This window comes from Pinus tabuliformis, chromosome 5_2, assembly GCF_031772625.1.
Source record: "Pinus tabuliformis cultivar Carrire ecotype Pingquan chromosome 5_2, CPIR1, whole genome shotgun sequence".
Taxonomy (NCBI): domain Eukaryota; kingdom Viridiplantae; phylum Streptophyta; class Pinopsida; order Pinales; family Pinaceae; genus Pinus; species Pinus tabuliformis.
Genome location: NC_142306.1, coordinates 263,635,833 through 263,707,921, shown reverse-complemented (window position 1 = coordinate 263,707,921; position 72,089 = coordinate 263,635,833). Strand labels below are relative to the sequence as shown.

General features: G+C 35.1%; 2 protein-coding genes and 2 pseudogenes across 2 annotated transcripts; 1 reads left to right on the top strand and 3 right to left on the bottom strand.

Moving 5' to 3' along the window:
- Positions 1-23,152: 23,152 nt before the first annotated feature.
- LOC149158523 (bidirectional sugar transporter SWEET3-like) lies at positions 23,153-25,048 on the bottom strand. Its single transcript, XM_089434019.1, has 4 exons — positions 24,905-25,048; positions 24,097-24,161; positions 23,776-23,998; positions 23,153-23,326 (listed from the first exon to the last, which is right to left on the bottom strand). Exons 1-4 carry the CDS (start codon positions 25,046-25,048, stop codon positions 23,153-23,155), a joined length of 606 nt encoding a protein of 201 aa, XP_089290145.1.
- Positions 25,049-30,462: 5,414 nt separating this feature from the next.
- On the bottom strand, positions 30,463-40,260 carry LOC149158522 (uncharacterized; annotated as a pseudogene).
- Positions 40,261-40,695: 435 nt separating this feature from the next.
- On the bottom strand, positions 40,696-50,940 carry LOC149158521 (uncharacterized; annotated as a pseudogene).
- Positions 50,941-50,954: 14 nt separating this feature from the next.
- LOC149158520 (uncharacterized) lies at positions 50,955-53,932 on the top strand. Its single transcript, XM_089434018.1, has 3 exons — positions 50,955-51,644; positions 51,786-52,441; positions 52,864-53,932. Exons 1-3 carry the CDS (start codon positions 50,955-50,957, stop codon positions 53,930-53,932), a joined length of 2,415 nt encoding a protein of 804 aa, XP_089290144.1.
- The last annotated feature ends 18,157 nt before the right edge of the window (positions 53,933-72,089 follow it).

Here is a 72,089-nt window from a genome sequence, read left to right as displayed (position 1 = left end):
TAAGGAAGGTTCTTGTGGATTCTCCCCTGAAGACATTTCAGAAACCAGATTAATACCCAATACTTTGTAGTTGGATTCAATTAACAATTTGGTGAGGCCTTGGCCTTTTACTAGCTTTGTGGTTTTAATTTCAAGGTCAAATTCAAGGATTTTAGCAATCCATCTCCCTCTTCTTCCATCAGTATCAGGCTAAGTCAAAATATTTTTAACAACATAATTAGGGGCATAAGTTGTAATGTGTGAATGTAGGATATAGGTTCTAAAGGCTTTGATGGCTTGAATTAAGGCATAAGCTTGTTTTTCAATAATATCATACGTAAGTTCAACATCCCTCATAACTTTGGAAAAGAAGGCTATAGGTTGGTCATCACCATTTGTATTTTTTTGTAAAAGTACAACAACTAATGTTGTCTTGGATGCAAAAGAAAATATGCTAAAAGGTGAAGAATAATCAGGGCTAGCTAATGTAGGGGTCTCAAATATGGCTTGTTTGGTTTGATCAAAAGAATATCTAGCAGGTAATGTCCATTTCAATTCATTATTTTTCTTCAGCATATCTGTTATATCTTTAACTATCTTAGCATAATTTGGGATAAACCTTCTGAGAAAATTGATCTTTCAAAGGAAGGTTTGTATCTCTTTCTAATTCCTTGGTTGAGACAGGGTCTGAAAAGTTGAAACTCTCTTTGGGTCAACTATAACTCCCTCCTTAGAGATTATATGCACTAGTAATTTCCCTTCCTTGACAACAAATGAAGATTTCTTTGGATTGATGGATACGTCAAATTTCCTGCACCTGTCAAAAACCTTGCTCAAGTGTTTTAAATCAGAATCAGAGAGAACAATTAAATCATCTAAATAAATGACCGTAAATTTGGATGTTTTTCCTACAAATGCTAGGTCCATGGTTCTCTAGAAAGTGGCTCCAGTATTGGTTAACCCGAATGGCATTTTGGCATACATGAATGTACCCCAAGGAGTGGTGAAAGCAGTTTTGTCTTGGTCAGCTTGACTTACCATAATCTAGTTGTAACCAAAAAATCCATATAGCATAGAAATCCTATTGGCACCTGAAACTTTCCGAAGTAGATGGTCCATTTTAGGCAATGGATAGTTATCCTCTAAAGATGATTTTTCAGATTTTGGAAGTCTACACATAGCCTAATTTCACCATTTTTCTTTCTGACAGGAACTAGGTTGGCTACCCAATTAGAATATCTTAAAGGCACTATGATATGAGCATCAATTGGCTTTTTAAGTCCGTTCTCAATGGTTGGTAGTAGTATGGGATTAATTGTTCTTAGTTTTTACTGAAATGGTTTTGCTTCCGGTTTCAAAGGAATCTTATGCTCAACCAAAGATGTATCATAAGTTTTTAACTCATTATAAGACCAAGCAAAAAGATCTTTGTAGCTTTTGAGAAGACTCAAGTATTTGGTTTTTACATCCGAAGGTAAGGTTGATGACAATTTGATATTTCTCGCATCATCCACAGTCCCAATATTGAACTCTTCGATTTCTTCCCCAAGTGAGTAAAATGAGGGATTTTTAGAGACATTACTATTATCAAATAATTTTTCCAATGGGACTAATCCTTTAGGAATAAAATTATTAGATAATTGGATAATATCATGATCAAGAATTTTAGGACTGAATGAAGTTTTTGGATTTTGTTGATTTAATTCTAGAATATCGTTTTGATCTCCTTTAATTTGCATATTTGAGAATTCATCAATGGTTTGAAGTAAATATTTCAACTGTTCATCATCTTCAAAAATCTACCAGTTTTTAAGGTTATTAGGAATTGATGGTTGATACTTGACTTGGATTTGGTATTCTAATGATAATGGTTCAGGAATTTTGAAGGATCTTGCTGAGACAACTAGTGAATCAACATGCATATTTTCATCTATGGGAATAACAGTTATGCTAAAACCTTGGAAGAAATTTTCAATTGTGTCCCAAGCTTCATTTCTGTAGGACCTAAGCCTTGGGTGTTTAGTCTGACACATATTTCTAACTTGGTTCACTATAAGCTCAGAATCCGAAAATACACTCAAGTTTTGAACCTTTAAACTTCTAGCTAACTCAAGATCAAGAAGAAAAGCCTCATACTTAGCCACATTATTGGTGACCTCAAATTCAATTTTACATGACTGAGTAATGTTTTCCTTATTTGGTGATATTAAAACAATTCCTTCTATTGCTCCTTCTTTTGAGAAAGAGCCATCAAAGTAAATTTTCCAGACATCTAATTCTACAGCTTTAGGTTGGGAAACAATATCTTCAATGGCAAGTTGAGTATTTGATAGGGTGGTTTTTTGCTTGATCATACCTACAAATAGTATGAAGGAATCTGACTTCCCTATATAACCTTAAATTCTCACCTCCATAAACTAGGATAGTAGCAAAAGACATGTCCATCTGAAGTGATCCTCCAAGTTTAGCACATCATGATCTAGATAGAAGCATGCCAAACTTGGCACTAAAATGAGTGACAACTATGTCTATAACTATACTTTTGACAGGTATTTAAGCTAAGTTCACAACTAGGTCTTTGATCAATCCTAAGCATGGTACTTTCTTTGAGTCAAAGGTGTAAATGTCATGATAATAATGGGTGACTTGTAACTGAAGCTGGTCCATAATTACCTTCGACGTAAGGTTATGAGAGGCTCAAGAATCCAACATGTAGTTGTACAAAACAAAATCATAAGCTTTCAATGTCACATAAAATGGTGGAACAATTTCATCAATCATATCAGAACTAGAGCCAAATACTATTGAGGGCTTCTCATCTTGCAGACTAATAACATCTCCCTCAGCATCTACACTAGAAGATTGTATCCATTTAGACACTTGATTTTTGTAACCAGGATTTTTGGAAAGTTCAGCTAAAGGTATAGGAATCTTGACCCTTTCCAATTCCTTTTCAATATTAAAAGTGGTCAAAACAGTCTTGTCAAATGAAAGGGTTTTAGTGGATGACTCTGTAGTCTGAGGTGTTGGAGTTTGTGTTTGAATGATTTTCACTACAGGTTCAATTATGGTGGTAGATTTTCGAGGTCTTCCAGGACCTGATCTAGGCCTTAGATCATACCTTTTATTCAATTATACAATCAAAAATTCATAGAATGCTAAGTATTTGGAAAGTTGAGCATCTCCTGGTTCTTGTTCAAAAGACTGAGGTGAGGATGAAGGAACTATGGCCATTTTTACTGCAGAAGAAGCAATATTATTGATATCTTTAGCTATTAAAGGGCCTATATCCTGTGACTATTTATCATCAATCATCAAAGGTGGTTGAACTTTTTGGTTAGAACCTGGTCACTCAAGATTTGCATTTTAAGATTTCTTTTGAATTGAGTTTGAGCTTGAGGTTTGACAGTAATTTGCTGAAATGTTTTAGGATGTGTTTCAATTTTGGAAATATTGTTAGAAAGGTTCCTGAGCAAAGATGTAATTTCATCAATTTTCTGATCTTCAAGTTTAGATTTGGAGGAGGATGAATCATCAATCTTAGATTTTAGTTTTCTTTCTTCTTTTTCTGCTTTAGCTTTGAGTTTTCTAGAAGCTGACTTATTGGCTTCTACCTCTATATAATTTTTCTGCATGTCTTCTAATGTATTAGAAACTCTTTCCCTTAGCATGACTACAAAGTCATCATCAAATGCTTTGGAAAATCTAACCTTTGCAGCTACTATTGGTGGTTTACAATTGACAGGCATCTTATGATAGAGTTTGTTAAATCTTTTGATGAATTCAACAATTGGTTCACCAGGGTTTCTCTTTAATTCTTCAAATTCAGTAAGCAAGTAAACAAGATCTTTCTTTACCCTTGATTGGTTTTTGAAGATAATTATGAGCTCATTCCATGTTCTGATAGAGTTAGCTCTGAGCTACCTAAAACAGATCCTAACATTTCCTTCTAAAGATTGTACAAATAAACTCATATAAAGATTTTCCTCTTCTATGTTCATATTGTCAACAAATCTAGGAAGGCTGATAGATGATATTCTATTGAGGGACCGGTTTCTCCATTGAATCTTGGTAGATGTTGAAGATAACCATCAAGAAAATTTCCCAAGTTTGCAGGGAGAATTAGAGAAGCATACATATCTTGTAGAATGGGTCGAAAAGCCATAACAGGAGGAGGAGTATGGGGTGTCTGAGTGGATGTTGATGAGGAAGAGGAAGATGATGAAGATGAAGATGAAGGAGTTGAAGATGAGTTGGTAGGTGTATTAATATGTGGAGGAGAGGGAGGAGACCTCTTTAAGGATTTGAAAGGGGTTTTGATAACCAATTTTCGAATGCTTTGTGGGAATTCTTCCTTATTTTCAAATAAAGGATTCGAATAGACAGAAAATGTCTCTTCAAGTTTAGTAAAGGATGATGCAATAGAATAAGGAGTTGGAGTAATGAAATCTTGGTTTGAATTTAGGTAAATGTAAACCCAATTCTTCATCATATGAAGGTGATTTGATAGGAATGGATGGAACTTGATATGATTCAAGTGACTGTATTGAAAAGGCTGATAAAAGATATACTCCTCTAGAAATAAGATCAGATACCCTAGGAGGTTGTTCAGTCCAATTATGATGGGTTGGTATAAATGAAAAGGGACCTACAGATGGAATGTATTGAGGACGTAAAGTTGAAGAAGAAGAAGGTGTTCTACATCTTCTCCTTGAAGAGGCTCCCCTATTAAGTCTTTTTGGGTCTAGTAGAGGGTTAACAATCTCAAAATTAGAATGTGATCTAGTATGCTTATCAGAAGCCAGCTTGGACCAATGGAATTGCCAGGTGAAATATTTTGACCTATAACCTTATCCTTTATTCACCTTAAAGGATAGGTAAAATCATTGCCCCAGGGAAGATTTAACTTTCAGTTCTTCGCTCCTTGGTAACAGTGCTAGTCTGATGTTATCTTTTCAGATAACCTAAGGTAAATTGACTATGCCAAAGCATCTAAAATGTTTTGTTGATTTTAATGGTTTGGATGACTAGTGAGCTATTTAAAAACAACTGTTTTAAACTTAGAAAGATTGTTAATAAAACAATAGGTTGTTCTTTAAATACATATGGTTATTTTGATTTAACTGGGGTGGATAAGTAGAATATAGAGAAGTATAAGTGATTTAATATTTAGACTAAGTATTTAACCATTTATAAGCATAAATTAAGAAAACTGTGTTTTCTTAATCAAGATAATATAATTAAACTATTACAGAAATCTAGTGCATTTTAAGTTCAAAGAGGAATTTACAATAACAGATAGTTCTGCATATTAATCTCTTATTTAAATACCACTTCACAATGGATTTCAAATGAAACTGGGATTCAATTAAATTTTCAATGGGATGACTATAAAAGAATTAAATTATATGAAGAATAAATAATGGAAAACATGAAGAAAACAATTCACTGAGAGACAAGCCATATGAAGTAAATCCAAAATGTTTTATTTAATAAAAAATGCTCCATCTTGGTACAAATTTGTGTGATAACTCGTTCAATGGTGCAACCCTCGATACTTCGACAGACTAAAGTATTTAAACAAAATTAGAAAATATTACAATAAATGCCTGAGTGACATGTCATTCTATTATTACTTAAAACTAACAGAAATAGAAGTAATTCGATCAAAGGAATGAGTGTAACCATCTGGCCCTGTTTTGAAGGAAAGATGTTGCTGAGTGGCCACTATTTGGGTGTTGTGGTGATGAAGTTGACATGTCCTTTAATCCTGTAATTCACATAACTTTTCCCACCATTCTTCATCTGGAACAACTATCTTGGTCACCTTGCGGTAGATTTCATCTACCTTAGTATACCAAGAAAAAGTGGGTTTTACAGTGAAAATATGTTTTATCTCAAGTTGAATAAAATTGATGTTGTTGATGGCTTTGTAAAACTCTCTGCCTATCATAGAACCTTTAATGTTGGAGGACTTAACTATGTCCCTGACAATGTCCTAAAGTTTCTTCATATAGTCTTCCTTGGTCATTAATTTATCATTGATTACAAATAGTGAAGGCGGACCCTTCTGGTTCAATGCATCAATCCTTGTGAAAAACCTGTTGACTACTACATCTAGAGTGTGACACTCTTCTGTCAACTGTACAACTACGTTCTTCTTGGTTAGAACTTTCTTCACCTCTAGGATGGCTACTATTTTGTCATCCACTCTTAGATCATCCAGCTCATACCTGTTTTTAAAGTTAAGGAACTTTATAATTCTGTTGGTTGTAGCAGGCATCTCTCTCAATTGAGCTTTTATATTGGCAATGGTTTACTTATCCTTTTCCATCAACTCCTTTTGCTAAAAAATAATCCAGATACATGGCCAGATTTCATTTATGTCCTCAATGATGTTATTCCATATGATTTCCTTGACATGACCTAGAGTGTGGCCAATAAAAGATTCAATTACTGACTTCTTCCATACTTCTATTTGATTTTGAGCTCTATGAAGCTCTCCTACATGAAAAATATTAGATTTCTAGCAATGATCCTCTAGAAGTTTTAGTTGATCCTACAACTTATTGATTTCTTCAGTTTGGAGAGACATGTTTTGCACTACATTGGCCAACTGGTTTGCAACATCTCCTATACTTGTTGTAGCAGATATGGTTGTAGGAATGACTGTGATAGGGAGTGCTTCCAAAGGGGCAGTCTTTTTAGCAGCTTTCTCCTTTTCTTTAATCATCTGCTACATCTATGTCTCCATTTTCTTGAATTATGCAGGCTACTCAATGATGAGCTTCATCGTATCTGCGTTTTGAGTCTTTGTCTCTTAAATATCCTTAGCTAGAGGATCTTCTGTAGCTAGCAGTTTTAACTGCTTCCTCAATGTTGCTATGCCCAAATTCTTCTTCTTCACAAGTTCCTCTGCAACATTGATGTTTGCAGGATCATAACACAGTTTGATTACCAAATCCTCCAGGGTTTTATTCCTAGTGTCTTTAGCAAGTGTAGAGACCTTCTCCATCTTCAACTGTGATTAGACATTTCCTAAAGTAATTTGTTTTTTTGATAAAGTCATGGAAGTGTTAGTGATAGTTGAAAATATCATTTCCCACTCAGCTTATGCATCTCCATATGATCGATGGGATGTATATCCTTTACATCAAAATCAAAAGTTGTCTTTTTGTAGTCTGATGCAGTCTTGGGATGGGGAACTTGTGCTTGTATGAATGCCATTTGCATTTTCCCCTTTTCTGAGTCAAAGGTTGATAGCAGCCTGCTTTGGGCACTAGAAGTATTTTTCTAGAACTGGTTGTAGGTGTTAATCTTCAAGGATTCATTTTTTACTTTTATCTCCTTGAGATGTCCATAATACTCTTCTCTATTTCCCCTGAAGTAGACATGTCTATCTGCATAATTTATCGCTGCTCTTGTGAAGTTGTGGAGGTAGTAGGAGACTGTGTGGACTGATCACCCACTAATGAGGAAACAAGTGGCTCATTAGTGGTGATAATGGTCTGCTGTTCTGAATCTTTGCTGAGGCTTAGTCTAGAACTAAGCTTGGCCTTCTTTTTGTACATTATCTTGAATCCCTCACTAAAAATATCAGTCCCTAAAGGGGACTCTTCCTCTCTACTTCTCTTGGCTATCTTCTCTTGCATGGTAGGAGTCTGCACTGTGGATGATGATACCTGCTATTCTTCTGCCTCCTGAAGGGTATTTTCAACCCATTCTAACTGATTCTTGTATTTCTCTATCTCTGGCCTGGATGTGTGAAAGTAAGGAGTAGACTTGGTTTCTACCCTTAATTTAGAAATGATCCCTAATGGATCATATGACCAGGTGAAGCTTAGGCTAAATTGAATTTCTTTCAAGATCTTATTTGCTTCTTCCCCTACTTCCCTAATGTTGCAAATGAAAGGGGCACCTTGTGTTTTGATTTTAAACTGGGACCTTTTCTTGGCAGCAACAAACTAGATTTCATCCATGTTGATCATCTGCCTCATGTACTCCAAAGCAAAAATCCTCATTCAGAGGAATTTTGGCAGCTTGTAAGGTGGGAGTTCACATCCAAATATTTTTATTTCTATATAATTCTCATAAAGGTACCAGTCTCCTGCTTGAATTAATGGCTAAGCCAATTGAATTCTTAACAGGTTAATTCTGGAGGGGATGAATGTGATTTGATGGAGTTAACAGAAGGATGAGGTGGCAGAAGGTTAATGGTGACAGCGCAATGGGTAGGAGGGTGGTATCAAGAACGAGGGAATCAACCTTTCATGCCGGGGGGGGAATGGTTAGTGGTTTCACTCGAGGGGGGTCCAAAATGCTGAGGATCTGACACATAGGGACGGGCACAGTTTCGTATACTACCCATTTCGAACCCCCCTGATAGTAAATCTTGGATGGTGAGGGGGGGCTAAAATATGATGTGGGCCGTCAGATGTGGGAAGATGGGCGGAGATGGAGTGTGATATGGTGGGGAGTTAAATCATGACATGACAAGATTGTTTGGTGGGGTCAGGAATTGATTTAATGCAATGTTGGGGAATGTGCGATATAAGAAGGGTGTTAAAACTTAGGGATATGAAGGTGGAGGGAAATGTGAGTGGAGGGGGATAATGATTTGGGATTTTATACTTAGGGATAGGATTAATATCAAATAATTGATATATAAACCTTAGAGTAAAGCTTTTACTCCTCTTCCTTTTGTTCTGCACATGAAAACACATTTGATGTTTGTTTGTGGTGCATTTAGACTAGCAACCTGTGCATTTATAAAAACATGAAACAAAGCCTTTCTTTTCTTTTTGCTTCCCTAGCATTTTATTTTCCTTTTGCCTTCTTTATTTAGGGAAGCTACCACCTAACATTTTATTGATATGGATTCCTATAAAACATAAAAATTTTCCTAACATTTTAACTTTTCTTTCTTTTGCATCCATATCCTAACTTAACATTTTTGAATTAATTTGACTAATATGCTAACTTATTAAAACCAAATAATGTTACAACAGGTAGCACACTCCAAAAACTGACATTGGGAAACTGAAGAAAATTAGGACAGGGTTAGAGTTCTTAGGTGTTACCACGGGTAATACTACCACCAATTCGAATAACGGACCAAACCCTAAAATGTGTAGAAAGCGAACAAAAAACATTGATAGCTATGGAGAAAAAACCAATGAGCCATAGAAGAGGTGACTATCTTATAGTTAGAGACAATACAACCAAGTAAAGACAAGACCTCTGAGAGGCAAAAACACAACCATATAATGACAAACTAAGGAGAATTCAATGAAAACATATCTCCACATAACCCAGTATAAACCTCTCTTATCCACCATGAAAAAATTAACGATTGTTGATATACACCAACACGAACCAAAAAATAGCATATTTGCCACCTTGGGTCTAGGCCCATGCAGATATAAGATACCGAGGATGTGATAAGTTAGGCTTGTTGATTGATGTGAGCAACATGAGCACTCATCAAGGTGAGCCAAGTGTATAATGCAAACTAGTACTCTGTCTTCCCAAATGATAAGCTCATAAATGGACTTACCCTAATTGTCAGGAATTTCTCCATCTGCAACCAATCCTCTGTGAGAGGGGCAACCCATTTGAAAGAAAAAAAATGAATTTTGTTGTGAAGAAAACTTTCCTACCCAAAACCACATCCTCGCACTTGCTCACGTTTAAGTCGATTGGACTTCTGTGGGTCTGGAATGGTTTGGACACCATGAGATTGCCACGTGAGGGGCATGCCACACCAGGTGAAAAAAAGGCTCTAACACCAAGGGCCACCAAACTATAAACCATACATGATTTTCGCATGTCAATTATAACTTTGACCAGGAAACTTATGCCAAAAAAACTCATTCTCATTAAACTACCTGCTGGAAGCCGATGTTTCAGTTATAACTCCTACAGGGAACTAATGACCATGAAAGCAACCCCATCAGGGAAAAACTATGTTACTAAATGAATATACATTAATGTCTTCAGTATACTATTTTTTCGTAGCTCTAATGGAAAATGTCGCATTTCCTATTTATTAGTTAATGTGTATATAGAAAATATGGTTAAATAAACATTATCAATATTGCATAAAGAGTAATAGAGATGTAACACAAAAGTCAATCATTGCCATTTACAGAAATTATTCAAGTTATATTTTCATGAGGTTTTGCATTATAAAGCATGGAATAATTCCATTGAAAGGAGTCAATGTCACTACAATGCATGGAGATTGCATGCCAAGATTTAAATCTACCACTTTATCGTATTCCATTTTGTAAAGAGTTGAATTTTCCTTTGAAGGAAAACATGTTTATAGAAGAAAGGACACAACACTTTAAGAATCACATCGTTGAATTTTATATCTCATTAGTAGATATAGTTCTTTCATCACATGGTGAATGTTGATTTTTTTTTTATATATGATGAAATATAGACCCTTCAAGTTAATTTCAAGTGTTGAAACAATTACTGATGAAATATAGATGAAAATATTTTACAAATTATTGTTACTCGATCAACATAGAGTTGGGTTAATGGATGTTTTAAAATTTCTATAATAAAACATATATGTCACTTATAACAATAATTTATGATTATGATTAAGTCTTATTTTATAAACTTTCTTTTTACCTAATTGTTTTTAAATCCCTATTCTTAGTTGTAAAAATAAGTGAGAATGATTGACTTAGGAGCATCTTTGGCCTAAATCAATCTACATGGACATATTTTAGTTAATATAGAGGATGAAATAAGAATTTTTTTATAGTGTAATGATTCCACCTTGTTGTTATAGTGTTGAAACTTTGTCATTGCTTTTATAGTGCTACAACTCCACCATTGTTGTTACAATGTTTCCATTCTGCCATTGTTGCTACAGTGTTGCAACTCCACCATTGTTGCTATAATGTTGTGATTATGTCATTATTTTTATAGTGTAGTGAATCCATTATTTTTGTTACAATGTTATGACTGCCATTTCTATTGCAATGCTATGAATCTTCCTTATTGTTATAATGTTATGACTCCATCATTATTATCACAATGTTGTGACCCTGTCATCACTATTATAATTTTTCAACTATGTCATTGCTACTATAGTGTAGTAACATTGCTAAAACAATATGGATCATGGCTTTCTATGATTCCATGTGTATTACAAAACTTTGTGGTGATTTGGTGGGCCACCTATCTGAGGAAATAATGATGGGAATGGGAAACAAATGATGAATTTTAACTACTACAACTTTCCATCTTCCAAACTAACATTTAAGAGTGAGGTTGGATAGAGGATCAATGGAAAAGGAAAAAAAGGAGGAGAATGAAAGGATAGAGGAAATTATGAAGCTGGAAAGGAATGGAGGAAAAAAGAGAAGACCAAACATTTGTTTCATTTGGTGGTGACCAAACAATATGTATTTAGAATTATAGTGCATACTAGGAATGTACATAGATTGTAAGAATAAATTGATGTGAATATGAATAAGAAATGGAAAAATAGCTATTATATCTTGTCTTGTTTCATATAACTCTTAATTCCTCATTATTTTTGTTAGTGTTTAAATTTGGTTAGTGATAGCATAAAAGTAGTTTTTCACTCTATGGGGTTCCTGTAGTTAGTTGTGTAAAGGATTTTAGGGTCATTGCATTTATGCTTTACAATAATATTCTATTAATGATGGAAAATTCGATTTAGATGATGAATGCTATGAAAATTTAATTCATATTCCATTACAAATAAATTTCCCAAGCTAAGCACAATACTCATTTTTTTAGATCATAATGAGATTGGAAGGGAATTTCCACAAGCTTATGCATTTCAATTCACTTAATAGTCTCATACTACAGAAGAAGCTTGGTCACAGTGCAATGCTAGTTTGATCTTGCTAGTTTTGCATGAACATTAACTACATGAATCACCAAGACTATAGCTAATTGACATGTCTTGAAAACTGAAGCCAAGCATCTTCAACCATTCAACATGTCAGAGTGGTAACTTCACCATACATCATATTGCATCATCACCACATATATGCAAACTCAACCTAGCGTGTAGCCCTTCAACAACAAACAAATAAAAACTTCAATTCATAGATAATGTGCCCCACACACACACTGAAATTGTCTCAAGTTTATATTTTTATTAAAATTGCTTAAAATGTCCAATATACAAAATGGCATGTCATGCGCAAACATGGAAATATGGAATATGGTGCCTTATATAGAAAATGGATCTGCTATACAAATGACATCTCATGCCGAAACATGTAAATATGGTGTATGATTCCCTATATAAAAAATGGCTTTCGTTGGTCACTCATTAACCACTTCCACCCTCAGTGACATCATTTTTATCCTAGAAGTTTATCTTTCTCCTCTTATTAGAAATAGTATCTTGAGTTTTTTAGTTTTTTGGTGTGCTTCATCTCTTTAGGGATTGTACAAAGAAACATCATTCTCATAATATTTCTTCCATAATGAATTATCACACATATAGACTAATAATTTTTAATTCGAGACAAGAAAAATCAATGTAGATGATACAATCAATAGGAAGGGTGATTTCCTCCTCTGAAGTCCCAACCCCTATATTATAACACCCTGCAATGGTTAGAAGAGTCAAAACATGGAATTTAAAGAAAAATGTCTAAAATCAATTGCATTCATGATACAAAAAAATTTCATCAACTAATAATCTCATTGTGAATGTCTCAAGTAATGATGCACATTCACTTGTAGGTGGAGTGTAACATGCTCAAAGGAAACATATATTGTTTCATCCAATTGAATTCCATCATGGTATGATGCCCTAGGGGGTGCATGGGGGCTATGTGGAGAAGCCATCGAAAAATGAAATAATGGTACTAACAAGGAGGGATACTATTGGATGGTATATGGATGCAACCATTATTGGTGGATGGTATGGAAAAGGTGGTGGAGGTGGGAGGTGATTAACCCCTATGGTTTATAGCGATGATGGGAGTTACCCAGTGGAGGTAAATTGGATCCCAAAAAGTAGGGAAATGTGATGTTATTGAGGATGCAGATAAGGGTAAGGAGGTTGAGGATGTAAATGTGTTGAATAAGTACTCGGTTTTACAACAATTCAGGGATGTATTTCCTGAGGACATTATAGCGTTTCCACCTCATAGTGAGGTAAACTTTTCTATTGAGTTAGAGCCAGGGGCAACTCCAATAGCGAAAGCACCTTACAGGATGAGTAGACCTGAGTTGGTTGAACTAAAATTGCAGCTGAAGGAAATGTTGGACAAGGGTTACATTAGGCCAAGTGGATCACCTTGGGGTGCACCGGTCTTGTTTGTGAGGAAGAAAGATGGTAACCTTAGATTATGCATTGATTACAGGAAGTTGAACAAAGTGAATATCAAGAACAGATATCCTTTCCTGAGGATTGATGACTTGTTTGATCAACTAAAGGGATTAAGAGTGTTCTTGAAGATTGACTTGAGATCTGAATACCATCAGGTACACATAAATGAGGAGGATATATACAAGACTACGTTCAAGACTAGGTAAGGGCATTATGAGTTTGTTATGGTTCCATTTGGCTTAACTAATTCTCCAACTATGTTCATGTGTTTGATGAATAGTGTGTTGTGTCCATATTTGGATAAGTTTGTTATTGTGTTCATTGATGATATACTCGTATACTCTAAAAGTGAGGAAGATCATGTCGAGCACTAAGCAATAGTTTTAAGGTTGTTGATGGAGAATCAGTTGTATGTTAAGCTTAGCAAGTGTAGTTTCTTTTAGACCAAGGTACACTACTTGGGACATGTTATCTCCAAGGAGGGAATTGCAGTAGATCGAGAAAAGATAAGGGCCATCATGGAGTGGGTAGCTCCTAAGAGTGTGCATGAGGTGAGATATTTCATGGGCCTGACAGGTTACTATAGGAGGTTCATGAAGAAATTCTCACAGATTTCTTATCCCATTACATCATTGCAAAGAAAACATGAGAAGCTCGAATGGACTGAAGAGTGTGAGACTATCTTTGAGAAACTTAAGCAGTTGCTGACACATGCACCAGTACTATAGAATGCAGATCGGGACAAAGAGTTTGTAGTATGTATAGATGCTTGCAAGAGAGGGCTTCGTGGAGTCCTTATGTAGTATGGATGGGTGGTATGTTATGAGTCCCGGAAACTAAATGAGCACAAGAAGAACTATCCCATGCATGATCTCGAGTTGGAAGGGATTCATTGAAGATGTGGAAACACTATGATATTGGAAGGCAATTTTTTCTTTTTAGTGATCACATTGGGTTGAGGTATTTGCTTGACTAGTCAAATATGAATTCCAAGCAGGCTAGATGGTTGGCCATGATAAGCAAGTTTAAATTTGAGATTAGATACATGAAAGGCAAGGAGAACCGTACATGCTCTCAATAGACAGATACATGTGAATCACTTGGCAGCTATGAGCTCTTATGGGATAGATTTGCAGGATACGATCTTGCATGTAGGACATTAAGATGTCAGATATATGGAGATTGTGCAAAGGTTGCAGCAGGGTGATAGTACAGTTATAGGTCATGGTACATGTACAAGTGCAGGTGTAGGTATAGGTACATGTAGTGGTACATGTACAGGTGGTAGTAAATGTACAAGCATAGGTACAGGTGTAGGTGCAGGTGCACAAGACTTGGATTATTGTCTTACGGAAGATGGATTGGTTAGGTTTCGAGACAGGATATATGTGTTGGATAGCAGTGAGCTCAAGAAGTTGATCTTGAGGGAGTTTATGCAAAACCATATTCAGGTCACCTAAGTTATCAGAAGAAACTCACGGTGGTGAAGAGATATTACTATTGGATGAATCTGAAGAGCGATGTAGCAAAGCTTGTGGCTAGATGTTTTGATTGTCAGTGAGTGAAGGAAGAGTGCAAACTTCTAGGTGGGCTGCTACAGTCGACCACGATTCTGGAGTGGAAATGAGAGGTCATTTCCATGGACTTCATCATAAGGTTTCCAAAGGCAGTGAAACAATGTGATTCCATCATGGTCATTGTGGACAGGTTAACAAAGGTTGCACACTTCATTCCAGTGAAGTCTACATTCTCAGCTAGTGATGTGGCATAGGTATTTATTAGAGATGTGGTTAGACTACATTGTGTATCGAAGAATATTGTGTCAGACAAGGATGCAAAGTTCACTTCCAAGTTTTGGAAGGATTTATTTGCAGGTTTGGGCATAGATTTAGCCTTCAGCACAACTTACCATTCGCAGATAGATGGATAGATAGAGAGGGTCAATAGGATATTAGAGGAAATGTTGAGGATGTATATAATGCATTAGCAGAGGAAGTGGGAAGAGTATCTCCCTTTGGTTGAGTTTTCATACAACAACAGTTATCAAGAGTCATTGAGGATGAGTCCTTTTGAGGGATTATATGGGCAGAGTTGTAAGACTGCCATTAGTTGGAGTGATTAGGTTAGTAGAGTATTGATTAGACCAGAGATTCTAGCTGACATGGAACATGAGATGTAGGTGATCAAGAAGAATCTCAAGGCGGCACAAAATAGGAAGAAGATTTATGCAGAGAGGAATAGGTTGTTCAAGGAGTTATAGGTTGGGGATAAAGTGTACTTGCACATCCAAACGAAGAAGAGCTTCTTATGGATTGGATCATGTGCCAATCTAGCACCATGTTTTTGTGGACCCTTTTGTATCATTTAGAGGATTGGGCTAGTAGCCTATCGACTCCAACTACCTTCAAAAATGAAAGTCCATGATGCTTTCCATGTCTCATTGCTTAAGAAGTATGTTAAAGAAGTTGATCATGTGATTCACTAGTCTGTATTACAGGTGGAACCAGATGGAGAATTCCAGTAGGAGCCTCAATGCATATTGCGAAAAAGGTTCTCATGCTCTGAATCCGAGCAATAGAGAAAGTTAAAGTGTAATGGAAGCACTTTGGGCCCGATGAAGCTACATGGGAGCTAGAAGATCAGATGAGGGCTATGTATCCTTCCTTGTTTTCCAGCTAAGGCAACTCAACTTCATATGGTGGTTTGGTGATTTCTTATGGTGGTTTAGTAGTTGCTTTATGGTGGTTTAGTATTTTCTTATGATGGGATGGTATATGCTTCATGGTGATTTAGTATTTGCTTTATGTTAGTTTAGTATATGCTTTATGGTGATCGGTATATGCTTTATGATGGTTGATTAATTCTATATGATGTTTTCATATATATGCTTAGATATGATGTTAGTATATGTTTGATATATGTTTTGATATATGATTTGGCATATGTTTTGGTAAATATATTTTGATGATGTTGTTATATGTACACCCGTGTATGGATGTAAATATCGTAATGAGTTGTGTTATAAAGCTACACTGTGCGGTATGGGTGTTATGTTATTATTCTATCATGTGGTTATGTTGTCATGATGCTGTGATGTCATATGTGTTGGAACTTAGCAAGATGATCATTGTAAATATTGTAATGAGTTGTGTTATAAAGCTCCACTATGAGGTATGTTATCATGTGTTTTCATTATGTTATGCCTTCAACAGATCTTTCATTGTAAATACTGCATCGAGATGTATTATAAAGCTCCATGAGAAGTATGTCTTCTTTCAGCAAGTTATTGAGGTATACGTGTGATTGAACACCGAGGATGGCATCCCCCAAGGGGGAGGGTTCTGTAACAACCCTGGTGAAAATTCAATGTAATAAATGTTAAAAACAATAACCACAGATGACAAGGACACTTATTCCAAGCTAAATGTTGGGCAAGACATCCTAGGGGGTGTTCATTTGGTTGTTTATGGCTAAGGAAACTGGCAAAGGAAATGGATAAGGAATTAAAAGGCATCTTTGGCACATTTGTTTATGAAAATAATGGAAATTAGGAGAAAAATGAGGTGAAAGGTCACAAGTTGTGTGTGAGGAGGAAAATGAAGGAAAATAATGTAAAATGAAGAAAATAGAGGCCTCATTCATAAAAAGGCTTCTAAGAATTAGTTGGTAACCTTTCGTCAGCTCAGTGTTGGAGCTCTCTCTCATTATTCTCTCTCTCATAATCTTGGATACTTAGAGTTTTCTTGGAGCACTCTTGCACTCTTGGAGGGTGTGGTATACTTGGATTCTTGGAGCAAGAAGGCAAAGGAAGAGCAGGAAAGTGCAAGAAGTCATCGACATTAACAACTACATCATATTTTCTTGTAGGTACTGAGTTGCATGTATGTTTTATTCACTAGTTTGGACATGCATGTCATATGCATGTGGATTCTTGGTCATGATCTGTCATTGACATGGAGGATTTCCTGGATTGATAATGGATTTCCCAACCTTGCCATCTTTAGGATAGTCATGGTGATTGTGGGTTTATTTTCATTGTTTTGTTTTGGTTGGTTCTCATGTTTCCTTAGCTTGGGTTGAGTTATTAGTTCCTGGAGCCTTGTTTGGACAAATGCTCTAGAACCCTGTAACAACTTGGGTTGAGTTACTAGTCCTGGAGCCTTGGTTGGACAAACGCTTTAGCGTCCTTTGTGCATTGAGTTACTAATCCTGGTGCCTTAGTTGGACAAACGCTCTAGAGCCCGATGACAATTGTGGGTTGAGTTACTAGTCCTGGAGCCTTGGTTGGAACAAACGCTCTAGAGCCCTGGATGACTAAGATGGAGACTGATCTGGTGATGGTTGGTGATGTCTGACGATGAGGTGGAATCATTGTTTGATGGGTTGAGGTGGATGGCCTCTCGAAGCCTTGGATGAGTTTTGATTGATGTGTTCTATGAGATCCCACATTCATTCTTGGAATATGGCACGAGAGTGAATGGTTGAAGAAAGATTTGGCTCATCCATTCTATGTCAGGTGGAACATGGTAGTCCCATCTCTGATGTGTTCATTGCATTCATTAATGAGAAATCCTTTCCTTGATTTCCATGTGTAAAGGTACTAAATGTATTTATGGATTTGACGGTTGTCATGTTTATTATATTTATGTTCCTATTATGTTGGTTATATGCACATTTTATGACAAGAGTTGTGTATGTCTCTTAGCATGTTTTTACTTGTATGTGAATGGATAATGTGTATATGACCTAATAGATGATAATGCATCAAATGTTCTCAGATAAGTATGAGATCCCTACACTTAACTTTGTTATTTACATGTGTAGACCACATGCAAATGATATGTTTGACGAAATGCCTGTCATGGCTAGTAGGGATCCATTCAGGGTCATGAAAAAGTAATTGCTTTAATGCTATCATTTCCATGTTAATTTACTGATCTGAAGAGATGGTTCAGTTCTAGGCAATGACCCGGGCTCTGGGCTTGAAAAAGTGGCTCAAATCCTGGAGTCGCGAACACAACACTAACGATTTGGGTCTCTGGTCACTGGTAGGTAAGCTCGTGGGAATGAATTTGGGTCTCTAGTCACCCTCATGCCTATAGCATGGGAGTGACTGAGCCTTAAATTGTCCAAAAGCTCAGTGGGACCCCAAGGCAAGTTCTCTAAACTATTGGATTGGTTCATGAGGGTCTTGTAGCTAATGATTGATGTTTGTATGGTGTGTTTCCATCAGTTCCACTTCTTTAAGGTGACTTAGGAGGTCGAATCGTATCATAGTGGCCACTCGTTGCATGTTTACTCCAGTTGGCCAGTTGCTCAGGTAGATGTGGGAGGACAGTGTTACAAAATTTTAAAATTTTATTGAATTATATATATATATATATATATATATATATATATATATATATATATATATATATATATATATATATATATATATATATATATATATATATATATAATTTAATGCCAAATTTTATCACCAAAATTTTAAGCGTTGAACTTCAAAGTCACCTAACTCAAACACGAACATTAAAATCATGATGTAGATCATCTTTTTACCTATTACTTTTTGGGCCACTAAGACTTTTAACATTTATTTATTAATACATATATTAAATTTTAAAATTATCAAATATTTTTTTATATTCTTTAACATTAATAAAAAAAATTGAATAATTGTATTTTTTTTTTTGTTAATTACATATTTAAAAATTTGTATAGGTACATAAATAACTAACATTCCTTATACCTCCCAGATGCGGGTGATTAAAGGTGCTGGTACAACGTAGCAAATGTGGGTTGGCAAGTGGCACAACCACATGGACACCCACGCTTCCACCCAGAAGGTCACCACTGACATTAATTGCATTTTAATACTTTGTGCGAGCCAAGGAAACCTCATTCTGGTTCATAAGATGGAAATTCAGATCACCTTTCCACTGTTACGCCTCCTCTGAATTGCATTTGTCTCCTTGCTGCTGTAGAGCCGAGCTCGTGCACATCAACGTGGAGACGATGCCAAATCCTTTGTTGTATTGAGATGGTAAATGATGCCCACTTCTCACAGAGTCTACTTTGTTGCTTTCAAACAGTTGCTTCGGACTCTAATCTTGGATTTGAACCATAGATTACCAATCCTCCTACTTCCACTGGCCCTTCAATCCTTGGCATTGCTCTTCCTTGTCCTCGTCAGCCTAATTTCGACCAGGCGAACATGCCTAGTTTGCATCATAGGATGCACTACAAAAGAGGTTGTAGCAGAGGAAGAGCAATTCGCCCCCACTCGTTGTCCCTCTCTAACTCATCCCCTTCGGACTCTTCCTCCCCCTCGACGACGGCTCATTTCTTGAGTCGTTATCCTGCCACCCGCAGCGGTAGGAGGCGTGCTCAACTGGCTGATTCTCAGAGTACTAAAGAGGCTCCCTAGCCTCCTACTGCTTCTATCTCGACTCTGCAACCCAATCACTCTGATCAATTCTAGTTTCATTGCATGCTAGAGTGCCTGTGCAATATTGCAACCATTTCAGTAGCTTTTAGAGAGGATCCTCAAAGATTTGAAGTTTCATCTCGTAACACTTAGGAGAGGAACAACACCAGCAACAGCTCAGGGATGTGGAGAAGCCATGAATAAGCTCTGGACTACTCAGGTGCAGCTCAAGGATGCAATATTCCAGGTGGTTTCAAGAATGTGGATGCAATAATGAGAGATCAACAGGACGAGGAAGATGACATGGAAGCATATAGGTGTCTGATTGTGGAAGAACCTCCTCCACCTAATGACACCTAGCTGGACAAAGTTTTCTTAGGTTTTAAGTTTGTGCTAGTATGGACTAACTAATAACTTCTAACCAGTCATAGATGTCACTGCATAAGCAATGACATAATAATTTTTTTATAAAAAGTTATACAAATTTTGACTAATTAAAATAAAAATAATATAAGAAATAATTATTATTTTATAATGTTAACTCATATTGTTATCCAATTTTTTATTTAATTATTTTAATTATTTTAATTTTTATAATTATCTTACATAAATATCACATGAGTGTTATTTGAGAAAAATGTGGGGTGCTACCATTATCCCACTTGGTTATGTGATTGGGGGATGTGGCAGCATGCCTCCATAGTGGATATCAAAGGTTTCGTTTAGTACACGACAACACCACTTTGGAAACACACACCTCGGCTATTAAATACATTTGCAACCCTCAGTGGTCACATCTTCCTTGACTGCAACCTAATTATCTAGCTTTTATGTTAGAATTTCTCTTGTATGAATCATCACTCTCTACAAATTCCAAGCATGTCAACTTTAATCTTGGTTCTAGCACTCCATAGTATTAATGACGTTAATTTCTGGAGAATTATATTCCATGGGAATTACTAGGAAGCAATTATTGGGATGTTCTTTTGGTTCATCTCCTTGTAAATCACGAGAGCTTGCTAGGCAAGGATCAAAAGACTTTGGTCTATCCCCGAAAATCTAGTGAGGGGGGCCCTCTGATTCTTCATTTGAACATAAATTATGAAGAAAATTATTTTCCATTCACTTGAGAACTTTTCTCCATAAAGTTGCAACTCTTTCCCTGCAAGCTTGTTGGGTGCTCCCCTTTCTTCAAGCTCATAATTCATTTCCTAAATGGTTATGGTATCTCTCGATGTTGGACAAAGCAACCTTGGAATGACTTTGTACATGTGAGGGAGCCTTTCTCTTGTGCATGGTCATACCTATTCCCTTTTGGTTCCTTTTTTAGTTTTCTATTCATAGACTTATTGCTTGGATTTCTAGCCCCTATGGCCACATAGTCTTGTCGCCCTAGTTAATTACATGTGCACTTCCTCTCCCCCTCATGGCTTTCCTTCTCTAGCAGCATATCCCCCACTAGGAAATTTTCCTCGCACGCTCCCCTCCCATATCCCTTGTCAGTTGTTTCCTCACTCTTCTACTTGGGCTAGGTTTGGTGCTCCCTCCTACTCACCTAAATTTTCTGCACATGAGTTTTTGTTTGCACCTAATGTCCATATTTCAGTTTTTTGGCCATTTCCCCTTTCTTATGCTCCCCTCGTGCCTTGTCAATGTGCTCGTGTCTGCAAGGGGGCATCATATTACCAAGAATGAGACACATGAGGTAGTACATGTACTCATCACTAATTGGAGGAAATTCTGACGTGGTTCAAAGAAATTACTCCAAGCCCTATTCAAGATGATCTCACCTATGTCAAGAGAGAGGATACCTCCCAAAGGCAACATCTCTCAGATACCGAGGTTCTAGATGAGCTACCTGATTGAGTTCCAGACATCAGGCATACACATAGGCTTTTTAACTAGTACATGTACACAGTGGATTTATATTGGCATATGAAATTTCTTTTAGGAAAGGCCATCCTAAACCAATGTGAGAATAGAAAAGATTCTCTCCACTTCATGGAACACTTTCAATGACACATGAAGGACCTAAATCGATGACTAGAGCGCATTGAGCAACACCTTGGCATCACTCACCTTGTTGGAGGTGCACTAGGTGACAACAAGGATCCCATTTGGGTCACAACTACCGATCTAGTCTCCTGCTATGTCCCTAGTTTCTACTTCTCCTGTTTTGTCAGTTTATCTCCATGACTAAAAAGGCTTATATTTTAGGCTCTGTATATATATATATATATATATATATATATATATATATATATATATATATATATATATATATATATATGTATGTATATATATAAAGAGTTTCTTATTCTTATAATTTTGAATGGTCTCTTTGTGTGACTTTTTGGTACAGTAAGAATTTTAACTTCTATTTATTAATTATATTAAATTTCAAAATTAAAATAAATAATTTTTATATTTTTGAATTATTAATAAAAATTTTGATTTCTTATTTTTTTAAAATTATTATCTATTATTATTTGAAAAATTCATTTTACAAAATATGAAAATTTCATTCATGATAAGTATTTACATGTTAGATCTAAGGCTTTTGTGATCCATAATGTAGATAGATGTCTTTCAGATTAATCACATAATATATCTAAAGTATTTATATTTATCTTTTATTATTATTTTTACATATAAAAATAAATATAATTCTTTTTTTTTTTTCTTTACCTTAAACTAGAAGTATAAAATTTGCAATATTAAAATAATTATAATATAAAAAAAAAATTCTCGTTTTATAATGCCAATCCAACTTGATATTTTTTTTATTTAATTATTTTAATTTTTATAATTATATTATATAAATATTTTGGATGATGTGTATGTGAGAGAAAGGGTTAGGGGTGGGTCATCGTTGTCTCACCTAGGCATGCGATCAGGGATGTGGCAACATAGCCCCATAGACCATGTCAAATGTTAGGTTCGGTATGAGGGGACACCACTTTCCAAACACACATCATGGTCATTAAAGATCTCTACAACTCTCATTCTAGTCACATTTACCTCAATTGCAACCTAATTCTCCAGTCTATACGCCATAGTTTCTCCAGTGTGAAGCATCACTCCCTACAAATGCCAACCATGGCGACTTCAATCTCGGTTTTGGCACTCCACAATTTTAATGATGCTGTCCATTAGAGAATTTTGTTCCATGTACATTATCAAGAAATGAAAAATTTTCAAACAATTATTAGGATGCTCTGTTGTGTCATCTCCCTCTAAATCATTAGATCTTGCTAGGTGAGGTTAAACAGACTCTGATCGACCCTTGAAAATCCAACGAAGGAGGTACTTCTATTTCCAGTTTGAACAACAATGTCAAAGTAGAATGTTATTAGAGAATGTTTTGAGTCAGATAAGTGACAAAAGGGCATGGGATGGAGTTAGATACTTATAGCATAGGAAAGTAGAGAAGCATACATGACCACAGTGACAACCATCCTCGAAATCCCCACCAGCTTTTTCTTATGCTTCTGAACCCCAAGAGCAACTAGAGAAACTATTGAGATGCAGGCAAACACCAACGTCACACCCACCATTGTTCTCACCATTTTTTTCTGCACACCAACAAAGAATCAATTATCCATTATTGTCATTTCTATGTTAACATAGAGATGCTTAAATTCATTCATCCAACAAAACACAAAAGAAAAGTAATTACTAATCTAACATCCAGTGCATGGGAAAAAGATTATTTTTATTATGAAACAATAAACACATTCTGCAGATACATGTCTAACATGTATTCATGTATGTAGATAGCGGAGACCTATCCAAAAATATCAACATAGGGAAATCTTTCACAAAAAATAGATAACATGGCCTTATACGTTGTAAAAGTATAGTCACATATAAATGTTTTGTTAACGCAACAAAAACATATAGAGATTAATTTAATATGATATATACCAGCCACTTTTTAAAGTCCATAACAGAAAGTCTAAACATCTAGTGCATATTATTATTAAGGGACAGATAATAACAAACTAGGAGTATTGAAACCTGCCTTGGCTGTGGGTATAGCGTATTTCAGAAAGATGTAAACGAATATAAACTCGAGCACAATTCCGACCCCATTGATGGTCAACACCAAGATGTTATGTAGACCATGACTGATAAAAGGAGAACCATACCACGTGTAGAGCAAAGAATTTAGCAGGGCTATCGCATATGGGAAGCCTGAGAAACTCTCTGTCGATCTGTTTCTTACCACTCTCATAAATGTCACCCTGCATCAAAACATTTACAACATTGAACTATTATTCAACATACACTTGTTTGCCGAAATTAGAAGGCAGATACTTGTAATAAAAGTGACAAATCTTACATTGGCGCTTCATCCAGTAACAAGGATGCCGCGTTTCCTGTTACATAAAACATGAAGGAGTGCTCCTGTTTTCAGCCGTCAATTCAGCTAAAATTAAACCCGAAACCTAAAATCCAGCAAATGGAAATTTGGTTAAAACTTAGAAAGAGTGGAGAAGAGGAACAAGAACCTAGAATGCCAACTACTAAATAGAACCCAAATAGTGTGGGTAACAAGACAGAGGAGGAATGGAGGCAATGCTCCTCATTTTTTCTCTGTGAAAAGTCTAACAGAACCCAAATAGTGTGGGTAATGAGATAGAGGAGGAATGGAGGCAATGCTGCTCTGTGAATGGTGCAATAGGCCAAGGTATTCAGAGGTATTTATAGAGGAATTTAGACAAAGGAATTCACGAGGTACTGCTTATCAGAAACTTGAAGACTCATAGAATGAGCTTTTTCATTACATTACGAAGCACATTTATTTATACAAAATTTGATACCATAGTGATTCACTTACTGTTATTTATTATCTATCTAAATCCACTGACTATAGCCGCTCTATGCCAACTAACACACCGACTATCCCCATTATATGGTCAAGCATGATTAATGTTCTAACACCTCCCCTTAATCACGATGACCTAAAATTTAACTTGCCTGCTGGTCTAAGTCTCAGCTAGGCTTACAACAAAATATTTCATTTTCACCTTTTTATTAAAGGGTCCATGCTTGTTCCTTTTCCTTTGCTTGTGCAGTTTCATTTTCACCTTTCTGGGTTTCCTTATGAAATTCCTTTGCTCCTTGCTTATGTACTTATCGTCAACAACCTCTTCTGGATTTGGATGCAATGCAAGATCCCAAACAAGGTAATCTAATTCATGTTCTCCCCAATTTCCATGAGGAGCTATCAAAATGCACTCATCCTCGAATAAGAGTGGCCTCGGAACAACATCCATGGTAGTATCCTCCATAATCGTAGTCATCTTGAAAGCAGATCCAATAAAACTTCTAGGAGTGATTTCTTCAACAACATGATCCTCAACAACATGAGTGATTTCTTCAACAACATGATCTTCAACAACATGAGTGATTTCTTCAACAACATGACACTGTTTGTCAATGAACTAAAAAATACTACCAAACCCAAATGAGTTCCTGAGAAAATGATCATAGAAAGGATCATTGTCAAAAAAATCTAAAAAGATAGACATATCAGCTAGGCTTAAATTTTCCTTAAACTCTAGCGAGCTTTGACTTTAGAATAACACCACTCTTGGAAAAGCACCTCTCAGCTTCTGCCTCTCACTTCCCTAGATGCACACCACACTTTCGCTGCCCCACTCTTCTGATCAGCGTTTTCCAACAACAAGCTCTCCTTCTCTTAACACAACACTCTTCTTTTAACACAGCCACAGATGTTGTGGTCCACAACAGGCACAAACAGGTTCACTAATCTTCACATTCTAGAGAGGGAATCTTCACATTCCCGACCCCCTCTGGAGCTACATTGACACAAACATCACACACTGCTGCACACAAACAAAATACTTGAGAGCAGTCTCCAGTTCTTCACCGCAACATGCCAATCAATTCAACGCAGCTGACAATGCCCTGTGTCTTGGCTACACAAGAAAGGAGACAAAGTTCCACACATCAAAGTCAGTGCTTAACACAATAATTCCTCGGTGTTCCACTAGTCTCCACAGAGTGCAGGTTAGCAGGACGGCAACACTCCCTCACATTGCTCTACGCACAGCAAGACAACAACACTTCTAGACAGCGCTGAAGGCACAGCTCAGCAGGCTGGCAACTCCGCCACTCTTGGCATCTACAGCCCTCGGCGCTCTTACAACCAGCACAAACAATGTGGCAAGCCCTTAAACAACTAACAATAGACTCTCTCCAACAGCGCCCAACAATTATGCTAGATCTGGTATTCCCACACAAACCAATCTTGCCCTCTTTAGTTTTTCACGTAAGCCATTTTCTATGTCAGCAAAATCGAACAGTGACGGCGGGGTAAGTTTTAGTGTAGCTGCTGAGAGACATGAAAAATCACTTAGTGACAGCAGGGTAAGTTTGTGTAGCGAAGAAAAAAAAAACTTCAAATTATAGCATTTGGTTCTATTTTATCATTTATTTATCCAAAAACAAATTATTATTATAAGGTCTTCCCTTTTAAATATGGAATTTCGGAATTATCAATAGCGATCGGGTAGGAAATTAAATTGGAAATTAGTTTTCATATAATATTATGAAGAGAGTGGGTTTGTAGGTTATTTGAGAAAAAGTTAAGTTAGGCTTGTAATATCATATGAAAAGTGGGATAAAGAATAGATTTGTATGCTAACTTTTTTCAAAGTAAAGTTTAGAAGTTTGAAGTCTTATAATATTATATGAAATGAAAAGTGGTTTAAAGAATAGAGTTGTATGCTAACCATTTTCAAAATAAAGTTTAGAAGTTTGAAAATGATCGATGAATTAAATACATTATTAAAAGGATAAAATGTAAATTATTATTTTATTATTAAAATAAATATAAAATAATTAATAAAACTATGGAAAAGCATATAAATAGTATTAATAAAATTTCATATATTTTTAAATTTATAAATTTTTTTTAGAGTTATATAAGCATATAAATAGTATTAATAAAATTTTATATATTTTTAAATTTATAATTTTTTTAGAATTATATAATTTTGAGGTATAAAAATATATTTTACAATTTTAGTTTTTTATATCTTAAATATCTATTAATTTTCCGTACTCATTTTTAGTTATGTTATTAATCTATATATAATTTTATTTTTAATAATTTATTTTTGAATTAAGTGTATTTAAGATAATATATTATTACATTATTTTACTCTAGATTTATTTTATTTTATTTATATTTTTTTTATATGAAGTATGGACATTTTTCTATGAACTAAATGTTTTGGGGATGTAAATATTTAAAAAAAAATGTTGTTGTGTGTAATGTGAACATTAGGTCTTACGTTAATAGAATCTTATTTTCTTATAAGTAGCCTTCAATATCTAGGGATTTATCTTGCAAATAGATTTCTCCAATTCTTTATCTTATAGAATCCAATCCTTAATGTCTATCTCATAAAATTCATATAAATACTTAATCATTCTAATCATTTCTTCTTTCTCCATCTCACCTCCACCAAAAGGATGATGAACATAATGATTTCTAAAAGTTTTTAGATAATGAGTAAAATGTCAATTAGTATTTCTCATTTTTGTTTTAAAGAAGAATATGCAAAGGGTTTTTTATTCATGCATCCAATATGTTTCGTTATCTAGAGTAAGACTTCAAAATATTTTTGACATTACTTTTTATGTTTCATGGTATTAAATACTATAAAGTAAATTAAGTTTTTCATCAAAATTAATGTCCTCTGGTCTAAAACAACATTTCAAAATATTTTTCACATTAATTTTCACATTTTAAAGTACCAACCACTATAAAGTAAATCAAATTTTTCTTTAAAATAGGTACTTCATGGTTTTTGATTTTTTTTATAAATTAGGAAAAAAAACAATTTTTTTTTTATTATAAAAAAATAATAATTATTTTTTAGTTAATTAAAAACAAAAACATGAAAAAATTTAAAATTTAAAATTTTAATTGTAAAATTATTTATATCATTTAATTCTAGATTATAAAAAAAACAACAACAAACAACAAAAAAATTGATAGAAAGACAGTGAGAAAGGCAGTTCCGTGGCAACCCACAGAGATAGGGCAGACCGACAAGTAGATATGACGCTATCCAGACCTGCACGGGACACCAGTTTATTTCCCCGATACACAGCTAACTCGTAAAGCCTAAGGTTCCTCATAAGTGGTTTGAAGGTGTGAACCAAAAATTTGATTTATGAAGAAGTAACATTTTGAAAAAAATTCTTCGATTTACAGGACCGATTAAATTCGGCGAAAAAACATATATATAATTAAATATTAAAAATATCTGATATGATCGTATAAATGGAAACATGGGAAAGGTAAAATTAACTACACAGTAAATTTTTATGGTTAAAAAATATTATGGCTATGACTCTTTCCATCTACTCAATTAAGATGAACAGGCTTATAGAAATCATATTTTGTCCAACATTCAACCTGAATGAACTCACAATCACTTATAATATAGGTTTTAAACTTGTATATAAATTACTTGCATAACATTAAATAAATAATAGTGAGAACATAAAACATAAAATAGATATACACAGATATACACAGATATTTTCCCCTAGATCCCAAAACCGGGAATACTAGATTGATTTTTCGTTATATTTCTTTCAATGTTACAATACATATATATACATGACCGGGAATACTAGATTTATTTTTCGTTATATTTCTTTCAATGTTACAATACATATATATACATGACGAAGCATCCATAAACCTCAATCAATTAACCCTAGATTAGAACATAACCGTAGTTTCCTTGATGAGATCTATAAAATACAATACGCAGAAAATCATCTTGACCAAAACCATGTGGGAAGCCCGTGCACAAAACCATAGGTAGGTCCATCCACCTAATATAGGGTCCAAAAAAAAATTGGACTCTATATTAGTCGGGAGTGTCTAGAGAGGCCATTCAAATGACAAATCTGACTTTTGTCCGCATACCCGAATCCGTCTTTCCACTTTCTTTGAATATAAACCACAAAAAAATATGTACATATAGTTGGGCGTGTTTACAAGGAGGCCAATTGGTCGCAGAACATCATAGCATTGTCCAAAACACAATGTCGTACTCTGATCTCATAGCCAACTCGACCACTAACTTTCTTGTGGAAGGTCCCATAAAAGAAACATATATCTATAATTGACTTATTTATAATTTATCATTTTATATTATTTGATAAAATTAATTTAAACAAATTAATTTTTTTTATCAATAAAAACATAGATTGAATAAATTATACTTATAAGATAAAATGATTAAAATACGTGAACCCATTATCCCATTCTCTAAAGAAAAAAATAAATATTTAAGATGGAGTCGAATTGGTGGAGAAGCGTCACTAGTTGGTAGTGTTTAGAGAGACCATTCGAACCATAATCACAATCTCATATCTCATAGTTGGGACCAACATCCGAATTGCTTTTAGTACGAGCCACAAAAGAAATATGTGGATATAATTATCTATAACCTCATCGTCAACCCGAGCTCCGAATTTCTTCTACAAAGGCCCACAAAACAAACATACGTGTCTATAACTTATTATTTTGTTTTCTCACATAACATATTATTTAAATATAAATTGATAAAACTATGTGTGTCTATATATATATATATATATATATACTTTTAAGTGTCTAAATATACTTAATATTTTAGAATCCATTCTCTAAAATTGTAATTTAAATAAATAATTTAAAATTTAAAACAATATTGACGTAGAATGCTTACATGCAGTACTGTAGATAGAGCCAATTTGATCGGTGACCATCAACAGCTTGGAGTGTCTAGAGAGGCCATTCAAAACACAATTTCTACTTCCGATATTTCAACTTGATTTTAGTAGGGTCCACAAAGTAAATATGTACATATAGTTGGGTGTGTTTACAATGAGGCCAATTTGTGGCAAAATGTCATACCCCCATCCAAAACCAAATGCCAACCTCCGATCTCATAGCCAGTTCGACTATTGGCTTTCTTCTGGTGGGGCCCACAAAAGAAACATATATGTACAACTGACCTCTTTATAATTTCATATTTTGTTTTTTTCATATTACAAATTATTTGATAAAACTAATTTAAGACATTTTTTTTTTAATCAACAAAAACATAATTTGAATAAATTATACTTATAAAATATAATGTCTAAAAGATTGGAACAAGTCATGCCATTCTCTAAAGAAAAAAGTGAAATATTGAAGCTAGAGCCGAATTCATAGGGGAGTGTTAGTAGTCGGGAGTGTCTAGAGAGACCTTTCAAACCACAATGCCAACCTTCGATCTCATAGTCGGGGCCAGCCACCAACTTGATTTCAATAGGATCCAAAAAATAAATATGTGCATATTGTTACGTGTAACCTCATAGTCAGCTCGACACCCGAGTTGCTTTTACAAAGGCCCACAAAACAAACATACGTGTCTATAGTTTATTATTTTGTTTGGTCACATAACATACTGTTTAATAAATGTAATTTAAAATACTTTGTTCTCTTATCAATAAAGAAACAAATTCAACAAATTATTTTTACGTCGTAAGGCATTTCTCTGTGAAATGAACTCCCCTATGTGCCATCATGTACTGTTTTTGAGTTGTTGATTTGATGTGTTAGATGATTAAAGAGATTCCCACTGTCGGATATCATAGGTGGTTATAGTAAGTTTGTTACAAGTGGTTACAGTAACGACGGTCTGCAACAACTCAAGATTATAAAGTATGGTATACATGTATGTAAAGAATTGGTTGCATGCGCTTTAGGCTCTTCCTACATGGCTACATTGAGCATTGTGTGGATGGCCTCTTTAGCCTCCTTCCTCAGCTGAGTGACCTCCATGGCCCCCTTCTGGGCCTCCACACTCACAGTTACCGCGACCTTGCACATCAAAGCAAATGAAATTCAAGCCGTGGTTAAGACCACTTTGGCCAAGACAAAATCTGACTTTGAGTTAATGGGGCAACCCTGGGCACCCTTGAAATTGTTGTTGCGGGGCCTTGTTTGGGCCTTAATTATGGTTGTTCAACAACACAAAGGGCATGACATGCAGATAAGGGTTTTGGCAATGCAGACATAGGAAGGGTTCACTCATGGGAATTACCGTGGGTAGAGTGGTGGTCGCCATGTGCTGCCAGTTGTTATGGACGCTGCAAGGATAGGTGGAGCATTTCAAGAGACCTTGGGTGGAGCTACTGCATTCATCTAGACAATAGGGGAAATACAGGTGACAATGAGTCATGAGGAAACAGGAGTTGTAGAGGAGATGGTACAGGCCCTCTACCTAGAGCTAATGGAGGCAACACCTATCCTTCTCGCAATGACTACACTTTGACTTGGCCTTCTCCTTCTCCTTCCCAACTTCTCTTCACACTTACATCTCTTCCATCATGTTTTTCAGTTCTCTATCTCTGATGTTTCACCAATTTCTTTGCTATGGATTTTTTCTTTAAAGTAATCTCCTCCAAACATTTGAACTCCATTGAGGGTAGGTACACAGACAATATGGGGATTCGAACCGCACTCCCCTACTTCAAAGAATCGAAACAATTAAAAACAAGTAACAAACCTTGTCACCGAGAACCATTTCTAACCTGTTGTTAGTCAACCATTATATGTGCAGTTGGAATGGGAAAATAGGTGAGTTGATCCGGTCCCACCAGTTTCAATACCACATGTTCTGGTTAGGTGAGACACTTCTATGTTGTTTCTTTGCATAGGGATTTTATATGATCAAAATGAATTAGAAGGTCGTCCACGTAAAGTAGTATTGATAAAAGGTGAGATAATAAATGGAGAAAATAAAGAGATTTATTTTTTTAAATAAAAAATTTAATTTGCAATTTTCTATATTTTAAAAGTCTGTTTTAAATCTTAAAATATAAAATTTTATATCAATATTCTTATTAATCTATTACAAATTAGTGAAAAAAATTTATTTTTAAAGGAAGTGAGTTGTTAAATATCTAATTTATTTAAAACAAAGATTTATACGAAAATTTTCACTTAAAAATGAGATTTGTTTATCTAATAATTTATTTGTATTTATCTTGTATTTTTATAAATTTGAAATATAAAGAAGAATTTTTACCAAATTATTGTTGTTTATGTTTTTGTGTTGTATTTTGTTTTAATTGGTAGTTTAAAATTACTTTAAAATTTGTTGGTGTTGTTTATAGCAAAAATCATATATCATGGCAAAAATTATATATGTATTGTCGATGGAAAAAATCATATCATGGCCATGGAACTAGTGGACCAAAGTTAAGACGTTTTCTTTTAAAAGAAAATATTAATAATAAAACAATGTTTCAATGTCAACCATAAATTAAATATTTCAATTTTCATATTAAGTATAGAGAGAAATAAATTGAAAGTAAAAATTTCCTTACCATATAGAGAGAGGGGTATTTAATATGGAGTTTGACATACTATATATATATATATAGAGAGAGAGAGAGAGAGAGAGAGACAGAGAGAGACAGAGAGAGTATATTTAAAAATATATTAATAAGAAAAAAAATGTGGATAATGTAAATATAATATTTCAATATCCATGTTGAGAAAAATATTTCAATGCCAATTATATCATAAAAAAATCTTATGGTTGAAAAATATTATGCTGAATAGGTCAAAATCAAGGAAATGTTGATTTTTTTTCTATATCTATCAAAAGAGATGAAATCTTTCAAGATTTAAACCTCCTTTTGAATGTGATGCTTGAGAAAAGATTTGAACTGTGAGAGATTTTATCCCTCTCAACACTTAGTAGATCCAAAACTAAAATAAATCTAAATTATTAATATTAGCAATCGCACCAAATATTGCAAAGGGAATGGTGTAAGGTAGTAGCGTATGTCAACTACAACATTTGGAGCAAAAATCAAGGATGCGATTAATAATAAAAAATCGTAGCAACAATCCAATCAAACAATTTGAAATTCAATCTTAGTAGAGATGACCCATTCGAGTCTAATTTCCTTCAGTGTTAATTTCTAAACATCCACTAAGAACATGCCATGTCTTGTCTGCCTCCAAAACTGGCAGATTATTCACCCAATTCTCATCCTCTTGCTCCCATATAAATGTCTCAACTTTTCTATTTGGGGATCCGTGGTTGCTATATATTTCAAGCTTGGATTCTGCTAAAGTAACCTGGTATTGCCAACTGAGTCACCACTATATGCAATTATCCGAAATGGGTTACCATTACATGAAGTTACCCTAACTAGGTTACTTCTATACACATTTATCTAGACTGGGTCGTTGTTGTATCCAATGACTTTAATGTAGTGCTTGGCTAAGAACAACATTCTACGTCAACTTCAGTGCCTAGTGAATCCCCACTTTTTGATTTCATATTATCACCATGTATTGGGCATTGCTTGAAGCACATTTACTTTCAGATCTTAGGCCTTCATTTGAAATGTTTGCATCCTTCATTGATGAGCCCTACAATATAATCCAAATGAATGAAAATTATTATTACAAAGACAAATGAGGTCAGTATGTTCCTGTAAGTCTTGTTACATTCAATATGTATGCTCAGAGTAATTCATTGGACTGTAGTCATGCAAGTTCTGAAAATATTTTCCATTTTGCAAGTGAATCCAAAGCAGGTTAGATCATATATATGATTAAGAGGAGATGTGTTCAATATGATAGCAACGAATGGCTACAAACAAGCTTTTGTTATGGGATTGAATATCGCTCTACATAAGATCATGTCATTCGTTTGAATTCCCATCCTCTATATGGGGTACCCAAACAAAATAAAGAGAAGGAATATTTTTTAGGAATTCCTCCTCTCTCATGGGCATTCCTCCTCTCTCATGGTATTGGAAATTCAAAATCTCATTGAAGATGAATTCATCATGCAAAATCCCACTTCAGAATATGCTACAATTATGGAATCGAATTTTTTTTAGGACTGTGATGCCATGTATAGAGTGTGTTAGCTTATCGTTTTTACACATTTTTTTACGACACAAAGTGGAGTTTGTAGACTCCTTTCATCCTAGGATAAGAATTCTTAACCCTAACCATCTACAATGTGTCTTCATTGATCACAAAACTATAACACTATTTTTCCAAAGATGTCAAACATGGTGGCCCATTACCATGTGCATACTGTAAATTGAGGAACTTGGTGTTTCATTCCCATGGGATTTGCAGTTGAAGTTTATGATTTTTCTCATAGAATTTTAGTAGTGATGTTGAACATACTCCAAGCGAATACCCAAATGATAGTAAGCAACAAAAATACAATAGTTTATCTCCACATGCCTTAAAAAGGAAAAACATACCTTATGTGTAGTTGATAATTTGAGCATAACTCGATAGTGACTATCCCCTGTTTTATGGCTTAGTAATTAATAAATTTGGAAATATTAATTCATTAATGAAAGTCAAATTAGTTTGAATTTAGAGTTCCTATTAAATCAGTGTAATCTGGCAAATTTTGTTTTGTTGCATTGACTTGGAATGTGATCTGTATATTGCATTGACTTGGAATATGATCTGTATATATTCATAGTTTCTAGATAAGAGGACACTCAATTGTTGTGTCACAAAGATGACATTATTGTCTCTTTGCCTACACATTATTGTGGCTGCAACAATAATCTCACTTCTCTTGGTGCTTGTATTGAGTATGGGGCTTGTATTGAGTATGTAAACCCTATTCACTTTGGCAGTCCTATTAAATTATTTTTTTAATTGAATCAATTGACCAGATACAAAGCTCATGCTCTTTCAATTCATTCATAGAAGAGATTCCCCACATGTGATGATTATAGGTGTACAAACACCCACTAATAGAAATACATCTCTTGTAGAATGCACTTCTCACATGTGCCCAATTACAACACATTTGCATGTCAATCTCAACCACAAAGAGTATTGGAGAGGGAAAATTCTATCACAAACTTCAATTACATGATGAATTACAATGATTGGAATATTGTTGCTGAACATCCAAAGTTCAACAACTTGGCCCAAATTTTCACCTTCAACTACAAGCCACTTGATCCATATGCATCTCTAAGTAAGTAACTCAATCCTTTTCTCTTATCTTTTCACACTTCACTATTTCTGATGACACCTTATCAGTTTTTCATTTAAATGCTAATAAGTTAAGATATCCCTGGTCTTGTTTATGTCTTTGATGTGGCCTTTACAGATGACAATGCATTGTTTTGGGTAGTCAAATACTAATGGGGAATGTCTAGCCTGAATTGTTTCTTCAGAAGGATAAAAGCAAACATTCAATCTAAAATAGAGGTCAGGGTTCCCTTGAAGAATCTACTTCTATGGCTAGAAATCACTTCATATATACTCTTTTTTCATATGCTATTGACTTACATTGTTTTATTTGCAACATTTTGTGCACTTGCTAGTTATAAGACATTTAACATTTACTTTATAACATATCAACTCATGATAAACTTCATCATAGACCTCATTTAAGTCATTTATAAGAAATAGTAATAATAACAACATTGAACCTAAATTCTTTGTTGAATTGGCCGAGGAGTGTCAGTGGTCGGGAGTGTTTAGAGAGACCATTCAAATGACAATGCCAACCTTTGATCTCATAGTGGGGGCTGACCTTCGACTTTCTTTCAGTAGCAGCCACAAAACAAATATATGGATACAGATGCGTGTGTTTACAACAACCACCTCTCACCTCATATTCAACACAACCTCTAACTTGCTTCTACGAAGCCCCAAAAAACTAACATATGTGTCTATAATTTATTATTTTCCTTTTTTTACATAAAATATTACTTAATAAATTTAATTTAAAATACTTTATTCTTTTATCAGCAAAGAAAAAAATTCAAAATTTTTATTTTGTAAGATATTTATTTAAAGCAATTTTACAGAAATATTATTATGCTTCTTATCTAAAAGTTTAAGATAACAAATCCAAAAAATACCTACAAATTAAAATAAAACCAGGATTAAAATGATTAAAAGATACGAACCCACCAACCCTCCTCTAAAGAATAAAACAATTTGAATATAGTTCATAAATAACAAAAATCGAAAACAACTAACTTAAGCATTAGTTGCAACTTCAAGACTGCTTGAACCTCGACCTTTTCCAAGGTGGATCGGAGCTTGGCCTTTTCCTTATGATTCTTCTCCAAAGAGCCACCAGTCCCAACCACAAAATTTGTCCCCACCTCAACTACGGGTTTCCTTTGAGTCCAAAGAAAATGAAAGATGTGAAATGGAGATAGATGCCCCTATAAAAACAAGCGTACACGACTCTAGAATGTAAAAGGAATATAAAAAAATCACATACACAGGTCTGTTAAAATGCAAACATGCATCAACTTCTGACATCGCAAAGCGTCATGCCCGACTGAGATCGGACTTATCTTCTTCTCAAGCTATTTGTTTGTGCCAATAGAAATCCAAGCCCCCCTGCCTATCTAAAACAACACAATGTGCAGTTGGAGCCACCACCCTACTCACGAGCCTTCTGAAAATGAAAATATCCCTATACTCTCGACTTCGCATGTTTCAGAGTAAATTCCAGGAAATCTTCACCATAATCTCTACAAAAAATCATGGAATTAGGGTTGACATACAATTTAAAACTAGAGCATATGGAATCAGCTTTGGCACCTTGGCCACACGACTTCTGCAAATGCAAATATGGGCCAACTTGCGACCTAGCATTAGTTAGTCAATACTGGTTTATTCCTACAATATTGCATCCAAACCATTGAAAATTGAGCCGAAAATGTATTTAACACTTCGAACCCCTAGAACCGACTTTTTTGACAAAAAGAACTCAAAAACTTACTAGGTTTCTACCACTAGAATCCAGTAACTCGCTTACCCAAACAAGTATTATGCTCTAAATTATAAAGCCTCACCTACAAGTTCTACGAGACAATGAACCATTAGAACTCCAAATCATGCACAACGACCGTTAAACTAGAAAACAATGTTCATACATTCACCTATCAAATCGTCATCGAGGAAGTTCACAAACCTATGTCCCTCCACATAGCCAAACAATTTCAGCATTTCACACAAAAATCTTACTTCTCGCACCACCGAAGTAAAAAAAAAAAATCGCCTGGTAACATGGAAATTTTGAAAATGATAAGTAAAGTAAGAAACAACAAATCTAGCTTCAATGAGCGCCACAACACCAAGAAAAAATAAAACAACAACTTTGAACAACAAAAAGAGCTAAATCCACTTCTTGATGATTCATCAACCATAATAATAAATTCTCCACCAACACTCATAAAACGAAATTAACACCACCAGAGCTCAAATAAACTAACTCCGAGCTATACGAAGATTGGCCCTTCCTTGTACGTACACTATCAAATCCAATCTACTGTGCATGGCAAGATGATGTTGACTGTTGAATTTCGAAGCCAGGGATGTGGCGGCACGCTGACGCCACACCAAAATTTCAGCGAAAAACCTAATGTTAACTATGGAGATTTGAAAATTTGTGCTAGTATGGACTAACTAATAGCTTCTAACTAGTCATAGATGTCATTGCATAGGCAATGACATAATAATTTTTTTCTAAAAAGTTATACAAATTTTGACTAATTAAAATAAAAATAATACAAGAAATAATTATTATTTTATAATGTTAACTCATATTGTTATCCAATTTTTTATTTAATTATTTTTATTATTTTAATTTTTATAATTATATTACATAAATATCACATAAGTGTTAATTGAGAAAAATGTGGGGTGCTACCACTATGCCACTTGGTTATGTGATTGGGGGATGTGGCAGCATGCCTCCATAGTGGATAACAAAGGTTTCGTTTAGTACACGACAATACCACTTTGGAAACACACACCATGGCTATTAAATACATTTGCAACCCTCACTGGTCACATCTTCCTTAACTGCAACCTAATTATCTAGCTTTTATGTTAGAATTTCTCTTGTATGAATCACCACTCTCTACAAATTCCAAGCATGTCAACTTTAATCTTGGTTCTAGCACTCCATAATATTAATGATGTTAATTTTTGGAGAATCATATTCCATGGGAATTACCAGGAAGCACTTATTGGGATGTTCTTTTGGTTCATCTCCTTGTAAATCACGAGAGCTTGCTAGGTGAGGATCAAAAGATTTTGGTCTATCCCTGAAAATCCAGTGAGGGAGGCCCTCTGATTCCTCATTTGAACACAAATTATGAAGAAAATTATTTTCCATTCACTCGAAAACTTTTCTCCATAAAGTTGTAACTCTTTCCCTGCAAGCTCGTTGGGTGTTCCCCTTTTTTCAAGCTCATAACTCATTTCCTAAATGGTTATGGTATCTCTCGATGTTGGACAAAGCAACCTTGTAACGACTTTGTACATGTCAGGGGGGCCTTCTCTTGTGCATGGTCATACCTCTTCCCTTTTGGTTCCTTTTCTAGTTTTCTATTCATAGACTTATTGGTTGGATGTCTAGCCCCTATGGCCACATAGTATTGTCGCCCTAGTTAATTATATGTGCACTTCCTCTCCCCCTCATGGCTTTCCTTCTCTAGCAGCATATCCCCCACTAGGAACTTTTCTTGGCAGGCTCCCCTCCCATATCCCTTGTCGGTTGTTTCCTCACTCTTCTATTTCGGCTAGATTTGGTGCTCCCTCCTACTCACCTAAATTTTCTGCACATGAGTTTTTGTTTGCCACGTAATGTCCATATTTCAGTTTTTTGGCCATTTCCCCTTTCTTAGGCAGACACATGAGGTAGTACATGTACTCATCACTAATTGGAGGAAATTCTTACATGGTTCAAAGAAATTACTCCAGGCCCTATACGGGATGAACTCACCTATGTCAAGAGAGAGGATACCTCCCAAAGGCAACATCTCTCAAATACTAAGGTTCTAGATGAGCTACCTGATTGAGTTCCAGACATCAGGCATACACATAGGTTCTTTAACAAGTACATGTACATAGTGGATCTATACTAGCATATGAGATTTTTCTTAGGAAAGGCTATCCTGAGACAATATGAGAATAGAACAAATTCTCTCCACTTCATGCAACACTTTCAATGACACATGAAGGACCTAAATCGATGACTAGAGCGCATTGAGCAACACCTTGGCATCACTCACCTAGTTGGAGGTGCACTAGGTGACAACAAGTATCCCATCTAGGTCACAACTAATTCAAACCCCTCGATCTAGTCTCCTGCTATGTCCCTAGTTTCTACTTCTCCTGTTTTGTCAGTTTATCTCCATGACTAAAGAGTCTCTTGTTATTATAATTTTGAATGGTCTCTTTTGTGAATTTTTGTACAATAAGAATTTTAACTTCTATTTATTCATTATATTAAATTTGAAAATTAAAATAAACATTTTTTATATTTTTGAATTATTAATAAAAATTTTATTTTCTTATTTTAAAAATTATTATCTATTATTATTTGACAAATTCATTTTACAAAATTTCATTCATGAAGAGTATTTATATGTTAGATCTAAGACTTTTGTGATCCATAATGTAGATAGATGTCTTTCAGATTAATCACATAATATATCTAAAGTATTTATATTTATCTTTTATTATTATTTTTACATATAAAAATAAATATAATATATATTTTTTTGACCTTAAATTAGAAGTATAAAATTTGCAATATTAAAATAATTATAATATAAAAAACAATTCTTGTTTTATAATGCCAATCCAACTTGATATTTTTTTTATTTAATTATTTTAATTTTTATAATTATATTATATAAATATTTTGGATGAAGTGTATGTGAGAGAAAGGGTTAGGGGTGGGTCTTCATTGTCTCACCTAGGCATGCGATCAGGGATGTGGCAACAGAGACCCATGGACCATGTCAACTGTTAGGTTTGGTATGAGGGGACACCACTTTCCAAACACACATCATGGTCATTAAATATCTCTACAACACTCATTCTAGTCACATTTACCTCAATTGCAACCTGATTCTCCAGTCTATACGCGATAGCTTCTCTAGTGCGAAGAATCACTCTCTACAAATGCCAACCATGGCAACTTCAATCTCAGTTTCGGCACTCCACAATTTTAATGATGCTGGCCATTGGAGAATTTTGTTCCATGGACGTTATCAAGAAATGAAAATTTTGCAAACAATTATTAGGATGCTTTGTTGGTTCATCTCCCTCTAAATCATTAGAGCTTGCTAGTTGAGGTTAAACAAACTCTGATCGATCCTTAAATCCAACGAAGGAGGTACTCCTATTTCCAATTTGAACAACAATGTCGAAGTAGAATGTTATTAGAGAATGTTTTGATGCAGATAAGTGACAAAAGGGCATGGGATGGAGTTAGATACTTACAGCATCGGAAAGTGGAGAAGCATACATGACCACAGTGACAACCATCCCCGAAATCCCCACCAGATTTTTCTTATCCTTCTGAACCCCAAGAGCAACCAGAGAAACGGTTGAGATCCAGGCAAACACCAACGTCACACCCACCATTTTTCTCACCATTTTTCTCACCATTTTTTTCTGCACACCAACAAAGAATCAATTATTCATTATTGTCATTTCCATCTTAATATAGATATGCTTAAATTCATTCATCCAACACAACACAAAAGAAAGCTAATTACTAATCTAACATCCAGCTCACGGGAAAAGAGTATTTTTATTATGAAACAATAAACACATTCTGCAGATACATGTCTAACATGTATTCATGTATGTAGATAGCGGAAATCCATCCAAAAATATCAACATAGGGAAATCTGTCACAAAAAATAGATAACATGGCCTTATACGTTGTAAAATACGGTCACATATAAATGTTTTGTTAACGCAACAAAAGCATATAGAGACTAGTTTAATATGATATATAATAGCCACTTTTTAAAGTCCATAGCAGAAAGTCTAAACATTTGGTGCATATTATTATTAAGGGACAGATAATAACGGACTAGGAGTATTGAAACCTGCCTTGGCTGTGGGTATAGCGTATTTCAGAAAGATGCAAACGAATATAAACTCGAGCACAATTCCGACCCCATTGATGGTCAACACCAAGATGTTATTAAGACCATGACTGATCAGAGGCGAACGATACCACGTGTAGAGCAGAGAATTTAGCAGGGCTATCGCATATGGGAAGCCTGAGAAACTCTCTGTCGATCTGTTTCTTACCACTCTCCTAAATGTGACCCTGCATCAAAACATTTACAACGTCGAACTATTATTCAGCATACACTTGTTTGCCGAAACTATAAGGCAGATACTCGTAATAAAAGTGACAAATCTTACATTGGCGCTCCATCCAGTAACAAGGATGCCGCCTTTCCTGTTACATAAAACACGAAGGAGTGCTCCCGTTTTCAGCCATCAATTCAGCTTAAATTAAACCAGAAACCTAAAATCCAGCAAATGGAAATTTTGTTAAAACTTAGAAAGAGTGGAGAAGAGGAACAAGAACCTAGAATGCCAACTACTAAAAGCAGGTAGCTCCTCATTTTTTCTCTGTGAAAAGTCTAACAGAACCCAAATGGTGTGGGTAACGAGACAGAGGAGGAATCGAGGCAATGCTGCTCTGTGAATGGTGCAATAGGCCAAGGGATTCAGAGGTGTTTACAGAGGAATTTAGACAAAGGAATTCACGAGGTACCGCTTTCGGTTCCATCATGGCCCACATGAGGTCATGGCATGTCTAAGCGACGTGTAAAGAAGGAATGGTGGCCTTTGTTTCTTCACTGGGAACCACTCCACCAACCTTAACCTCAGATTTGTCATTGATCATTACGTCGATTCCATCAAGCGCCCTCTTCAGTTTTCACGCAACCCATTTCTATGTCAGCAAAATCGAACAGTGACGGCGGGGTAAGTTTTAGTGTAGCTGCTGAGAGACATGAAAAATCGCTTAGTGACAGCGGGGTAAGTTTTAGTGTAGCTAAGAAAAAAAAAAACTTCAAATTATAGTATTTGGTTCTATTTTATCATTTATTTATCCAAAAACAAATTATTATTATAAAGTTTGTCCTTTTAAATATGAAATTTCGGAATTATCAATAGCGATCGGGTAGGAAATTAAATTGGAAATTAGTTTTCCTATAATATTATGAAGAGAGTGGGTTTGTAGGTTATTTTAAAAAAAGTTAAGTTAGTCTTGTAATATTATATGAAAAGTGGGATAAAGAATAGATTTGTATGTTAACTTTTTTCCAAATGAAGTTTAGAAGTTTGAAGTCTTATAATATTATATGAAAAGTGATAAAACCATATCGACCGGATTTCTAGTCTCTGCTCGTCTTCATGTCTTTCTGCATATGTATTTTTGTGATTATGTCTTTTTTATGAATTTTATGTTAAAAATTTAGAGGAATCACAGTTTCTTTACAAAAAAGTGATTCACATAAAAATTATACTGAAAATAAGATAATATAAATATTGAATATATAACAACAATAATCAAATATTCATTATTCTCATAAAATCTCAAAGTCAAAACATTACAAGTAAAACTAATGAATATCTCTGAAAGTTGAGTTTGATTTGCATACATAACTTAAAGTTCATCAACAATATCATATAATCCATGTTCATCATCTTATACAACTTCATTATATTCTTTTTCCATAATATTTCCTGCTTGACTTTCCTCATTTTCCTCTTCTAATGGATCTTTCATGTCTACAAATCTCCCAAAGTGTCATTTTTCAATTGTTCCATATAACAATAGTTGAGGTTCCTTTGCCTTTTTTGCAACACATGATTCATTAAATTATTCTTTTCTCAAACCAACTCCTTGCATTGCATCCTGAAGAAATTGAAGAGCATCAATTATTTGTTGAACAAAATTGCATTGTATTCGGTCTTTTTCAATTGCAATGCAGTTTCTTCCTTTTTGTAAGCAACATGCTAGTGTTGTACCTAATCATCAAGCACAAAATAAATAAATAAGTAAATTAGTATAAACACATAAGAACTAAAAAGGAAAATATTAAAATTCGATTTTATATAATAAAACTTACCTGAACCTGAAAGTAAATCCAAAAGCCAATCTCCTTTATTTGAACATAAATCTATAAGATAGTTAATCAGTGCTTGCAGTTTTTAATCTCCTTTATTTGAACATAAATCTATAGGATAGTTAATCAGTGTTTGCAGTTTTTTATAAATGTTAACTATCTCTCCTTTTGCATCTTTATCCTCATACGTTATCTTTCTTATGACAACATCATGAACGAGTCATTGGCTATGACTCTTTCCATCTACTCAATTAAGACGAATAGGCTTGTAGAAATCATATTTTTGTCCAACATTCAACATGAATGAAGTCACAATCACTTGTAATATAGGTTTTAAACTTGTATATAAATTAGTTGCATATTCCTTTCAATGTTACAATACATATATATACATGTCGAAGCATCCATAAACCTCAATCCATTAACCCTAGATTAGAACATAACCATAGTTTCCTCGATGAGATCTATAAAATACAATGGGCAGAAAACCATCATGACCAAAACCATGTGCGAAACCCGTGCACAAAACCATAGGTAGGTCCATCCACCTAATATAGGGTCCAAACAAAAATTGGACTCTATATCAGTCGGGAGTGTCTAGAGAGACCATTCAAATGACAAATCTGACTTTCGACTGCATACCCGGACCCATCTTTCCACTTTCTTTGAATACAAACCACAAAAAAAATGTACATATAGTTGGGCGTGTTTACAAGGAGGCCAATTGGTCGCAGAATGTCATAGCATCGTCCAAAACACAATGTCGTACTCTGATCTCATAGCAAACCCGACCACTAACTTTCTTATGGAAGGTCCCATAAAAGAAACATATATCTATAATTGACTTCTCTGCAATTTATCATTTTATATTATTTGATAAAATTAATTTAAACAAATTATTTTTTTTATCAATAAAAACATAGATTGAATAAATTATACTTATAAGATAAAATGTTTAAAATATGTGAACCCATTATCCCATTCTCTAAAGAAAAAAATAAATATTTAAGATGGAGTTGAATTGGTGGAGAAGTGTCACTAGTTGGTAGTGTTTAGAGAGACCATTCAAACCATAATCACGATCTCATATCTCATAGTTGGGATCGACATCTGAATTGCTTTTAGTACGAGCCAAAAAAGAAATATGTGCATATAATTATCTATAACCTCATAGTCAACCCGATCTCATATCTCATAGTTGGGATCGACATCTGAATTGCTTTTAGTACGAGCCAAAAAAGAAATATGTGCATATAATTATCTATAACCTCATAGTCAACCCGAGCTCCGACATTCTTCTACAAAGGCCCACAAAACAAACATATGTGTCTATAACTTATTATTTTGTTTTTTCACATAACATATTATTTAAATATGAATTGATAAAAGTATTTGTGTGTGTGTGTGTGTATATATATATATATATAGATATATACTTTTAAGTATCTAGATATACTTAATATTTTAGAATCCATTCTCTAAAATTGTAAGTTAAATAAATAATTTAAAATTTAAAACAATATTGACTTAGAATGCTTCCATGCAGTATTGTAGATAGAGCCAATTTGATAGGGAATTGTCAACAACCATGAGTGTCTAGAGAGGACATTCAAAACACAATTTCTACTTCCGATCTTTCAACTTGTTTTTAGTAGGGACCACAAAATAAATATGTACACATAGTTGTGTGTGTTTACAACAAGGCCAATTTGTGGGAAAATGTCATACCACCATCCAAAACCAAATGCCAACCTCCAATCTGATAGGCAGTCCGAATATTAGCTTTCTTCTGGTAGGGCCCACAAAAGAAACATATATGTACAATTGGCGTATTTATAATTTCATATTTTGTTTTTTTTCATATTACATATTATTTGATAAAACTAATTTAAGACAATTTATTTATTTATTATTTTTATCAATAAAAACACAATTAGAATAAATTATACTTATAAAACATAATGTTTAAAAGATCGGAACAAGTCATGTCATTCTCTAAAGAAAAAAGTGAAATATTGAAGCTAGCGTTGAATTCGTCGGGGAGTGTCAGTAGTCGGGAGTGTCTAGAGAGACCTTTCGAACCACAATTCCAACCTCCGATCTCATAGTCGGGGCCAACCACCGACTTGATTTCAATAGGATCCAACAAATAAATATGTGTATATAGTTACACGTAACCTCATAGTTAGCCCGACACCCAAGTTGCTTCTACAAAGGCCCACAAAACAAACATACGTGTCTATAGTTTATTTTTTTTTTTGGTCACATAACATATTATTTAATAAATGTAATTTAAAATAATTTATTCTCTTATCAATAAAGAAACAAATTCAACAAATTATTTTTACGTTGTAAGGGGTTTCTCTGTGAAATGTACTCCCCTATGTACCGTTGTGTACTATTTTTGAGTTGTTGATTTAATGTGTTAGATGATTAAATAGATTCCCTCCATCGGATATCATAGGTGGTTATAGTAAGTTTGTTACAAGTGGTTATAGTAATGATGGTCTCCAACAACTCAAGATTATGAAGTATGGTATACATGTATGTAAAGAATTGGTTGCATGTGCTTTAGGGTCTTCGTACATCGCTACATTGAGCATTGTGTGGATGGCCTCTTTAGCCTCCTTCCTCAGTTGAGTGACCTCCATGGCCCCCTTCTGGGCCTCCATGCTCGAAGTTACCACAACCCTGCACACCGAAGTGAATGAAATTCTAGCCGTGGTTAAGACCACTTTGGCCGAGACAAAATCTGACTGTGAGTTAATAGGGCAACCCTGGGCACCCTTGACCTTGTTGTTGGGGAGCCTTGTCTAGACCTTAACTATGGCTATTCAGTAGCACAAAGGGCATGACATGCAGATTAGGGTTCTGACAGTGTAGACATAGGAAGGGTTCACTCATGGGAATTACCGTGGGTATAGTGGTGGTTGCCATGTGTTGCCAATTGATATGGACATTGCGAGGATAGGCGGAGCATTTGAAGAGACCCTGGGTGGAGCAACTGCATTCATCTAGACAATAGGGGAAATACATGTGGCAATGAGTCACGAGGACACAGGAGTTGCAGAGGAGATGGTACAGGCCCTCTACCTAGACGTAATGGAGGAAATACCTATCCTTCTCGCAACGACTACACTTTGACTTCGTCTTCTCCTTCTCCTCCCCAACTTCTTTCCACACTTACATCTCTTCCATCATTTTTTCAGTTCTATGTCTTTGTTGTTTCACCAATTTCTTCACTATGGATTTTTTCTTTAAACTAATCTCCTCCTAGCATTTGAACTCCATTGAGGGTAGGTACGCAGGCAATATGGAGATTTGAACCATGCTCCCTTACTTCACAGACTCGAAACAATTAAAAACAAGTAACAAACCTTGTCATCGGGAACCCTTTTGAACCTGTTGTTATCCAACCATTTATAGGTGCAAAGGGAACAAGAAAATAGGCGAGTTGATATGGTCCTAACAGTTTCAATACCACATGATATGGTTAGGTGAGACACTTCTATGTTACTTCTTTGCATAGGGATTTTATATGATCAAAATGAATTAGAAGGTCGTCCACGTAAAGTAGTATTGATAAAAGGTGAGATAATAAATGGATAAAATAAAGATATTTATTTTTTTAAATAAAAAATATAATTTGCAATTTCCTATATTTTAAAAGATTGTTTAAAATTGGAAAGTAAAAAATTTTATCTCAATATTCTTATTAATCTATTACAAATCAGTGAAAAAAAAAATATTTTTAAAGGAAGTGAGTTGTTAAATATCTAATTTATTTAAACCAAAGATTTATACGAAAATTTTCACTTTAAAATTGGAAAGTATAAAATTTTATATCAATATTCTTATTAATCTATTACAAATCAGGGAAAAAGATTTATTTTTAAAGGAAGTGAGTTGTTAAATATCTAATTTATTTAAACCGAAGATTTATATGAAAATTTTCACTTTAAAATGAGATTTGTTTATCTGATAATTTATTTATATTCATCTTGTATTTTTATAAATTTAAAATATAAAGAAGATTTTTTACCAAATTATTTGTTGTTTAAGTTTTTGTGTTGTACTTTGTTTTAATGGGTAGTTTAAAATTACTTTATATGAAATTTTTCACTTTAAAATGAGATTTGTTTATCTAATAATTTATTTATATTTATCTTGTATTTTTATAAATTTAAAATATAAAGAAGATTTTTTACCACATTATTTGTTGTTTAAGTTTTTGTGTTGTATTTTGTTTTAATTGGTAGTTTAAAATTACTTTAAAATTTGCTGGTGTTTTCTATAGCAAAAATCATATATCATGGCAAAAATTATATATGTATTGTTGATGGCAAAAATCATATCATGGCCAAGGAACTACTAGACCAAAGTTAAGACATTTTCTTTTAAAAACAAATATTAATAAAAAAAAAAATGTTTCAATGTCAACCATAAATTAAATATTTCAATTTTCATATTAAGTATAGAGAGAAATAAATTGAATGTAAAAACTTTCGTACCATATAGAAAGAGGGGTATTTAATATCGAGTTTGACACACAAAATTGCATTATATATATATATATATATATATATATAGATAGATAGATATATATATAGTTTGACATACAAAATTGCATTATATATATATATATATATAGAGAGAGAGAGAGAGAGAGAGAGAGAGAGAGAGATTATATTTAAAAATATATTAATAAGAAAAAAACATTTTAATGTGGATAATGTGAATACAATATTTCAATGTCCATGTTGAGAAAAATATTTCAATGTCAATTATATCATAAAAAAATCCTATGGTTAAAAAATATTATGATGAATAGGTCAAAATCAAGGAAATGTTTCTTTTTTTTTCTATATCTACCAAGAGAGATGAAATCTTTCAAGATTTAAACCTCCTTTTGAATGTGAAGCTTGAGAAAAGATTTGAACTTTGAGAGATTTGATCCCTCTCAACACTTAGTAGATCCAAAACTAAAATAAATCTAAACTATTAATGCTAGCAATTGCACCAAATAATGCAAAGGGAACGTCGTAAGGTAGTAGCATATGTCAACTACAACATTTGGAGCAAAAATCAAGGATGTGATTAATAATAAAAAATCATAGCAACAATCCAACCAAACAATTTGAAATTCAATCTTAGCAGAGATGACCCATTTGAGTCTAATTGCCTTCAGTGTTAATTTCTAAACATCCACTAAGAACATGCCATGTCATGTTTGCCTCCAAAACTGGCAAATTGTTCAACCAATTCTCATCCTCCTGCTCCCATATAAATATCTCAACTTTGGCATTTGGGGATCCATGGTTGCTAGATATTTCAAGCTTGGATTCTGCTAAAGTAAGGGTATTACCAACTGGGTCACCACTATATGCAATTATCCGAACTGGGTCACCATTATATGAAGTTACCCTAACTAGGTTACTTCTATATACATTTATCTAGATTGGGTCGTTATTGTATCCAATGACTTTAATGCATTGCTTGGCTAAGAACAACATTCTATGTCAACTTTAGTGCCTAGTGAATCCCCACTTTTGGATTTCATATTATCACCATGTACTGGGCATTGCTTGAAGCACATTTACTTTTAGATCTTAAGCCTTCATTTGAAACGTCTACATCCTTCTTTGATGAGCCCTACAATATAATCCAAATGAATGAAAATTACTATTACAAAGACAAATGAGGTCTGTATGTTCCCGTAAGTCTTGTTAAATTCAATATGTATGCTCAGAGTAATTCACTGGACTGTAGTCATGCAAGTTCTAAAAATATTTTCCATTTTGCAAGTGAATCCAAAGCAGGTTAGATAATATATATTCTTAAGAGGAGATGTGTTCAATATGATAGCAACGCATGGCTACAACCAAGCTTTTGTTATGGGATTTATTATCACTCTAGATAAGATCATGTCATTCGTTTGAATGCCCATCCTCTATATGGGGTACCCGAACAAAACAAAGAGAAGGAATATTTTTTAGGAATTCCTCCTCTCTCATGGGCATTCCTCCTCTCTCATGGTATTGGAAATTCCAAATCTCGTTGAAGATGAATTCATCGTGTAGAATCCCACTTCAGAATATACAACAATTATGGAATTGAATGTTTTTTAGGACTGTGATGCCATGTATAGAGTGTGTTAGCTTATCATTTTTTCACATTTTTTCCAGACAAAAAGTGGAGTTTGTAGACTCCTTTTGGCCTAGGATAAGAATTCTTAACACTAACCATCTACAATGTGTCATCATTGATCACAAAAGTGTAACCCTACTTTTCCAAAGATGTCAAACATGGTGGCCCATTACCATGTGCATACTGCAAATTAAAGAACTTGGTGTTTCATTCCCATTTGATTTGCACTTGAAGTTTATGATTTTTCTCATAGAATTTTAGCAGTGATGTTGAACATCTCCAAACGAATGCCCCAAATGATAGTAAGCAGTGAAAATACAATAGTTTATCTCTACATGCCTTAAAAAGGAAAAACATACCTTATGTGTAGTTGATAATTTGAGCATAACTCGATAGTGACTATCCCCTATTTTATGGCTTAGTAATTAATAAATGTGGAAATATTAATTCATTAATGAAAGTCAAATTAGTTTGAAATTAAAGTTCCTATTAAATCAGTGTAATGTGGTGAATTAGGTTTTTTTGCATTGACTTGGAATGTGATCTGTATATATTCATAGTTTCTAGATAAGAGGACACTCAATTGTTGTGTCACAAAGATGACATTATTATCTCTTTTCCTACATGTTCTTGTGGCTGCCATAACAATCTCACTTCTCTTGGGGCTTGTATTGAGTATGTAAACCCTATTCACTTTGGTAGTCCTATTCATTTTTTTTAATTGAATCAAATGGATACAAAGCTCATGCTCTTTCAATTCATTATAGAAGAGATTCCCCACATGTGATGATTATGGGTGTGCAAACACCCACTAATAGAAATAGAACTCTCATACAATGCACTTCTCTCATGTGCCCAATTACAACACATTTGCATGTCAAGCTCAACTACAAAGAGTATTGGAGAGTGAAAATCCTATCACAAACTTCAATTACATGATGAACTACAATGATTGGAATATTGTTGCTGAACATCCAAAGTTCAACAACTTGGCCCAAATTTTCACTTTCAACTACAAGCCACTTGATCCATATGCATCTCTGAGTAAGTAACTCAATCCTTTTCTCTTATCTTTTCACACTTCACTATTTCTGACGAAACCTTATCAGTTTTTCATTTAATGCTAATAAGTTAAGATATCCCTGGTCTTGTTTACGTATTTGATGTTGCCTTTACAGATGACAATGCATTGTTTTGGGTAATCAAATATTACAATGATATGTTTTTGGAAGTTGAACCAATGGGGAATGTCCAGTTTGAATTGTTTTTTCAAAAGGATAAAAGAAAACATTCAATCTAAAATAGAGGTCAGGGTTCCGTTGAAGAATCTACTTCTATGGCTAGAAATCACTTCATCTATACTATTTTTTCATATGCTATTGACTTACAGCATTTTATTTGCAATTTTGTGCAATTGCTAGTTATAAGACATTTAACATTTACTTTATAACATATCAAATCATGATGAACTTCATCATAGACCTCATTTAAGTCGTTTATAAGAAATAATAATAATAACAACATTGAACCTAGATTCTTTGTTGAATTGGCCGAGGAGTGTCAGTAGTCGGGAGTGTTTAGAGAGACCATTCAAATGACAATGCCAACCTCTAATCTCATAGTGGGGGCTGACCTTCGCCTTTCTTTCAGTAGGAGCCACAAAACAAATATATGCATATAGATACGCATGTTTACAATAACCACATCTAATTTCATATTCAACATGACCTCTAACTTGCATCTACAAAGCCCCAAAAAACTAACATATGTGCCTATAATTTATTATATTTCTTTTTTTACATAAAATATTAGGTAATAAATTTAATTTAAAATACTTTACTCTTTTATCAACAAAGAAACAAATTCAGGTTTTGATTGCAGCGACGAACGGAGGAAGATGAGCAGAGAAGCAGGGTATAGCGGCTAGGGTTTGCTGCAGACCTGCAGCGGCAGGCAGACTGCAGGGGCAGTTGCCCACCCCAAGGCGGCAGCGCTGCGCAGCACGATCGCAGAACATTGGCAGCAGAGGAAATGAACCCCCGCCAGGGGGCAGAAGGGGATTCCCCAAACGATGAAAGGCAGCCCGAAAAGCAATCCGATTCTGGGCAGGAACAGAGAACAAATGAAAACGAAAATGAAGGTACGCCGGACAAGCAGACAGATCAGGCTCAGCCAGAGGATCAGAGAGTGAGATCATCTACATGCAAGTCTGTTGCTAAGCATACGCCAACAGTGGAGCTCCCCAGTCACAGGATCAATGCAAGAATCCAATATATGAAGGATCACGCCCTCATTGGCAAATTTATAGGCATTTGGCCAAATGAGAGAGCCCTGAGGACATGGATTAACATCAAATGGCACCCGAAAGGGCATATATCCCTTCATTTAGGCCCAAAAGGTTTCTTTACAGCAGTTTTCAACTGCCTGGAGGACAGAAACAGAGTCTTTGAGAACGGACCTTATTTCTTTAACTCAGCGGGTCTATTCCTTAGAGAATGGGTAGCAAAGTTTAACCCAGACAAGGAGGATCTGAGCTGGGCACCAGTTTGGATCAGGTTATACTCATTGCCATGGGAATACTGGGAAGAAGAATCGCTTAAGGAGATTGGGAAGGTTCTGGGGGATTTTGTCAAGGTTGCAGAAGAAATGAAAATGAAGAAGTATACCTCATATGCCCGGATCTGCGTCTACATGGACCTAATGGAACCCCTGCCTGATAAGGTAAAACTTACTCATGAGGATGAAGAATGGATCCAGTTAATAGACTATGAACATGTTCCCTTTAGGTGTAGAAGATGCCATGCCTTAGGGCACCTGTTCCGAGATTGCCCGTTAAATAATAAGCCCACGGAACAAGATTAGGACAAGCAATCGACCGAGGGGTTCACCAGAGTAGCGAACCACAGAAGAGGAAATAAGAAACAGCCGTCTCAGAACAGGCAGGTCACGAAGGATCCTACAAAGCCTTCAACGAGTAATAGCTTTGTTGCTTTAGCTGAGGAAGAGCAACCAGTCCAAAATCCTATGTCATCTGAGCGTATATCAAATCCGAACATGTCGGAGGATCCCAAAGAGTCATCGAAAGGAAAAAGCGAGGTACAGGACAGTAACATCCAAAGCACCAAAATGAAAAGCTGGAGCCAACCAGATATGGAGATAGACACAACGGATCCAGGTTCAGTACAAGCACGGGAAGAAGAAGCAAGCCATCAAGAAGTCAAAAATATGGATGAGGATACAGAAACATTTGATATAGGAGAACTGGACATTCTGGGTTTGGAGGCCGCGTGTAAAACTAAGAATTTCGACAAGATAACTGCAGCACAAGTGGACAAACTGGCGGCGGTTTTGCATAAAGCCCAGAAGAAATATTCATTAGGGGTGCAAACAGGCAGCCAATGGGATGGGATGTTTATTTCAAAAGACAGCAAAAAGCGTGGAAGAAAGTCTGCTCTGGAGAGAACCATCAAGGTTGGAGAAGTCCTTGTCGATTCAGGCAGATACGCCCAGCTTACCAGGTATTTTAACATCCACCCCAAACATTCCCAATGAAATTGATATCATGGAACATTCGAGGGCTTAACGGCTAGAAGAAAGGTAGACTTCTCAAAAACATGATAATGGAGGAAAAACTAGCAATTCTTTTCCTACAAGAGACAAAATGTAAACAAGTAGTTCTAGAAAAAGTAGCAGCTAAGGCGTGGCCTGCGGGGCAAGTCACAGCAGTGGAAGCATAGGGCACTTCAGGAGGTTTGGCAATCCACTGGGACGCAAGGGTGATACAGCTAGACAATATTCATGCAAATAGAAACTTCATTCAAGCCAAGTTTCATCTGCAAGGCACAAATATTGCTGGGCATATTACAAATGTATACTTCCCACAAGAAACCCAACAAAAAGCTGATATTTTGGATGCATTAACACAACTTAATGTAAACAGAATGTACCCGCTATGGATCTCAGGCGGAGATTATAATATGATTGCAAATCTGGAGGAAACGAGAGGAGGACGTTGCAGAATAAACAGAGATGGTACTCTACTTAAAGATTTCATTCAAGACAATTGGATGATTGATCTTCCTACAGAAAATGGCATATATACCTGGGACAACAAGAGGACGGAACCGATGCAGGTGGCTTCGCGACTGGATCGATTCCTAATCTCTGATAATGCAGTGTACATGGGTGGAGAATTTACAGCCTCAATCCTACCGTATTCAGGATCGGACCACTGGCCCATTGCCTTAAACTGGAGTAGACCAAGCCAAAGTTTAAGGAGGCCATTCAGATTTGAAGCTTTCTGGTTAACACATCCGAACTTCCATGAATTCATAAAGACAACTTGGGCAAGCTTTAGAGCAACGGAGGGGACAAGAATGGCCTTATTTCAAAAGAAGCTGAAGTATCTCAAAGAGGAAATAAAACGTTGGAATAAATCTACATTTGGAAATATCTTCAAATCAAAAGAAATCCTACTTCAAAAAATGAAGGATACCCAACAAAGAATCATTTCTCATGGCCGATCCGAGGAATTGACTCTACAAGAACAAGTAATTGAAAAACAAATTCTAGAAAGAGAGCTGCAGGAAGAGACACTGTGGAGGCAGAAGTCAAGGATTAGGTGGCTGAAGGAAGGTGAAAAGAATACAAAATTCTTTCACAAAACAACAGTCCAAAGGCGTATGATCAACCAAATATCCTCTGTAACTAATGAGCAAGGAATCAAAATCGAAGATCATGAAGGAATAGAAAATGAGTTTGTGAACTACTTCAAACAGATGACTCAAGAACCCAATATTAACAGATCCGCAGCCATTGAGAACATCACCAGGCACATACCAAGAATAATCACGGAAGATCAGAATACTCTGCTTCTTAAACCGATCAGTCTCCAAGAGGTAGAAACAGCAGTGAACCAATTAAAGGCAGGGAAAGCTCCCGGTCCAGATGGATTTACGTCGAACTTCTTTCAGCATTTTTGGGAACTAATAAAATGGGAAGTATGGTAGGTCATGGAGGAATCCAGGACTCTCAGATGGATGTATCCAGCCATGAATGCCACCTTTCTTGCTTTAATTCCCAAGTCTACGGAATCAAGCACTCCAGATAAGTATCGACCCATTGCTTTATGTAATATCATTTATAAAATTGTCTCAAAGGTTATTGCTCTTAGGCTGAAGCCCTTGATGCCCCTCATCATTTCTCCTGAGCAATCCGGGTATGTTGAAGGGCGTCAAATAACTGATGGGATTATCCTTACCCATGAAATATTGCATTCTCTCAAACAATTAAAAAAGCCGGGGATGCTCCTAAAAATCGATCTTTCAAAAGCATTCGATTGTATTAGCTGGAATTATTTGCAAAAAACCCTCCTGGCTTTTGGATTCACTCCCCCTTGGGTCAGATGGGTAAGTAGTCTCATCTCTTCTTCATTCTTCTCTATCCTCATCAATGGGATTCCTTCCACCACCTTTCGTCCTTCTCGGGGCATTAGGCAGGGAGATCCCTTGTCCCCCTTTTTGTTTGTAATTCTGGCCGAAGGTTTGGGGTGAAGTATAAAAGCAGCCATTCAAGAGCATAAGCTCAAGGGTACAGCCGTCCACCATCTCCCTGTTGTCTCTCATCAACAATTTGTTGATGATAATATGTTATTCGACCACTCCTCTGTTCAAGAAGCCCGCATTTTCAAATCCATTTTGGACTCTTTCTCAAAAGCATCTGGAGCCCTCATAAATAATGCAAAATCCCAAGTATTCTTCTTTAATACCCCTCCCTATACCCAAAGAGCCATAGTGCGTATTCTTGGCTTTTCCAAGGCTTCTCTGCCCTCCTCCTATCTAGGTGCTCCTCTTATCACATCAGCCCTCAAGCATTCATCGTGGACAATCCTGCTTGAAAAACTTGAAGCCAAATTGGACCTACAGATCGCTCAACATGGCCAGTAGGATTGTACTTATCAAGTCAGTTCTGCAATCTATGCCGTTGTATTTATTTTCCATTTTAGCAGCGCCAAAATGGGTTCTTAAGGCAATTAAAAAATTACAGAGGAATTTCCTATGGGGTAGCTCTGGCCCAAACAGAAAATGGGCTCTCCTTCGTTGGGAAAAGGTTTGTCTTCCGAGGCTGGCAGGAGGATTAGGACTCAGAGATCCAGAACTAAGCAATATGACCATGGGGGCGAAAATATCGTGGCAGTGGCTTTCAAACTGCAATACCCCCTGGGTGTGTCTCTGGACAGCAAAATACTCAAGGAACTTACCCTTAGAAGAAAGGATAAGAATGTCAGAAACAAGTAAAGGATCGTTAATATGGAACTCGGCTATTCAGCATAGAGACCTTATCCAAAAACATAGCTTTTGGGAGGTGAAGGATGGTCAAACTGCCAGGTTCTGGGAAGACTCCTGGCAGCAGCTACCAAATCTTAAGGAGTGTATGCATACAATTCAGGATTGGGAGATCACCCCGCAGGAGAAAATAAGCAATTGCTGGAAAGAACAAAGTAATCAAGAGCAGAGAGAGTGGAAAGAAACCAGCCTTATTCTTCCACATAGCTCAAATCACAACCAACTCACTCTCACAACCGAGTTAAATAAACGCAGGATATTAAAGCAAGCAGGCATGGACACATTGAGATGGGGTTATGAAGAGAAGGGTACATTCAGCACAAAGGAGGCCTACAGGATCATCATAAAAGACAGAATGGTCAAAGATCAGATATGGAGCAAAATATGGAAACCCCCAATATGGCCGAAGGTATCCACCTTTCTCTGGCTCCTTTCATATAATAGAATACTAACCTGGGATAATCTCGGAAGAAGGGGATTCTTCGGTCCTTCCATATGCCTTATATGTAATCAGGAAGAAGAAACCGCCTTACACCTAATGCAGACGTGCCAGATGAGCAGAAAGATCTGGGAAAAGGTGGCATTTCGATGTCAAAAGGAAGGTAGAGTTCTGGGGGATATCAAAAATACAATAAGTCAATGGCCTCAATCACCATACGAGTGCAAAATTCTAAACATCCTTTGGCAAACTATACCGGGTTTCGTGATGTGGAATATCTGGAAGGAAAGGAACAGGAGGATCTTCAAAGGTCAAACAATGACACTGGAGCAGGTATGGAAAGGAATTCATAACAATATTAGAGAAACTCTCACCACAAAGAAATGGTCCCAGGATGACTACCCAAAGCAATCTCAGGAACTGGCTATCTGGAACAACTGGCAGATAACGATACAAGATAAGATTCCTGTCAAGGATAGCTCAGCAAAGCACCAAACTGATTCAGTAAAGTGGAAGCCACCTCCCATCAATGTGTTCCATCTGAACTTCGATGGCGCAACGAAAGGTAATCCGGGTCAGACAGGTTACGGTGGCATTATCAGAGACCATAAGGGTAAATCCCTTCTCATCTATCATGGTACTATTGGGTGGAATACTAACAATGCGGCGGAACTGGAGGCTTTATGGAAAGGTCTTACTCTGGCGCAGCAGGGTAATTATCTCCCACTGATAGTGGAAGGGGACTCCCAACTCCTAATAAACATGGCCTTAAAACTCCAACAGGGCTCCCAAGTTCATAAAATCAACAGTAGCTGGCGTTTGGCATCTAGACTGGAACAAATTCAACATTGGTTGCAAGAGAACAAAGCAGTTTCATTCCAACACATAAAGAGGGATGGGAATAAGCCAGCTGATTTCCTTGCTAATCTGGGAGTGGAAAGCGAAAATGACCTTTCAGTTGGCCCTCTATATGATATACTGTCGACAGATCAGCTATCCACCTTCCAAGCACTGTTAGACAGAGATTTGCAACTACAAGATGATTCTCACCCGGATGCGGGTGGCAATATGTTTACCAGCAATGGGCAGCTGGCATGACTTTGAAACCTGGCAGGACGGCCACACCAGGTGGCTCTGCCATACTTTAATGCCATTAAAGGCCGAGGTGAAGGTTATGCAGAGAGGAGATGGCTTCGAGCGAGTGAACTTAACGGTTCTGTACGCAAGGTTGTTGGGTTTCGTAATGGAGGCCTCCAGAGAGTTCAGCATAGGGAACTACATAAATGCGCATCTGTGCCAGAATGAGAATGTCTGTGGTATTTTCATGCTCTGCTCTGAGCAAAGAGGAGAGGGTGCGATTGCTGGAGTTGTGAGCGGAGGCAGAGGCCACACCTCTGCTCAGGGGGCGCTCTATCGCTCTAAGCCAAGAACTCATAACCGGGTTCAGCTTTCAAATAGTGTGGTTCGGGGAGCTCAAGTTCTGTGTGGGGAAATTCGGTTTCACATCGTCAATCGCCCTCACGTTTCAAGGTTCATGGCGCCGAGACAGCGTGGAGTCCCGCGCAGAGGCGGTGTCTGGGGTATTAGCAGAAGGGAGGAGGTCCAGGCAAGGGAAATTCCACCATTGGCTATGGCTGCGCCTCCGTCTTCTCTGTCAGAGGAATCGGACGAGCAAGATAGTCAAATGCATACCTCTAGTTTCACTTTCAGATGCCGGAAAAAGAGATCGAAGGTGTCTTTGCTAATCACTGTTATTGCGACTGAGGAAGATGATGAAGATTCAGATAGCCAGGAGGAAGATGCTGGGGAGCTGGCTCAGGCTGGCATTACTCAAGAGAGGGCAGAAATTGGTAATGATAATCCTCCTCCAGGCGTAGTCAACCCTGAGGAGCATGCTTGTGTTCTGGGGCCGCTTCAACCGCCAGCATTCCCGCTGGGTTCCCGTCAGCCAGTGAACGAAGATGAAAATACACCAGAATTTGACAAAAAAGCATAAGGTGAGCCTTCGAAGGCTAAATTTGCTGTTTTTGTTGCTGCACAGTGATTTGGTTTTGGAGTTTTGGAGGGGTCTCTTTCTTTCCGAGATGCCCAGTTTTTTCTTTAAGGGTAGCGGTATGCCCAGATTTCGCAGTGATTCCAGATCTCTGGAATCCCCTGTCATCCTACCCTCTAATGCCACAATGAATTCAGCAGCAAGATGCGAGAGGCATGCAAAGGCTCTTTGGTTCTACGATTATGCTGCTGTTGTTCTTTTTGGAGGAATTTCTCTTGTAAGTCAGAGGACTAAATGCTGTTGTTTTGTCCATGCTCATTTCTATTGCATCTATCTTTGTAAATCAGGTAGCCGTGTGCACCTGTACTGCTCTTCAGATGGAGGGTGAAGTTATTCATCCTCAGAGGCCTGTTCCTCTCTCTGTAAATATTTTCTTTTTCTTAATATATTAGCTCAGTCTTTACGTAGAAAAAAAAAAAAAACAAAGAAACAAATTCAAAATTTTTATTTTTGTAAGACATTTATTTAAAGCAATTTTACAGAAAGATTATTATGCTTCTTATCTAAAAGTTTAAGATAACAAATCCAAAAAATACCTAGAAATTAAAATAAAATTAGGATTAAAATGATTAAAAGATTCGAACCCACCAACCCTCTTCTATAGAATAAAACAATTTGAATATGGTTCTTAAATAACAAAAACTGAAAACAACTAACTTAAACATTAGTTGCAACTTCAAGACTGCTTGAACCTCGACCTTTTCCAAGCTAGATCGGAGCTTGGCCTTTTCCTTATGATTCTTCTCCAAAGAGCCACCAGTCCTGACCACAAAATCTGTCCCTACCTCAACTACGGGTTTCCTTTGACTCCAAAGAAAATGAAAGATTTGAAATGGAGATAGATGCCCCTATCAAAACTCACGTACATGACTCTAGAATGTAAAAAGAATATAAAAAAATCACATACACAGGTCTGCTAAAACGTAAACATGCGTCAAATTCCGACATCACAAAGCGTCACGCCTAACTGAGGTTGGACTTATCTTCTTGTCAAGCTATTTGTTTGTGCCAATAGAAATCCAAGCCCCCCCACCTATCTAAAACAACACAATGTGCAGTTGGAGCCACCACCCTACTCACAAGCCTTTTGAAAATGCAAATATCCCTATACTCTCAACTTTTCATGTTTTAGAGAAAATTCCAGGAAATCTTCACCATAATCGCTACAAAAAATCATGGAATTAGGGTCGACAGACAATTTAAAACTAGAACATATGGAATCAGCTTTGGCACCTTGGCCACATGACTTCTACAAATGCAAATATGGGCCAACTTGCAACATAGCATTGGTTAGTAAACATTGGTTTATTCCTACAATATTGCATCCAAACCATCGAAAATTGAGCCGAAAATGTATTTAACACTTCGAACCCCTAGAACCGACTTTTCTAACAGAAAGAACTCAAAAACTTACTAGGTTTCTGCCACTAGAATCCAGTAATCTGCTTACCCAAACAAGTCATATGCTCTAAATTATAAATCATCACCTACAAGTTCTACAAAACAATGAACCATTAGAACTCCAAATTATGCACAACAACCATTAAACTAGAAAATAATGTTCATACATTCACCTATCAAATCGTCATCAACGAAGTTCACAAACCCATGTCCTTCCACATAGCTAAACAATTTTAGCATTTCGCACAAAAATCTTACTTCTCGCACCACCAAAGTAAAAAAAAAAAAAATCACCTGGTAACATGGAAATTTTGAAAACAATAAGTAAAGTAAGAAACAACAAATCCAGCCTCAGTGAGTGCCACACCACCAAGAAAAAATAAAACAACCACTTTGAACAACAAAAAGAGCTAAATCCGCTTCTTGATGATTCATCAACCATAATAATAAATTCTCCACCAACACTCCTAAAACGAAATTAACACCACCAGAGCTCAAATAAACTAACTCCGAGCTATATGAAGATTGGCCCTTCCTTGTACCTACACTATCAAATCCAATCTAATGTGAATAGCAAGATGATGTTCACTGTCGAATTTCAGAGCCAGGGATGTGGCGGCACGCTGACGCCACAGCAAAATTTCAACTAAAAACCTAATGTTAACTATGGAGATTTGAAAATTTGTGCTATGTACTAACTAATAGCTTCTAACTAGTCATAGATGTCACTGCATAGGCAATGACATAATAATTTTTTTATAAAAAGTTATACAAAATTTGACTAATTAAAATAAAAATAATATAAGAAATAATTATTATTTTATAATGTTAACTCATGTTGTTATCCAATTTTTTATTTAATTATTTTTATTATTTTAATTTTTATAATTATATTACATAAATATCACGTGAGTGTTAATTGAGAAAAATGTGGGGTGCTACCACTATGCCACTTGGTTATGTGATTGGGGGATGTGGCAGCATGCCTCCATAGTGGATATTAAAGGTTTTGTTTAGTACACGACAATACCACTTTGGAAACACACACCATGGCTATTAAATACATTTGCAACCCTCACTGGTCACATCTTCCTTGACTGCAACCTAATTATCTAGCTTTTATGTCAGAATTTCTCTTGTATGAATCATCACTCTCTACAAATTCCAAGCATGTCAACTTTAATCTTGGTTCTATAACTCCATAATATTAATGATGTTAATTTTTGGAGAATCATATTCCATGGGAATTACCAGGAAGCAATTATTGGGATGTTCTTTTGGTTCATCTCCTTGTAAATCACGAGAGCTTGCTAGGTGAGGATCAAAAGACTTTGGTCTATCCCTGAAAATCCAGTGAGGGAGGCCCTCTGATTCCTCATTTGAACATAAATTATGAAGAAAATTATTTTCCATTCACTCGAAAACTTTTCTCCATAAAGTTGTAACTCTTTCCCTGCAAGCTCGTTGGGTGCTCCCCTTTTTTCAAGCTCATAACTCATTTCCTAAATGGTTATGGTATATCTCGATGTTGGACAAAGCAACCTTGTAATGACTTTGTACATGTCAGGGGGTCTTTCTCTTGTGTATGGTCATACCTCTTCCCTTTTGGTTCCTTTTCTAGTTTTCTATTCATAGACTTATTGGTTGGATCTCTAGCCCCTATGGCCACATAGTCTTGTCGCCCTAGTTAATTATATGTGCACTTCCTCTCCCCTTCATGGCTTTCCTTCTCTAGCAGCATATCCCCCACTAGGAACTTTTCTTGGCAGGCTCCCCTCCCATATCCCTTGTCGGTTGTTTCCTCACTCTTCTATTTCGGCTAGATTTGGTGCTCCCTCCTACTCACCTAAATTTTCCACACATGAGTTTTTGTTTGCCACCTAATGTCCATATTTCAGTTTTTTGGCCATTTCCCCTTTCTTATGATCCCCTCATGCCTTGTCAACGCACTTGTGTCTACAAGGGAGGATCGTATTACCAGGAATGAGACACATGAGGTAGTACATGTACTCATCACTAATTGGAGGAAATTCTTACGTGGTTCAAAGAAATTACTCCAGGCCCTATACGGGATGAACTCACCTATGTCGAGAGAGAGGATATCTCCCAAAGGCAACATCTCTCAGATACTGAGGTTCTAGATGAGCTACCTGATTGAGTTCCAGACATCAGGCATACACATAGGTTCTTTAACAAGTACATGTACATAGTGGATCTATACTGGCATATGAAATTTCTCTTAGGAAAGGCTATCCTGAGCCAATATGAGAATAGAACAAATTCTCTCCACTTCATGGAACACTTTCAATGACACATGAAGGACCTAAATCGATGACTAGAGCGCATTGAGCAACACCTTGGCATCACTCACCTAGTTGGAGGTGCACTAGGTGACAACAAGTATCCCATCTAGTTCACAACTAATTCAAACCCCTTGATCTAGTCTCCTGCTATGTCCCTAGTTTCTACTTCTCCTGTTTTGTCAATTTATCTCCATGACTAAAGAGTCTCTTGTTATTATAATTTTGAATGGTCTCTTTGTGTGACATTTTGGTACAATAAGAATTTTAACTTCTATTTATTCATTATATTAAATTTGAAAATTTAAATAGACATTTTTTATATTTTTGAATTATTAATAAAAATTTTATTTTCTTATTTTTAAAATTATTATCTATTATTATTTGACAAATTCATTTTACAAAATTTCATTCATGATAAGTATTGATATGTTAGATCTAAGACTTTTGTGATCCATAATGTAGATAGATGTCTTTCAGATTAATCACATAATATATCTAAAATATTTATATTTATCTTTTATTATTATTTTTACATATAAAAATAAATATAATATATATTGTTTTTGACCTTAAATTAGAAGCATAAAATTTGCAATATTAAAATAATTATAATATAAAAAAATGCTTGTTTTATAATGCCAATCCAACTTGATACTTTTTTTATTTAATTATTTTAATTTTTATAATTATATTATATAAATATTTTGGATGAAGTGTATGTGAGAGAAAGGGTTAGGGGTGGGTCGTCATTGTCTCACCTAGGCATGCGATCAGGGATGTGGCAACACAGCGCCATAGACCATGTCAAATGTTAGGTTTGGTATGAGGGGAAACCACTTTCCAAACACACATCATGGTCATTAAATATCTCTACAACACTCATTCTAGTCACATTTACCTCAATTGCAACCTAATTCTCCAGTCTATACGCCATAGCTTCTCCAGTGGGAAGAGTCACTCTCTACAAATGCCAACCATGGCAACTTCAATCTCAGTTTCGGCACTCCACAATTTTAATGATGCTGGCCATTGGAGAATTTTGTTCCATGGACATTATCAAGAAATGAAAATTTTGCAAACAATTATTAGGATGCTTTGTTGGTTCATCTCCCTCTAAATCATTAGAGCTTGCCAGGTGAGGTTAAACAAACTCTGATCAACCCTTGAAAATCAACAAACTCTGATCAACCCTTGAAAATCCAACGAAGGAGGTACTCCTATTTCCAATTTGAACAACAATGTCGAAGTAGAATGTTATTAGAGAATGTTTTGATGCACATAAGTGACAAAGGGCATGGGATGGAGTTAGATACTTACAGCATCGGAAAGTGGAGAAGCATACATGACCACAGTGACAACCATCCCCGAAATCCCCACCAGATTTTTCTTATCCTTCTGAACCCCAAGAGCAACCAGAGAAACGGTTGAGATCCAGGCAAACACCAACGTCACACCCACCATTTTTCTCACCATTTTTTTCTGCACACCAACAAAGAATCAATTATTCATTATTGTCATTTCCATCTTAATATAGAGATGCTTAAATTCATTAATCCAACAAAACACAAAAGAAAACTAATTACTCATCTAACATCCATCTCACGGGAAAAAGAGTATTTTTATTATGAAACAATAAACACATTCTGCAGATACATGTCTAACATGTATTCATGTATGTAGATAGCGGAAATCCATCCAAAAATATCAACATAGGGAAATCTGTCACAAAAAATAGATAACATGGCCTTATACGTTGTAAAAGTACAGTGACATATAAATGTTTTGTTAACGCAACAAAAACATATAGAGACTAGTTTAATATGATATATACTAGCCACTTTTTAAAGTACATAGCAGAAAGTCTGGTGCATATTATTATTAAGGGACAGATAATAACGGACTAGGAGTATTGAAACCTGCCTTGGCTGTGGGTATAGCGTATTTCAGAAAGATGCAAACGAATATAAACTCGAGCACAATTCCGACCCCATTGATGGTCAACACCAAGATGTTATTAAGACCATGACTGATCAGAGGCGAACGATACCACGTGTAGAGCAGAGAATTTAGCAGGGCTATCGCATATGGGAAGCCTGAGAAACTCTCTGTCGATCTGTTTCTTACCACTCTCCTAAATGTGACCCTGCATCAAAACATTTACAACGTCGAACTATTATTCAGCATACACTTGTTTGCCGAAACTATAAGGCAGATACTCGTAATAAAAGTGACAAATCTTACATTGGCGCTCCATCCAGTAACAAGGATGCCGCCTTTCCTGTTACATAAAACACGAAGGAGTGCTCCCGTTTTCAGCCATCAATTCAGCTTAAATTAAACCAGAAACCTAAAATCCAGCAAATGGAAATTTTGTTAAAACTTAGAAAGAGTGGAGAAGAGGAACAAGAACCTAGAATGCCAACTACTAAAAGCAGGTAGCTCCTCATTTTTTCTCTGTGAAAAGTCTAACAGAACCCAAATGGTGTGGGTAACGAGACAGAGGAGGAATCGAGGCAATGCTGCTCTGTGAATGGTGCAATAGGCCAAGGGATTCAGAGGTGTTTACAGAGGAATTTAGACAAAGGAATTCACGAGGTACCGCTTTCGGTTCCATCATGGCCCACATGAGGTCATGGCATGTCTAAGCGACGTGTAAAGAAGGAATGGTGGCCTTTGTTTCTTCACTGGGAACCACTCCACCAACCTTAACCTCAGATTTGTCATTGATCATTACGTCGATTCCATCAAGCGCCCTCTTCAGTTTTCACGCAACCCATTTCTATGTCAGCAAAATCGAACAGTGACGGCGGGGTAAGTTTTAGTGTAGCTGCTGAGAGACATGAAAAATCGCTTAGTGACAGCGGGGTAAGTTTTAGTGTAGCTAAGAAAAAAAAAAACTTCAAATTATAGTATTTGGTTCTATTTTATCATTTATTTATCCAAAAACAAATTATTATTATAAAGTTTGTCCTTTTAAATATGAAATTTCGGAATTATCAATAGCGATCGGGTAGGAAATTAAATTGGAAATTAGTTTTCCTATAATATTATGAAGAGAGTGGGTTTGTAGGTTATTTAAAAAAAAGTTAAGTTAGTCTTGTAATATTATATGAAAAGTGGGATAAAGAATAGATTTGTATGTTAACTTTTTTCCAAATGAAGTTTAGAAGTTTGAAGTCTTATAATATTATATGAAAAGTGATAAAACCATATCGACCGGATTTCTAGTCTCTGCTCGTCTTCATGTCTTTCTGTATATGTATTTTTGTGATTATGCATATAGCCTTTTTTGTGATTATGCATATAGCCTCTCTATATTATGTGAATCATGATATTTTGTAGAGCTATCAGAGCTAGTTTGATTAGTTGCTGATCATCATTAGATAGATATACCCACATGCAGATCCTTTTATGAGCAAATGTATTTGACCTAAGGTTTTTTTAGGTCATCTCAGATGTAAATATTATGGAACTCTTATATCTCTCATATAATATATTAATGCTTTTTCGTTTTGAAAAAAAATAATATTATATGAAAAGTGGGTTAAAGAATAGAGTTGTATGCTAACCATTTTCAAAAAATAAAGTTTAGAAATTTGAAAATGATCGATGAATTAAATACATTATTAAAAGGATAAAATGTAAATTATTATTTTATTATTAAAATAAATATAAAATAATTAATAAAACAATGGAAAAGCATATAAATAGTATTAATAAAATTTTATATATTTTTAAATTTATAATTTTTTTTAATAAAATTTTCTATATTTTTAAATTTATAATTTTTTTTAGAGTTATATAAGCATATAAGTAGTATTACTAAAATTTTATATATTTTTAAATTTATAATTTTTTTTCAGAGTTATATAATTTTGAGGTATAAAAATATATTTTACAATTTTAGTTTTTGATATCTTAAATATTTATTAATTTTCCGTACTCATTTTTAGTTATGTTATATATATATATATATATATATATATAATAATTTATTTTTGAATTAAGTGTATTTAAGATAATATATTATTACATTATTTTATTTTAGACTTTTTTTTTTTTTTAATATAAAGTATGGACATTTTTCTATGAACTAAATGTTTTGGAGATGTAAATATTTAAAAAAGAAATGTTGTTGTGTGTAATGTGAACATTAAGTCTTACGTTGATAGAATCTTATTTTCTTATAAGTAGCTTTTAATATCTAGGGATTTATCTTGCAAATAGATTTCTCCAATTCTTTATCTTTTAGAATCCAATCCTTAATGTCTATCTCATAAAATTCATATAAATACTCAATCATTCTAATCATTTCTTCTTTCTCTATCTCACCTCCACCAAAAGGATGATGAGCATCATGATTTCCAAAATCTTTTAGATAATGCGTAAAATGTCAATTATTATTTCTCATTTTTGTTTTAAAGAAGAACATGCAAAGGGTTTTTTTATCCATGCATCCAATATGTCTCGTAATAACACTTCAAAATATTTTTGGCATTAATTTTTATGTTTCATTGTACTAAATATTATAAAGTAAATCAAGTTTTTCATCAAAACTAATGTCCTCTTGTCTAAAGCAACATTTCAGAGTATTTTTGACATTAATTTTCATATTTTAAAGTACCAACGGCTATAAAGTAAATCAATTTTTTCATCAAAATAAGTACTTCATGGTTTTTGATTTTTTTTAATAAATTAGGAAAAAAAACACTTTTTTTTTTTATTTGAAAAAAATTAATAATTATTTTTTAGTTAATTAAAAATAAAAATATGAAAAAATTTAAAATTTAAAATTTTAATTGTAAAATTATTTATTTCATTTAATTCTAGATTATAAAAAAAAAACAACAACAAAAATATTGATAGAAAGGCAGTTCCGTGGCAACCCACAGAGATACGACAGACGGGTAAGCAGATAGGAAGCTATTCAGTCCTACACGGAACACCAGTTTATTTCCCCGATACACAGCTAACTCGTAAAGCCTAAGGTTCGTCATAAGTGGTTTGAAGGTGTGAACCAAAAATATGATTTATGAAAAAGTAACATTTTGAAAAAAAAATCTTCGATTTACAGGACCGATTAAATCTGGCGAAAACACATATATATAATCAAATATTAAAAATATCTGATAACATCGTATAAATGGAAACATGGGAAAGGTAAAATTAACTACGCAGTAAATTCTTATCATCCTTTATCTACTTTCAGAGATGGTACATCCTATTCCATTTTTAAACCTAAAAAATACCCAAATCCTTGTGCACCACGGTATCCACAACCCTGAAATCCACGTCGAATGAAAAAGAAAACTTTAAAACTCTGACTTGAATGATGGTTGGTACGTACGGCAATTCGAATAATAATCGAATTACAGATTCCAAGGGTGGAATGGTGCTGGAAAGCAGCTGTAATTGTCGGGTTTCCAGACATTAGTCGGTGAAAAAAATCAGATACATGCAGGAACGGATTCTTGGCCACTGATTACAAAAGACAAAAGTGGTGGTGGTGTCCAGAGAGAGTAGGTGAAATGAGATAAGCAGAGGAAGGGATTGTTTGCGACTCGGATTGGGGCTGCGCACTTTCCATGAAAACTACGTGCAGAGGTAATTGCAACAGCGTTTATGATGTGGAAAATATGTTTTCCAGCTTCCATGCATTAGCATTGACAGTAAACAGTACACCTGACTTCTTTGTTTACCTGTAATCCGTGCACGACAATCTCACGTCCCATAGCTCACAGTAGCACCTGAAATTAGTAGTAATTTGATTGATTTTTATTTTAGAAAGCAGGGATGGTTTAAGTTTAATTAGAAAATTATAGAAATTTTGGTAAGATTTGATCAAATTTGGTAGGGATTTTTGTAAATTCAGATTACAATTCTCAAACTTCAAGATTTGGTATAGTGCTAAATCTATTTCCACAGTAAAAAAATATATTCGACCACAGGTACTACAAAATTTCTTAATTTTTTTTTGCCCAAATTCCCACCACTTTTCACTGTCTTCCAAATTCTTAGAAATATGTACCACGCCGCAGAGATGGAGGGCATTTGCATTCAACGGTAGAGAACACTGTTACAGAATCCATAGATATTAAAAAATGGATATTAAATTTTCTGATGTCTTCTTATTCCATAAGACATTTTTATTTTTAAGTGTATTTATGTATTTGTGTTTTTATTATTTTTCGTTTTAATTTCTTCTAATGAAATCTTAAATTTTTTTAGCATATTTAAAAAAAATGGTCAATATTTAAAGTATGTATTTTCTATATGTTTATGTAATGTTAATTAATATTTCAATGCATATCACTTTTTTTTTTTTTTTGGGGTCAAAAATGACATGTCAAATAAACTATTTTTATGAGAAAATATTAATGAAAACTTCAGAAAATAGCATTTTTTTAATTTTTAATTTTTATTTATTTTATTTTTGAATGAATTTTATGTTAAAAATTAATAGTAATCACAGTTTCTTTAAAAAAAATTGATTCACATAAAAATTAAATAGAAAATAAGATAATACAAATATTGAATATATAACAACAATAATCAAATGTTCATTTTTCTCATAAAATCTCAAAGTCAAAACGTTGCAAGTAAAACTAATAATGAATATCTCTCAAAGTTGAGTTTGATTTGCATACATAACTTAAAGTTCATCAACAATATCATATAATCCATGTTCATCATCTTATACAACTTCATTATTTTCTTCTTCCATAATATTTCCTGCGTGACTTTCCTCATTTTCCTCCTCTAATGGATCTTTCATGTCTACAAATCTCCCAAAGTGTCATTTTTCAATCGTTCCATATAACGATAGTGGAGGTTCCTTTGCCTTTTTTGCAACACATGATTCATTAAATTATTCTTTTCTCAAACCAACTTCTTGCATTGCATCTCGAAGAAATTGAAGAGCATCAATTATTTGTTGAATAAAATTGCATTGTATTGGGTCTTTTTCAATTGCAATGCAATTTCTTCCTTTTTGTAAGCAGCGTGCTAGTGTTGTACCTAATCATCAATCACAAAATAAATAAATAAGTAAATTAGTATAAACACATAAAAACTAAAAGAGAAAATATTAAAATTCGATTTTATATAATAAAACTCACCTGAACCTGAAAATAAATCCAAAACCCAATCTCCTTCATTTGAACATAAATCTATAAGATAATTAATCAGTGCTTGCGGTTTTTTATAAATGTTAACTATCTCTCCTTTTGCATCTTTATCCTCATATGTTATCTTTCTTATGACAACATCATGAACGAGCCATTGGCTATGACTCTTTCCATCTACTCAATTAAGAAGAATAGGCTTATAGAAATCATATTTTGTCCAACATTCAATATGAATGAAGTCACAATCACTTATAATATAGGTTTTAAACTTGTATATAATTTAATTGCATACGAATTCTAAGAACATTAAATAAATAATAGTAAGAACATAAAACATAAAATAGATATACATAGATATTTTCCCCTAGATCCCAAAACCGGGAATACTAGATTGATTTTTCATTATATTCCTTTCAATGTTACGATACATATATATACATGTCAAAGCATCCATAAAACTCAATCCATTAACCTTGGATTAGAACATAACTGTAGTTTTCTAGATGAGATCTATAAAATACAATGGGTAGAAAACCATCATGACCAAAACCATGTGCGAAATCCATGCACAAAACCATAGGTAGGTCCGTCCACCTAATATAGGGTCCAGAAAAAATTGGATTCTATATTAGTCGAAAGTGTCTAGAGAGACCATTCAAATGACAAATCCAACTTTCGACTGCATACCCAAACCCATCTTTCCACTTTCTTTGAATACAGACCACAAAAAAATATGTACATATAGTTGGGCGTGTTTACAAGGAGGCCAATTGGTCGCAGAATGTCATAGCACCGTCCAAAACACAATGGCGTACTCTAATCTCATAGCCACCCGACCACTGACTTTCTTACGGAAGGTCCCATAAAAGAAACATATATCTATAATTAACTTCTCTATAATTTATCATTTTATGTTTTTGATAATATTAATTTAAACAAATTAATTTTTTTTATCAATAAAAACATAAATTGAATAAATTATACTTATAAGATAAAATGTTTAAAATACGTGAACCCGTTATCCCATTCTCTAAAGAAAAAAATAAATATTGAAGATGGAGTCGAATTGGTGGAGAAGTGTCACTAGTTGGTAGTGTTTAGAGAGACCATTCAAACCATAATCATGATCTCATATCTCATAGTTGGGACCGACATCCGAATTGCTTTTAGTATGAGCCACAAAAGAAATATGTGCATATAGTTATTTGTAACCTCATAGTCAACCCGACCTCCGACTTGCTTCTACAAAGTCCCACAAAACAAACATACGTGTCTATAATTTATTATTTTGTTTTTTCACATAACATATTATTTAAATATAAATTGATAAAATTGTGTGTGTGTTTGTATATATATATATATATATATATATATATATGTATATATATATATATATATATATATATATATATATATATATATATATATATATATATATATAAGTATCTAAATATACTTAATATTTTAGAATCGATTCTCTAAAATTGTAAGTTAAATAAATAAGTTAAAATTTAAAACAATATTGGCTTAGAATTCTTCTATGCAGTATTATAGATAGAGCCAATTTAATTCGGGACTGTTAAAAGCCAGGCGTGTCCAGAGAGGCCATTCAAAACATAATTTCTACTTCCGATCTTTCAACTTGTTTTTAGTAGGGACCACAAAATAAATATGTACACATAGTTGGGTGTGTTTACAACGAGGCCAATTTGTGGCAAAATGTCATACCACCATCCAAAACCAAATGCCAACCTCCGATCTCATAGCCAGTCCGACTATTGGATTTCTTCTAGTAGGGCCTACAAAAGAAACATATATGTACAATTGGCCTCTTTATAATTTCATATTTGGTTTTTTTTCATGTTATAGATTATTTGATAAAACTAATTTAAGACAATTTTTTTATTTTTATCTTTTATGAATAAAAACATAATTTGAATAAATTATACTTATAAAATATAATGTTTAAAAGATTGGAACAAGTCATGTCATTCTCTAAAGAAAAAAATGAAATATTGAAGCTAGAGCCGAATTCGTCGAGGAGTGTCTAGAGAGACCTTTCAAACCACAATCCCAACCTCCGATCTCATAGTCAGGGCCAACCACTGACTTGATTTCAATAGAATCCAAAAAATAAATGTGTGCATATAGTTACGCGTAACCTCATAGTTAGCCCGACATTTGAGTTGCGTCTACAAAGGCCCACAAAACAAACATACGTGTCGATAGTTTATTATTTTGTTTGTTCATATAACATATTATTTAATAAATGTAATTTAAAATAATTTATTCTCTTATCAATAAAGACACAAATTCAACAAATTATTTTTACATCGTAAGGGGTTTCTCTGTGAAATGAACTCCCCTATGTGCCATTGTGTATTGTTTTTGAGTTGTTGATTTAATATGTTAGATGATTAAACAGATTCCCTTCGTCAGATATTATAGGTGGTTATAGTAAGCTTGTTACAAGTGGTTACAGTAATGATGGTTTGCAACAACTCAAGATTATGAAATATGGTATACATGTATGTAAAGAATTGGTTGCATGCGCTTTAGGCTCTTCCTACATGGCTACATTGAGCATTGTGTGGATGGCCTCTTTAGCCTCCTTACTCAGCTGAGTAACCTCCATGGCCCCCTTCTGGGCCTCCACGCTCAAAGTTATCATGACCCTACGCATCGAAGTGAATGAAATTCTAGCCGTGGTTAAGACCACTTTGGCCGAGACAAAATCTGACTGTGAGTTAATGGGGCGACCCTGGGCGCCCTTGACCTTGTTTTTGGGGGACCTTGTCTGGGCCGTACCTGTGGCTGTTCAGCAACACAAAGGGCATGACATGCGGATTAGGGTTTTGGCAGTGTAGACATAGGAAGGGTTCACTCATGGGAATTACCGTGGGTATAGTGGTGGTCACCTTGTGCTTCCAATTGACATGGATGTTGCGAGGATAGGTGGAGCATTTCAAGATACCCTAGGCAGAGCTATTGCATTCATCTAGACAATAGGGGAAATACATGTGGCAATGAGTCACGAGGACACAGGAGTTGCAGAGGAGATGGTACAGGCCCTCTACCTAGACGTAATGGAGGAAATACCTATCCTTCTCACAACAACTACACTTTGAATTGGCCTTCTCCTTCTCCTCCCCAACTTCTCTCCACACTTACATCTCTTCCATCATGTTTTTCAGTTCTCTGTCTCTATTGTTTCACCAATTTCTTCACTATGGATTTCTTCTTTAAACTAATCTCCCCCTAGCATTTGAAATCCATTGAGGGTAGGTACACAAGCAATATGGAGATTCGAACCGTGCTCCCATACTTTGCAGACTTAGAACAATTAAAAACAAGTAACAAACCTTGTCACGAGGAACCCTTTCAAACCTATTGTTAGTCAACCATTTATAAGTGCAAAGGGAATGGGAAAATAGGCGAGTTGATTTGGTCCTACCAGTTTCAATACCACATGATTTGGTTAGGTGAGACACTTCTTTGT

What these genes read in the sequence shown, in the direction of transcription:
- LOC149158523 (XM_089434019.1), bottom strand. Translation starts at nt 25,048, where the DNA reads ATGGAGGATACTACCATGGATGTTGTTCCGAGGCCACTCTTATTCGAG. An exon ending in TTACTGGATGAAGCGCCAAT is followed by an intron (nt 23,999 to 24,096) that starts GTAAGATTTGTC and finishes GTTTTGATGCAG; the next exon opens with GGTGACATTTATGAGAGTGG. An exon ending in ACGCTATACCCACAGCCAAG is followed by an intron (nt 23,327 to 23,775) that starts GCAGGTTTCAAT and finishes GTTGGTGTGCAG; the next exon opens with AAAAAAATGGTGAGAACAAT.
- LOC149158520 (XM_089434018.1), top strand. Translation starts at nt 50,955, where the DNA reads ATGAACCCCCGCCAGGGGGCAGAAGGGGATTCCCCAAACGATGAAAGG. An exon ending in TGGAACCCCTGCCTGATAAG is followed by an intron (nt 51,645 to 51,785) that starts GTAAAACTTACT and finishes GAACAAGATTAG; the next exon opens with GACAAGCAATCGACCGAGGG. An exon ending in AGATACGCCCAGCTTACCAG is followed by an intron (nt 52,442 to 52,863) that starts GTATTTTAACAT and finishes TAATGTAAACAG; the next exon opens with AATGTACCCGCTATGGATCT.